At 37.5% G+C, this 72,089-nt stretch overlaps 1 long non-coding RNA gene and 1 other non-coding gene across 3 annotated transcripts; both read right to left on the minus strand.

Moving 5' to 3' along the window:
* Positions 1 to 10,963: 10,963 nt before the first annotated feature.
* On the minus strand, positions 10,964 to 14,556 carry LOC110263972 (uncharacterized). 2 transcript variants are annotated; one of them, XR_015885628.1, is made up of 6 exons: positions 14,467 to 14,556; positions 14,316 to 14,369; positions 13,622 to 14,236; positions 13,469 to 13,524; positions 13,216 to 13,389; positions 10,964 to 11,095 (listed from the first exon to the last, which is right to left on the minus strand). It is a non-coding gene; the product is annotated as an uncharacterized LOC110263972 (long non-coding RNA). The 2 variants fall into 2 exon arrangements; XR_002349697.2 differs by having other exon boundaries at positions 13,469 to 14,236.
* A 10,361-nt stretch (positions 14,557 to 24,917) lies between these two features.
* On the minus strand, positions 24,918 to 25,021 carry LOC148555478 (small nucleolar RNA R71). Its single transcript, XR_015886515.1, has one exon. It is a non-coding gene; the product is annotated as a small nucleolar RNA R71 (small nucleolar RNA).
* Between the last annotated feature and the right edge of the window lie 47,068 nt (positions 25,022 to 72,089).

A 72,089-nucleotide genomic window follows, 5' to 3' on the forward strand; every position in this document is an offset into this window, starting at 1 on the left:
AAAAACAACATAAAGGAAATGACAACAAAGGAATAGAAGAAGATTGAATGTAGCAACAAAGAATTGAGAGATAGAAGTGGAAGAAGCAAAGATTAAAACCTAGATCTAAGAACTAAACCTAATCCTAATCCTAATTCTAGAGAGAAGTGAGAGCTTCTCTCCCTAGAAACTAACTCTCACTACTAAACTAAGCTAATTGGTAACTAACATCTAAAGTATGAAAAGTATAAAAATATGAAAGTATCTTGATTCCCCTTCAATCCTTGGCTTAAATAGCATCAGAAATGAGTTGGATTGGGCCCACAAGGCTTCTAAAATCGCTGGCCACGTTTTGCTTTAAGTGAACTAGGTGGCAGCAACGGCGCGTGCGCGTACTATGCACGTACGCGTCACCATGCGTGGTTCAACCACAGCAAATCTTATATCGTTTCGAAGCCCCGGATGTTAGCTTTCCAACCCAACTAGAACCGTATCAATTGGACCTCTGTAGCTCAAGTTATGGTCGTTTAAGTGCAAAGAGGTCGGCTTGACAGTTTTCCGGTTCTTTCATTTCTTCATGAGTTCTCCAACTTTTCATGCTTTCTTTCTTCATTCCCTTGATCCAATCTTTGCCTCCTAAACCTTAAATCACTTAACAAACATATCAAGGCATCTAGTAGAATCAAGGTGAATTAAATTTAGCTATTTTGAGTCCTAAAAAGCATGTTTTCACATTCAAGCACAATTAAAGGAGAATATACAAAACCATGCTATTTCTTGAATAAATATGGGTAAAAGGTGATAAAATCCCCAAAAATCAATACAAGATAAACCCTACAAATGGGGTTTGTCAACCTCCCCACACTTAAACCAAGCATGTCCTCATGCTTAAACCAAGAATGAAGTAAGGGTATGGCATTTATTCAATGAAAACTAACTAAATGCAATCTACCTATATGCAACTATCTAAATGAATGCAAGTGCTTGGTCAAAATAAATCAATTCCCAAGAAATATATATGCACAAGGGCTAAGGACTAGCAAGTCTAATCCACAATTGAATTGAGTTATTAAGTATTTTTACAAACTTGCATGAAGAATGATGATCATAGGTGAAAACATGTAATTGAGCATCAAACCCTCACCGGATGTGTTTGCACTCTTATTCGCTCAAGTGTTTAGGGTTGATTCACTCAATTCTCCTCTATTTCATGCTTTCCAAGATTTGTTTTTCTTCTAACAATCAACATTTATTTCATGCATGCATACAAGTATCATGAGGTCTTTTCATTGGTTGTAATGGGGCTAGGGTCAAGGTAGGATGCATATTTGGTCAAGTGAGCTTGAAATTTGAATCTTTGATAAGTTTAAACTTCCCACCTAACCTATGACATCCTATACAATTAAATTCTACTCTAACTACCCATTTTTCACCTTTTCACATACTCATGCATTTTCTTTTCATTTCACAACACTTATGCATTGATCTTATTGAGCTTCACCTTGGGGCATTTTGTCCCCTTTTTATTTCTTTCTTTTTCGTTTTCTTTCTTTTTCCATTTTTTTTTTCTATACTTTTCATATATTTTTTTCTTTGTTTTTCTCATTTTTTCTTTCTTTCAAACTATATACAAGAGTACCAATGCATAAGGTCTATACATTTAATCAATACATGAGCATGTACCCAATTCCCAATATTTACAATAATAATACAAAACTACCCTTTTATTCACCCAATGTCCCAAGGTTCCCACACTTGAATGATACATACACTCTAGCCTAAGCTAATCAAAGATCCAAATAAGGACATTTATTGTTTTTCGCTTTAAGGCTTGTAATGTGCTAAAATAAGAATTAGTGGGTTAAGCGTAGGCTCAAATTTGGCTAACAAAGGAAGATAAAAGGTAGGGCTATTTGGGTAAGTGAGCTAATAAAATGATGGCCTCAATCATATAAATGCATGAATACACAAAATAATGGACATAAGGAATCAAACAAATCAAAGATTACAATCATAGAAAGAGAATAATGCACACAAGAAGGAAAAATAAGTGGTTATAAGATGTAACCACACCATTAGGCTCAAATCTCACTTGCTTGTGTTCTTAGCTCAAAACATGATCCACAATATATATAATTCAAGCAAGTTCTATGAAAAGTTTCCACTCAAATCAATTGACATGCCCTATAGATAGAAATCTTGAAAAAATCTCATTATTTTGACTAAGCTTATTGTGTATATGTATGCAAAAATAAGAAAATGCAAGTAAAAATCCTAAAATCCTAGAATGAAATGCAAAAGTATCGGAGTTAGAAATTTGTCACCCAAGATTGCCGATCGGTCGGACGACCTCCCCACACTTAAAAGTTTGCACCGTCCTCGGTGCACTCAAAGATGAGCAAGGGGGTACGGCGACTCTCCGGATTGCTATGTGTTCTTTCTTCCGCTTCCATGGTTGCTTGTGGTGCATTCGTTATGAAAAACAAAAATATAACACCATAAGATGAGAAGATATAAAAGCAAGGAAGCATACATTGTTGGAATGAGGTAAATCACTAGAATAAGGTGAGTGAATTAGTGTGACATTAAGAAATATTAGGTGTGTGAATTCTAAATTGCGCGGTTTAGAATACACATTAGTATAAAAGCTATGTCACAAAAGAAGCATGCACTTCACTTATCCTAGTGTGCTTGAGATGCTTTAAGTAAGCTTGTAAGGTAAGACAAGCATTAGAGAAGCATGAAAGCATTCAAGTCAAACATATGGATGGATATAATCATGAACACAATGCATTAAGGTAAATGCACAACATCATCCATCAAGAGGTTGCCTAATCGAGGGAAAAGGATCCAAATCACATGGTGGCTAGCTACAACATGCAATTCAAAAGAGTTATAAGCTCGAAGACAATTCTCATCACTTGGTATTTTTTTCAAAAGGTAAGCACGAAGAACTCAAAACCAAGTAACAAAATATAACCTCAATCATAGGATCCAACAAAGATTATCTAAAAACATTCATGCTAAAATAGCATTTAGGCAATAAGGGATATAGCAATGTATAGTAAACAAAGTCAATACTCCAATACGTATAATGAAAAGAGAGAAAATAAAATGAAAGCTAAACGAAAACTAACTAATTAACTAACCAACTAACTAATTAACTAACTAAAATAAATGGTTATTCATGGTGTTTGGAAGTGTTGGATGAGGGGTAGGAGAAGGGAAGAAGAAAGGAGAAGGAAAGAATTGGAAAGAGGAGAAGAAAAGAAAAGTGGATGGGAGGAAGAAATCCGCGCGTACGCACACATGGCGCGCGCGCGTCGTTGGCTTATTTCGAGAGTGGCGCGTACGCGTCATGTGCGCGTGTGCGCAAGTGGGGTTTGTGCCAGAGGCATAACGTTGGCGCGGCGCAGGCACAACTCTCTGGAAAATGTATGGAGGTTGGAACTTCTCAATCCACGCGTACACACGCATGGCGCGCGCGCGTGGATGGTCGAAAATACTGGAAGTGCGCGTACGCGCCATGTACGCGTACGCGTGGATGGTGCTCTGTTTTTCAAAAAATTCTTTTCTATGTTTTTGCACCAATCCAAGCATTCCAAACCTCCAAACAGCTACCAAAACACCATAAAACCTTATTTAACATACTTAAACTGCCAAACATACTTAACTAACTAAACAAAACATGAAATTAAGCTAATTCTACCAATATATACAAAAGAGAAAATGAAAGGATTTTACCATGGTGGGTTGTCTCCCACCTAGCACTTTTGTTTATTGTCCTTAAGTTGGACTTATGGGGAGCTCCTCATCAAGGTGGCTTGTGCTTGTATTCATCTTGGAACTCCCACCAATGCTTGGTTCTCCATTGTGCCCCAAGATTCTTCATGGATTAAGCCAAGTCTTGATGGAGTTCTTCACAAGCTTGGGGCTCCCAAAGTTAATCCTCCTCTTGTAATCCGGGATCCCACACTTTGTTTTCACACCCGTCTTGAAGTTGATCATCATTATTAGTCCAACCGGGTGGTGAGTAAGGTGAATTCTCTATATAGTGGCCAACAATCCTCCTAGACCCATCTATTTGAGCACTACTCCAACCTTTATATCTCATGTTTGATGCATCAACCATAATGAGCCTTGATTTGCAACGCCAACCACAAAACCTTTTTCGTTTACGCTTCATCCCACAAAGCTCCCTAAGTTGGCCATCCGTTTCAAGCAAACCATATTCAAGTGGGATAATAAAGCTAATAGAAATAAATTTCACCCACTCAAATGAAGGAGTAGATGGCAACCTAGGCAAAGACAACTCCAAGAGTTTTGATAAAGCGTATTCAATTCCCATCCTCCTTTTTCTAAGGGTTTCCACCTCTTCACAAGACTTCTCAATTATAATCCTTTGTTCAACAATTTTATATAAACATTTTCTCCTACTCAAGTCATAAATGGGAGGGTAAGAAAAATTTACCTCCACATTGCTTTCCATCTTGTTGGGAGAAGGTTCTTCATGCTCAAAGGATTCTTCACCACTAAGGTTTGATGCTTGATCTTCATCACCAAGGGAACTCACTTCTTGCTCTATCCCATTCAAATCTTCATATGGAATATGTCTTGGAGGGTGTGCAATTTCCTTCCTAGCATCAATTTCAATCATCTTGGAGGGGTTTTCTTCAATTCTAGATTCCCATGGAGGCTCCGCATCTCCTAAGTCTTCAACCAATTCTTCCCTTTCTTCAATAATCATAGCTTCCTCCAATTGTTCCAATACAAAGCAACTTCCCTCGTTCTCCACCAATCTCTCCTTCATGTTATGCTCTTCATTTGATTCCCCACATGTAGCCATGGGAGTTCCTTGAGAGTTCAAGCATTGGGATGCTAACCGGTTTACCACCTCATCCAAGGCGGCCGTGAATTTTTGCACATCCCTTTTCATTTCCTCTTGTCCTTGAACAAGGATGTCATCCATTGGAGGTTGGGGTGGATGGAAGGGTTCATCAATTTGGGAGAAGGGTTCATAGTAGGAAGGTGGTTCTTCTTGGTAGAGTTGTGGTGGTTCAATAATTTCCACTCTTTCCACTTGTTGCACAACACACTCCATGGTTGCTTGAAATTGATCCAATGCTTCCTTGAGACGATCCCTTGACTCTTGTTCCTCTTGGATAATATGATTAGGATCATGTGGCTCTTGGATCAATGGATATGAGTATTCTTCCATGGGAGGTTGTGGTGGAAAGTGGTATTCATGTTGTGGTTGAAAATTTTCATACATTTGTGGTTGAAAATTTTCATACAATTGAGATGGTGGTGGCTCTTGGAAATAACATGGAGGGGGTGGCTCTTGGAAGTGGTGATGTTGAGATGGTGGTGGCTCTATATGTGGTTCATATGGCTCATACGGTTGTTGTAATGGTAGATACGGATGAGGGTCATATGAAGGTGGTTGGTAAGAAGGGGCTTGTGAGTATGGTTGGGAGTTATGTTGAGGGTATGGATCATAGGCATATGGTGGTGGTTCTTGAAAGTCACAAGGTGAGTCACCATAACCATTGGATTGATATGCATCATAGAATGGCTCTTCTTCATAGTGCATTGGTGGGGGTTGTTGCCATGAAGATTGATCATATGCATATGGCTCCTCCCACCTTTGGTTGTCCCATCCTTGATACACATCTTCATTGTAGCTCCCATCACCTACAACATAGTTGTAATCACACTCATAGCCAAAATGAGAATTCATGGTGAAAAGATAAAATAAAAACAAAAGCTAATAGAAAACAAAAGAAACAAAATTCTACAACTAGCAAATAAAGCAAAAAGCAAGATATTCACACTATTCACATATGTACAATAACCAATAACATAACACCATTGCAAATCCCCGGCAACGCCGCCATTTTGACGATTAGATTTTTGACGGTTTAGAAATTCACTAATAAAATCTCGTTGTAAAGTATAGCTTCTAAACCGACAATAATCCTTTCATACAAAAATTTGTTTGTCACAAGTAACAAACCCCTAAATTCTATAAACCGAAGTATTTAAACCTCGGGTCGTTCTCCCTAGGAATTACAATGAAGTGTCTTGTTATTGGTTATGGATTGTATTTTGGGGTTTTGGGATAAGAGACATGAAATGTAAATGACAATAAAAATAAACTAACAACTAAAAAGCACTTGGCAAGGTTGTGAGAATTAGAAGTCCTATCCTAGTTATCCTCCTCAATTGTGACCACAATTGTCCATTGCTACCACTTAGTTAACCTCTAATAATGGAGGAAAGTCAAGTGGATGAATCAACTTGATTCCACAAGTCCTAGCCAACTCCCAAGGGAAAGACTAGCTTTAGTGGTATCTAAATCAATTAGCAACTTCTAATTATCAATCAACAAAGACATTAGATAACTCAAGCGTCACTAATTACTCTACCATAGCCAAGAGGAACAAAATCTATACTAAAATCCAACCAAGCATTTCATCAAACACTTGGAAGGCATAAAAGAAAAGCAAAGTAAATTGATAACAAAAATAGAATCTAACAACAATTATGGCAATGAATTAACAACAACAATCAAAAGGAACACAATTATTATGAATTACCTCTAATTGAATTGAAAGAAAATGGAATGAACAATAGTAGATCTACAACAAAACATAAAAACAACATAAAGGAAATGACAACAAAGGAATAGAAGAAGATTGAATGTAGCAACAAAGAATTGAGAGATAGAAGTGGAAGAAGCAAAGATTAAAACCTAGATCTAAGAACTAAACCTAATCCTAATCCTAATTCTAGAGAGAAGTGAGAGCTTCTCTCTCTAGAAACTAACTCTCACTACTAAACTAAGCTAATTGGTAACTAACATCTAAAGTATGAAAAGTATGAAAATATGAAAGTATCTTGATTCCCCTTCAATCCTTGGCTTAAATAGCATCAGAAATGAGTTGGATTGGGCCCACAAGGCTTCTAAAATCGCTGGCCACGTTTTGCTTTAAGTGAACTAGGTGGCAGCAACGGCGCGTGCGTGTACTATGCGCGTACACGTCACCATGCGTGGTTCAACCATAGCAAATCTTATATCGTTTTGAAGCCCCGGATGTTAGCTTTCCAACCCAACTGGAACCGTATCAATTGGACCTCTGTAGCTCAAGTTATGGTCGTTTAAGTGCAAAGAGGTCGGCTTGACAGTTTTCCGGTTCTTTCATTTCTTCATGAGTTCTCCAACTTTTCATGCTTTCTTTCTTCATTCCCTTGATCCAATCTTTGCCTCCTAAACCTTAAATCACTTAACAAACATATCAAGGCATCTAGTAGAATCAAGGTGAATTAAATTTAGCTATTTTGAGTCCTAAAAAGCATGTTTTCACATTCAAGCACAATTAAAGGAGAATATACAAAACCATGCTATTTCTTGAATAAATATGGGTAAAAGGTGATAAAATCCCCAAAAATCAATACAAGATAAACCCTACAAATGGGGTTTGTCAATGGTGATCTCAAGTACCCAAGTCTTAGCCAAGAGTTCTTTATTTTGTTTTCTTTACTTACTCACTCAGTTTACTTTCTTGCCGTTTCATAAACAAAACCCCCTTTTTACCCATCATAGCTAATACGCATGCAATACATTGCTTCCTAGGGAGACGACCCGGAGTCCAAATACTCTGGTTGTTTGTTCTTTGTGACAACCTAAAATTTAATTTGATGCGAGAGTTGTTTGTTGGTTTGGAGCTATACTTGCAACGTAAATATTTTGTGAAATTCCTTACCGACAACAATTCTCGGTTGTCATGTATATGGATTAGGGTCATATGGAGGTGGTTGGTAAGAAGGGGCTTGTGAGTATGGCTGAGGATTATGTTGAGGATATGGCTCAAAGACATATGGTGGTGGTTCTTTAAAGTCACAAGGATGCTCACCATAGCCATTTGATTGGTATGCATCATAGAATGACTCTTCTTCATAGTGCATTGGTGGAGGTTGTTGCCAAGAGGATTGATCATATGCATATGGCTCCTCCCACCTTTGATTGTCCCATCCTTGATACACATTTTCATTGAAGCTCTCATTTCCTACAACATATTTAGAACCAAACTCATAGCCAAAGTGAGAATTCATAATGAAAAGAGAAAATAAGAAACAAAAGCTAATAAGAAATAATGAAACAAAGTCCTAAAGCTAGCAAAAACTAACAAGTAATCCAAAAATAAAGCTATTCACAATATTCACGTATATACAATAACCAATAACACAACACCATGGCAACTCCCCGGCAACGGCGCCATTTTGATGAACGGGATTTTTGACAGTTTAGAATTCACAAATGAATTTTCGTTGCAATATAGTTTCTAAACCATCAAATAATCCTTTCGTACAAAAGATTGTTTGCCACTGAGACAAACCCCTAAATTTGTAAACCGAAGTATTGGAACCTCGGGTCATTCTCCCTAGGAATTACGATAAAGTGTCTTGTTATTGGTTATGAGGTATGTTTTGGGGTTTTTGGGATAAGAAACATGAAATTTAAATGGCAATGAAAATAAACTAACAACTAAAAAGGTCTTGGAAAAGGTTGGTGGTCAAGGATCTCTATCCTTATCACTAACCACAACATGAGAATTGGCAAGGATCAATCCCACTAAGTCAACCCCTAACTAGTAGTAGAGGAAAGTCAAGTGAGCTATATCAATCCAAGTCCATAAGTCCTAGTTCTCCACCAAATCAATTAGTGAGATCTAGAGTTAATGGCTCCCAATCGTCAATTACTTGGACATTAGTAACTCAAGAGTTCCTAAGTTACCTTCCCAAGCCAAGAGTATAAAATTCTACTCTAAAATTCAACCAAGCATTTTATCAAACACTTGGAAGGCACAAAAGGAAAGCATAGTAAAATTGCAAGGAAAGTAAATCTACACTATTCAAATGCAAGAAATTAAACAACAACAAATCAAATGAACAATAAAGGAACATGAAAACATAAATTGCATTAATGAGAAATAGAAGAACAAAAATGTATCAACATAAAAGTAGATAATTACATGAATTAAATGTAAAACTAGAAGGAGGAAAGGTAGAAAAAGAAGAATTGATAAGGGAAAAGTAAATCAAAGCATGAAATTAACCTAGATCTAAGAATTCCTAATCTAGGTCTAACCTACTCCTAATTCTAAAGAGAAGATAGAACTTCTCTCTCTAGAAACTAACTAAAGCATCATAAAACTAAAATAAAACTCACTAACTAACTAGATGTCCCATCCCTCTTCAATCCTTGGGTTAAATAGCATCCGAAATGAGTTGGATTGGGCCCCAAAATGCACCAGAAATCGCTGGCCACGAGTTGCATTAAAGTGGGTCACGTGCAACATCAGCGCATATGCGTACCGTGCGTGGTACAACTATGGTAAATCTTATATCATTTTGAAGTCCTAGATGTTAGCTTTCCAACGCAACTAGAACCACATCATTTAGACCTCTGTATCTCAAGTTATGGTCGATTAAGTGCGAAGAGGTCGGCTTGACAGCTTTTGCAATTCCTTCATTTCTCCATGAGTTCTCCATTTTTACATGCTTTTCCTTCATTCCCTTGATCCAATCTTTGCCTCCTAAACCTGAAATCACTTAACAAATATATCAAGGCATCTAATGGAATCAAGGTGAATTAAATTTAGCTATTTTAAGACCCAAAAATCATGTTTTCACTCTTAAGCACAATTAAAGGAGAATAACAAAAACCATGCTATTTCATTGAATAAATGTGGGAAAAGATGATCAAATCCTCTAAATTCAACACAAGATAAACCCTCCAAATGGGGTTTATCAATTCCTAGGAGGAATTAAATTATGGTACTATTATCTCAACGAAAAGTGCCGCCTCACCTTCTCTTGGTGGTATAAACCGAGCCAAAAATAACGGAGAGTGTCATCTCACTCAACGAAAAGTGTCGTCTCACTTTACAATCCGAGAGAATATGAGCGAGATAAACCCACCATCCCCACATCACACTGCAACCACGAACAAGTAGGATGGAACTACCGTCCTTGCCAGTGCAGGTGCCAAATCAATACGCAAGGGAGACGAAGTCCAAGACCTTGCCACGTAAGCGGGACAAACCTCCGACTTTGCCAATTCAGTCTTTCAGACCACATTCAGTCAAAATCATTTACTCAAATCAATTACACCAACTTTTTTACATTACACCAATTTTTTATCAATTTACCAATTTCGTTATCTCGTGAGCAGAACAGCGCCACCGTCTTTACCATGAGTGGGACGAGCCACCCTCCCCATAACATTTTCATTCGGTTAACCAAGTGTTTATCCAGAAATTAATTAATTTAATTCTTTAGATTTACCCACCCTTTTATTGAGAAAATGACAAAATGATAAAAGGGTGTACCTCACCCAATCACAGCCTCTGGAACAAATTTTCATATCAATAGCTATAATAGGCAATCAAATGACAATTTGTATCCCAATTCAATCATACATATATATTGCTCATCAAGACTCAAATTCTCAAAATTATGCCACAACACATCATCATTCAACCATCAACTAACATTAATTATTCACACTAAACCATCAATATCAACCACATCAATTATTCCAATTCATCACTAACCTAGGGTCACCTAGCCTATGTAACACCCTACCACGCAAAACTTTACGCTATAGTCGTAAATCAGAGGTGTTGAGGTATTACAACCTCTAAAAGTAAAATAGACACATATATAATTAAAGGATAAAAATATAGCTAGGAGCCTGTGAAGAAAGATAATAGAACAAAAGCGCATCACACTCGAAATGTCGAAAGCATAAAGTGTTGATATACAGAAAAGAGTGAAATATATAAATATATACACATAAGATCCAAAAAGATACGTAACAACACTAGTCTCGACCTGCAAAGACAAGGCCAGCTAGATAGTATAATACAACCTAAAAAGACACAAAATATACAACATATTTCTCCATAATTAAGCTCTATGAGGGATATACAGATACAATATACAAAAGTGGAGAATAACAACATCTAAAGCAAAATGAAAAGTCCCAAAAGATAATCTTCACTTCTGAGAGAAAATCAGCACTCTCAACGAGGTGCATCTCATCCTGCATCTGTAAACAAAATCCGATAACGGGTGAAAACTGAAAGGTTCCGAGTAGGGTAATAATTTCAAATAGAGATAATGTAAAAAAAATATGAACCCGCTAGGCAATCCTATACTCCAATGAACCAAATTCAAGCCTAGGGTCTTTCTAAACCGAACAGGGAAATCGAAAACTAAATCTTAGATAATAAGTGATCTCAGACTTTCAATTCCTCTCAATATAAGTCATAAGTACTTTTATTATCACAATGGTTCTAACTCAGTAATTTAGTGTTAAAAATCAGTTTTCCACAACTTTCGATCACCCCATTCATTAGGAACAACCTTCAGCGTCACCACCGCCAGCATAAGGGATTTCTATGTTATGTAAACATATATAAAGCAATACAAAGAATACACAAATAGAGAGAACAGATAGAGCATTTAGATCTAGCATAAAGATACAGTTAATCAACAATGCAATCCAAATACAAGATGCACACCCAAGCAATACATACAAATACAAATGATGCTGCCCTATGGCCAATGAGCACATCTATTGGTGATACAGCTAAACCCGACATGTACTGATAGCGAACCCTGAACAGTCCCTCGATGCGTGCATCCCCAAGAGATATTCACTTCCTTTGGAGGAATTCTCCGAAAAGGTATAAGTGTCTGGCCACATCTTGCGACGGAGGCTCAACAAAGTCTCAAGTCTCAACCCAGAACAAGTGGGGTGAACCATTGTATCTGCCCAGGGAGTCTCAATCTCAACCCAGAGAAAGTGGGGTGAACGACACCATTGCATCTACCCAGGGAGTTCTAATCCTCAACCTGGAGCAAGTGGGGTGAACTACACACTTGCATCTACCCAGGGAGGTATCATATCAATCAATTTCAATTTATTATGCAAGCAGAATAACACTCAGACCTCACTATAAATAGATATCCAATTAATACACAAGCATGATATCACCCAGACCTTGCCAATTCAGCCAATCGGGCCATACTCAGTCATCGTCAATCTCATCGTTCATGTCTTATATCAATTTAGTATACAGTAAATTCATTACTCTCAAGCTTTCATTAATATTCATAATTTTAATCCACAATCTCATCCAAAATATCAATTTAATCCAATCCATATGTTCACACTCATTTCCAGGCCCAACAACAAGTTATCAGACCTTAATTAGGGGTTACAAAAGTTTACAAGCATTCTGGGAAGGACAAATAGTCAAAAATAGGGTTTATTCACAAAAACAGGGCTTGTGCGTATGCAACGTCCTTGTGCGTATGCACATGCCAGAGAGCCATTCCCGTTTCATGCGTACGTATATTTTTGTGCATACCCATGACTTGTAAAATTCCTGGGTGTGCGTACGCACACCCTCATGCGTATGTACGAGCACATTTCCACGCTCTGCCTAGTGTGCATGCACCATACTATGCGTGGGCACGCATACTAGAAATCCTAGTTTGCTGCATAATCTCATAATTCAGTTTTTTATACCAGTTTTTATTCGTTCATATCTTTCTCTAAAAAATTCTGATTTCTTCCTGTCTTAAACCATTTTAAAGATCTTTTAATTAGCTTCAATTTAAGATAAATTTCATACAAATCCAAGTTTCGAGCACCAAGTTATGGCACGCTAAAGTTGGTCAAAATTAGGTTTTTACCAATTTCATCAATTTGCCAAATTTCACCAAAATCCAATTCCATTCATTTTCAAAACACCTAATCAAACAAGCTCCAACATGATCATTCCAATTTTATAAGTTTTCCATCAATAATCAACTAACAAGCCATTCACATAATCACATTCTCATCAATCCAAGAACTATTCATTCATGGCAAATTCATCACTTACCGTGACTTACCGTATAGGGGATATCTCACCCTATCTCAGCCTCCGTCTCAGTTTCCACATCAATTGCCATTATAGACAATCATACCATATTAAGTCAATCATACATATAAAATATCATTCATACTATTATATATCACTCATTAAATACCAATTTTACATAATCAACTAAATCACAATTCATCATCAACATTTTCATTCAACGCTAATCTAGGAGAAACTAATCTAGGTTTTCACATAGTCTTACACAATACCTATCTGAAATCAAGATCCGTACCTTTGTTGACGGAGGTCTTAACCTTGAAAGCTTTCCTTCGAAAATCTCCAAAGTCCATCAGTTCAAGCTCTACCAACTCCACACCAAAACGATCTTTGAATCAATTCCGCACCAAAATTCTATCGGGCTAGCTCCGCTTCACCCCATAATTAATCCAAACAAGCTCTATTTCATCTAATCACAAGATTTTACATAATTCATACTAAGTTAATAACTCAAACTTGGTCATAACAAAGACAAAAGATTCTCTTACCTTATTTCTCATAGCCTTGGATCAAAACTCCGCTTGAGATTGTGCTTGAGCTTTCCCTAAAGCATCAAAATCACGATATCTCAATACTCATTTAACCAAACATGCGAAATTAAAGTAAAAGGAGAAATGGGAAAAGATTTAAGGGTTTCTTACCAGAATGTTCAAATAGAAATGAAGAGGATTCCGAAACAAATGCGTGACCACAAACGGCTCGTCAATCGAAACTCCAGATTGAAAGTTATGATCAATTTAAGAAGAGGATGAATAGTGACATTAGGTTTTCTCATTCTCTTCTCTTCACTTCCATGGAACTCAATGAAGAAAGGGGAAATGAGGAATCTTGGCTAAGCTAGAGGAGTTATGTATGTGGGCTTGGGCCCAACATGGGTCTAGTTTACTTGTTTTAGCTTGTTGGCCCAATTTTAGGCCAAACTCTTTAAGATTAGTGTTTTAATTTGTATTCTAGTTATTTTTAATTTTTTCAACTACAAAATTTTAATCTTTTAACCCTTTTTGCTCATGATTAATTTATTAGTTAATTATTTATTATTTAACTGCATTTTACAGCCTAGTTTTTCACATAACATTATATAATATTCCCCCGAAATCAAGACAAGTACCTTTGTTGATGACGGTTTCCAAATCCCTTGAATCTTCTCTCCGATCACACTCAAGCTTTAATCAACACAACCAAGCCTTGCCTGATCATCCTCCATTCAAGTGTTACACCCAAATCCGCACCAAAACCATCAAGCAACTCTACTGAATCTAATTAAACAATTTTCACATTTTTAAGCTAGGATTTCACACATAATTGGAGAAAATCAAAGGAAAAGAGTTCCCTTACCTTGTACTACAAAATTTTGGGTCAAAATCACTCTAGACTCGAGATTAAGCTTCCCTTAAATGTTAAAATTATAAATTTTCAACACCGCAAACTCCAAATTCAAAAATAGAGATAAATGGAGAAATGGGATAAGGTTCGTAGGATTACTCACCACAAAAGTTTGATAGAATCGAAGAGAATGATGAGGTGATCGTGTGGTCACAAACGGGTTTTTGATCGGAGTTCCGAATTGAGAGAAAAGTGAGATTGAATGAGTGGGTGAAAAGCGTTAGGGTTTGAACTCTCTCTCTCTCGATTTTGTAAAACGGGGAAGTGGGAGTCACGCCCTTTACCCCTTAAGTGAGGGACTATTTCGTAATTTTGTCTCTTGGCCTCACCTAAGGCCAAAGTCTTTAAGACAAATATTCCGATTTTTATTCTAAATATCTTTCTAGTTATTTTTACAATTTTATTTTTTTTCATACGCAATATCGGACAGACTTAAGCCTGTACGGTTAATTATAATGCTGTTACACATTTTTTCGTAATTAATTATATTTTCGTACTCAAATTTATTTTCTAAGTTAATTTTTTACTGATAATTTTCTAAATTATAAATTTTAAATATTTTAATCCTTTTACCTCACTTTTAATTTATTAATTAATTATTTATTTATTATTTATTCAAATTTTACATCTATAATTGCATTTATTGTTATTATGATTATTTACCATTCTAAAATTGTAATCATCAAAAGTCAATCTCATACAAATATTTAATCAGATAGAATGGGTGAAACCTAAGAAAAGAAATTATGAAATAAAGAGTTGTTAATTTTTTTTATTTGTGTTTATTCAAATCAAAATTATACTCAAGATGAGATCAGAGCATTCAATATTATAATTTGTGAGACAGTAACAATTTAAAAATTAAGTCAGATTATAGTTTATATTTTAAAATTTTTCATTCACTAATGTTGTTAATAATGTTTACCCAAACATTGCATTATATATTGACATATCAATAAAAGTAACCAATTTTTAAATTCATCAGTTAAAAAAATATTAAACGTATAACTTTGATTGAATAACCATAAAGCTCTTTATATTATCAATATACATTAAAATTTATCTCTATAGTAATGCTAATTAAAATAATAATATAATTATTTCAGCATAAGTAATTACATATTAAATATGTGTCGTACTCTCATAAATTTTACTTTTGACCCCTTTATGATAATTAATTATTTCTATGACAATTTGTGAAACTAATGATTTTGTACTAGTCACATGATTATTATATGAATAAATTATCTAATCAATTAATTTTATTCATTCACTTATTTTTCTTAATAAGCTATGCATTAATTTCACTAGATTAAAACACATAAACAAATAATTATTTTAATTTATTCAAAATTATAAACAAATTATTATTATTGGGATGATTCTAAATAGTAAATATATAAATAATTAATTATATTTCTTTTCAAGTTTTTTATAAAATAAAAGATTATATATAGTATTTTAACTTTTATAATAATGTGAAGGGTTTCTACTCTTTAAATTACAAAATAATAAATATTGTTAATGAATAAATTAAAGGCAAAAAATTTCTATTTTCTTTTTATATATAGTTTTTATTTATGTAAAAGTTAATACATGCATGGTTTATAGTAATTTCATTTATTATTAATAATTTTCATCCAAATTTTTATTTTAAAAAAGTTCAGATAAATACCATTTTCAACCCCTGATCTTTTTCTCGTGAGATATAGCGCAGCCTAATCATCCTTAAACCTTATCTAGGTTCCCATCAACTAAAAAAAATACACAAAACGACCCTGCAACCGGATAGCAAATGATTGTCCGTGCCAGGTGTCAGGTCTTTTGATTACAGGGAATAAAAACTCTCTCTTAACATCTTCCTCTTCTTTTTCATCCTCCTCTTCTTTTCCTTTGTTTTCTTCCTCTTCTTCTTCTTCACTTTTCTCTTCGCATCTCCATTTCCATCTTCATCACCATCATCATCGAGCTTTACCTTCACTACTACCACTACCACTGTGGTTCCCTCTTCCTCATCCTCCTCTTCTTCTCGCCCTAAACCACCACCACCACCCTAAACCACCTTCTATCGGATCAGCCCCGAAACTGCCACGGACACCCAATCCGAATTGCCTCCCATCCAAATCTCTCATCCGTCACAGACACCACTAGCCCTAGGCTCAGCACTACCATCAGGTAAATCTCCAAGAATAAGGCCATGGCTGGCATGAGGAACACTATGGCAGGAGAAGAGAAGGAAAAGAGGAATTTGACGCGGAGGAGAGAGCGGATCTTGGCCAGACTCCTTGAAGACGCGATGTGCCTCGAAGCGGGTGGGCACATTCCACTTGTAATTCTTTATCATTGTTGTTGTTCCCTCTCTGATGTTTCTTTTGCTGGTTACTTCTTCTCTATCATAGACTCCTCTTCTAACACTAGTGGTGGCCGCTGTTAAGGAGTGGCACCGAATAAAGGTGTGAATTTTGTGGTTTTATGTGGGTTTTTAGGAAATTTTTTTTAGTTTGTGGGTAGTCATTGATGATGGTTCTAAAGAAAAGAAAAAAAATTATTAATGATGTCTCTGAAGAAGAGAAAGAAAATAGAGGAGAAGAGGAGGAGGAAGAAAAAGAAGAGGAAGATATTAAGAGAGGGAATTTTTAGTCTCTCCAACCAAAGGACTAACACCTGACACTGGCATCTGTTTATCATCCAGTTGCATGAGTTATTTTGTCTATTTTTTTAGTAGATGGGGCCTAGAAGTTTAAGGATGATTAAGATGCGCTAGATCTCACAGAAAAAAGATTAGGGATCAGAAAAGGTATTTACCCAAAAAATTTACCTTTTATAAAGATAGAATCATTTAAAAACATACACTATTGACGAAGATAAATATTTTCATTTTTAAAAAGTTAAACTTTGAATTTAACAATTATTTTATAAAATTTTATAATAACAATTGCTTTGTGTGTTTTCGTTTAGAAAATTAAAAAACACTTCATATATTTTTATAATACTGACGTTATGGGAGTGGGAGTTGAATACACCTCTTTAAACTAAAATGAATTTCTTAAAACTAAACCATTAAACTATACACAAGCACAACGATCACGTAACAACTACTATGTACAATACCAAAAACGTAAGTTGTTAATAAAATTAGAAATTATTTCAATTGTAGATACATTTTGGTATGGCATGTCCTATGACGGTTATTTGCTACGATATCTAAAAGAAAGAACTATTTGTTGAAAAGGCAAAATATTACAAGTTTTTTTAAGCAAAATGACAGCTAAGTGATCATATCTTCATACTTAAAATTTGACTTATATTGTTTCCAACCATTTAAAAAAAAGATATTTTTTAATTGAAAGGTTGAGCTATGTGTTTGCAAGTGATAGTGTTTATGAGTAGTTTTTATTGGATATATTTGATTTTATTTTTTAAATTTAATTTAATCAAATTCAAACTATTAAAATATAGTTTGGTTTAGTTTATTCGGTTTTTTAAAAATAAAATTTTAACATTTTATTAAAAATTAAGAGCAATTTACGTTGGCAAAACAAACAAATGAATGAACCTTATGTTATATTTCAAAAAAAATTCTCACTAAATAATAATAATAATAATAATAATAATAATAATAATAATAATAATAATAATAATAATAATATAAAAACATGTAACAAATTAATATATTAATGTAACATTTAAATTTAAAAGAAAAAAGTAATAATTTTATATCACATTTTATGCTATGAATTGGATTATTTCAGTACGTTTTAAGAAGTTGATATAAAATCTGATCTAATCTATGCAGTTTGTCAAAAATAAAATTTGATATAATCTAAATACGTTTATTTTCAACTTTATTTTCATATGTTTAATTATTTAAATTTGAAGTCTTAACTTGTACTCCTCATTTATTTTATTTGATTTGTTAATACTATAAATATTATTTAGATAACTTTTAACTACCAAAATTTAGTGTTATATGTATTATAAAACTCTATCATTGTTGTCCACTTTGTCCGAAAAATATTTCATATACATTTGTGCTATGTGTTTGCAAGTGATAGTGTTTATGAGTAGTTTTTATTGGATATATTTGATTTTATTTTTTAAATTTAATTTAATCAAATTCAAACTATTAAAATATAGTTTGGTTTAGTTTATTCGGTTTTTTTAAAAATAAAATTTTAACATTTTATTAAAAATTAAGAGCAATTTACGTTGGCAAAACAAACAAATGAATGAACCTTATGTTATATTTCAAAAAAAATTCTCACTAAATAATAATAATAATAATAATAATAATAATAATAATAATAATAATAATAATAATAATAATAATATAAAAACATGTAACAAATTAATATATTAATGTAACATTTAAATTTAAAAGAAAAAAGTAATAATTTTATATCACATTTTATGCTATGAATTGGATTATTTCAGTACGTTTTAAGAAGTTGATATAAAATCTGATCTAATCTATGCAGTTTGTCAAAAATAAAATTTGATATAATCTAAATACGTTTATTTTCAACTTTATTTTCATATGTTTAATTATTTAAATTTGAAGTCTTAACTTGTACTCCTCATTTATTTTATTTGATTTGTTAATACTATAAATATTATTTAGATAACTTTTAACTACCAAAATTTAGTGTTATATGTATTATAAAACTCTATCATTGTTGTCCACTTTGTCCGAAAAATATTTCATATACATTTGTAATTGCCTCATAAATGTCTTAGAAGTGAGATTTTAACCGATGTTTCTTTAAATGCTAAAAATTATTACCAGCGTCTTCTTTTAAATACTCAGAAAATGTATGAAATTTTAGAGTTAAATTTCAAAGTGGTCCTTCAACTTGCAATCGAGTTTTAAACTCGATCCTAAACTTAAAATTGCTCTAAATTTGTCCTTGACCTTAACAATGATCGTCCCTAAGGTATATTCTGGCAAATATTTGCAAAATGAGTGATAATGTGTGTCGAGAGATGCCACGGTGGATAATAAGGGCTATATTATGTGACAAATACAAGTTTGTAACTCAATTTGGTCTCTATTATTAGGCTAAAAATGCTAATCTCAATTTGAGCTCCAAAAGTTCTCTTGCACCATTAGAAGTCGTTTCTGTTCATCTTCTCCACCATTGTTAAGGGGATTTCAAAAGACTGATGATGGGAGGAGGCAGCAACATGGTTGGTAGCTCCAACAACCGACACTATGAGGGAAGCTATGGGAGGAGGACGATCAAAAGTAGCCATGAATTACTTTCAAAGAAGTATGGGTGTGGTAGTTGACCGGTCCTCAAATAGCCAGGAATAGATGTAAATCTAGGGAGATCATTTTTTAGCTGTCCAAACTATAACGTAAGTGTGTTTTGTTAATTTAGCTAGGCTAGTGTTGTTAATTTTTTTAATATTTAATTTGTTCTTCATGGTTCTTTAATGTGGTTGTAGAGTGTTGGCAAGACGTGGTTCGGTCTCTTTATCTGGACTGACAAAGTTCATGATGAAAAAGAAGTTAATGGTAGAGAAAATCCTGATTTTGAAATAGATGAATGGAGGTTGAAATTTGTGCAAAAGATTGGGAGCTTAAAATCTGAAGTTAGGGCACTAAAATTGGCATTTTGTTTGTTGATAGTTATCATATTAGCAATTGTTGTATCTATGTTTGTAGTGTGGAAGTAGTGATGTCAAATTTGGCTAATGTTACTATAAAAATCTTAAATATGAGCAATTATATATCTTACTTCTTGTACCTATAAACACATGAATACAATTATTTTTTGTGTTTTTTTGTAACTGGTGGTTTGATAATATAATCTCAATCTAGAGGGAGAATCAAATAATAAAACACTAATAAAAAGAAAATCACCATTACCACTATCAAGTGTATCTCAAATATAGTTTATGTAATTTTACACACCATCAAAAAAACATAACATGCCACATAGAGTATATAAAAGTAAATTTTTAATAACAAAACATAAAAGTCCTAACATAGACTTAGTAACATATAACAAAAAGCAAATCCCTAATTTTCAAAATGACACAAACAATAAGCACTTCCATAAGTAACAAAAGATGATCGTGTTATATACTTCCTGGCTACTGTTGTTCTATGAGTCCCTTTATTGACATCTTTATTTGATGATAGACCCTTCTTCTTTACCACATTCTCAGTTGGCATAGGTTTATTCTTGGAGCTACCTTTAGATGGAGGCACTCTAATCGATTGTGAATACATCACTAGTTTTGGAGTAGATTTGGTAACAGGGTTTGAATTGATTATTGGAGAGGATTCTTGAGTAGGATTATTATTTGGGATGGGTTGAGTACAAATAGGATTTCTATTTTGGATGGGTAGAATAGGAGTTGGAATTAGGTTGGGAATGAGATTAATCCTAGAGGTTGGAGTTTCAATAGCTTCAGATTGCTTGACTGATGGATTGGAAATTAGAGTAAGAGGTATGGACATAGAGGTTGATCTTGTTCTCAGTTGAACTGGATGAATTGGGACTTCAATCACCACTTCCTTACTTTTTTTAGATAGTGGTTGTTCCAAATACTCTGGTACAAAGGTTCCATTCTCATAGTACATATGCACCAATTCATTATTTATTTATTTTTTTGCATGGAAGCACATCTCCATAAGTTTAGCATGAGTATGAAGTCCTCTTAAACTGGTCTCCAATGGTCTGTTGGGAACCAACCACCAACAACATTCCACTTTATCATACCCAAGCTGTTCGTAGTAGTCTTTGATGAAGAACACATCTAGCAGGTCTAGATCAAGCCTAGGCATCTCTAAAGTATGGTCCCTAGTGTATGAAATAACACCATCTACACTCGTCACAAAGGATCTCCCATGAGGATACACAATAATAATCAAAGCCATCTGTAAATAAAAACTGATGATCAATATCACCATCATAATCTTCAAAAAAAAAAAAAAACCTAGGGTGAGACAGCTTCAAACAGGAACGTACACTTAACCTAAGTCCTAACCAACCATAAAAACTAATAAACTACATATAAACAACTATTTCTAGCACATTCCCACCATAGCTACCATGATGACAATGAAAGAAAAAAAACAACATCACAGGAATCAAACCATAACACAAAACTAACAAAAAATACACAAATGCAAAAAATAGATAAATGAATGGATATCGACTTAGCAATGCAAAAAAAAAATGAAGAGACATCTATGATCAAGAAAAATAGAGGAGTAGATAATGGCTATTTAGTTTATCATTTCTATTTTGCTTACCTCTCTCAACTAAAATGCCTCCTGATGCCAAGGCATCTTAGGCTAGTTTCACTAGTATTTTTCTGTTAGTTTTAGTGGTTTTATGCATTTTCTTGAGCTTAAAGTAACCAAGAATGGTTAAAAGAATAACAAAGCAATGAACCATCCAAACAATATGATTTTGATGCAAATTCCATGAGTTTTAGTTATATTACTTGAATGCTATGAATGGAAGATTTCTCATGAATTTTTGCAAGACTTTGATGCATTTGTTTGGATGATTTCAGGGAAGAAGAGGCTAAGCAAGGAAGCAACAAAATCAATAAAGGAAGCTTGAATATCACATGTGGAGTTTAAGTTCCAGTTTAAGCCTAAACTGGAGCTTAAACGCCAGAATCATGAAGGCTAAGAAATGCTGGAATTGAAGTTTAACCTCCAGTTTAACCTTAAACTGGAGGTTAAACGCCAGAATGAAAGTCTCACCAAAGAAGCATTCCACGTTTAACCTCCAGTTTAACCTTAAACCGGAGGTTAAACGCCAGAATGATAATGCCACTCAGGAAGGAGTTCCACGTTTAACCTCCAGTTTAACCTTAAACTGGAGGTTAAACGCCAGAATGGGAAAAGCACCAGGGAGCCATTTCCACGTTTAAGCTCCAGTTTGACCTCAAACTGGAGCTTAAACGTGTTCGACCAAGTTTTCTCCTCCAGGGTTGCTCTCTCCATTTCCACGTTTAAGCTCCAGTTTGACCTCAAACTGGAGCTTAAACGTGTTCGACACCTCCAGGGCTACCCTTCTAAGCTTCCACGTTTAACCTCCAGTTTAACCTTAAACTGGAGGTTAAACGTGTTCGACCTCCAGGATGCCTCCTTCCATTTCCACTTTTAACCTCCAGTTTAACCTTAAACTGGAGGTTAAACGTGTTCGACCTCCAAGGCTGCCCTTCCTATATCCACGTTTAAGCTTCAGTTTAACCTTAAACTGAAGCTTAAACGTGTTCGACTACATGACTCTCCAGGGCTGCTTTCTTCCATTTCCACGTTTAAGCTTCAGTTTAACCTTAAACTGAAGCTTAAACGTGCTTCTACAAAAGGCCTCACTGGAAGTGTCTGGCGTTTAAGCTGCAGTTTAAGCTTAAACTGCAACTTAAACGCCACTCTTGGAAAAGGTTTCTGGACCAAAAATATTGTGGTTTAAGTTAGTATTTGAGCACAAACATTAACTTAAACTTATTCTGGTATGACACCCAATTGAATATCATGGTTTATGGGATTGGGCCTGAAGGATTGATGAGTCTGAAATCTCAATTTATTGAGTCATGTGTCATTATTTGATTATCACTAAGTTGGCTCAATGAATGTTACAGAATTTGGATCAACAGCCCCATCAAGATTATGGATCATAAACCCAAGGTAAAAGGAAAGCAGGGAGAGGCCTCAAAGCCCAAGAAACACAACAGAAGCTCAATATAGAAAGTGTATAAATAGGATAGAATTTAAGTTAGAAAGGACTTTTACCTTCACTTTTAGCTAGTTTTCATATCTTTGTAATTGAATTCAGAGCTATGACTCACTAAACCCCCTTTTCATTGGGTTAGGGAGCTCTATTGTAATTCAATGAATCAATAATAGTTTATCTTCTTCTTCAATCTTTTCTCTTGAATTTTGTTAGAAAGCTTCTCGATCTAATTCCATTGGGTAGTTGTCTTGGGAAAGAAACTACCCATAATTGGAATCCTTCGGAACCTTGGGAAAGGAATGGAGGATTCATGCTAGAGAAGCTTTCTCACAGTGAATTGGATTGGGGTTTGGATGGATATTGTGACATGTAATCCTACCAAATTGTGGTTCATGAAACTGTGTGGTATAATCAGTGATCGAGCATCATCTCTTCTTATGAACATTTAAACCAAGGGATTGGGAATTTGTTCATTTTTAGAGAGAATTGGTGAGCCAAGGGATTGGGATCCAATCATATAAGATTGCCAAGCAAAATTCAATGAACGCATTGCTTGAGGAAGAGATAAACATGTTTTGATTCGGAGATCTCAATATCTCCTATAACCCAATGAATTCCCCAATTCTGATTTACATCTTCTCTTTACATTCTGCAACTCAATTCATGCAATCACCCCCATTCCCTTTTAATTTCAGCAATTTAGTTTCTGCTCTTTAATTCATGCAATTTAAGATTCCGCCATTTCAATTTCTTGTCATTTACTTTTCCCGCCAATTTTACATTCCGCAATTCTCATCTCAATCTTGATTCCGCTCAACTAGAACACACTTCTAATCCGAATTACTCACTCAACCAATCCTTGTGGGATTCGACCTCACTCTATTGTGAGTTTTTACTTGACGATAACCGGTGCACTTGCCGGAAGGAATTTTGCCGATCGTGCAATTTCCTAAATCGTAGCATAACTAGTTTATGCGCATCAAGTTTATGGCGCCGTTGCCGGGGATTGGTTTTCGATTGACAATTCTCCAACTGGAAGCTAACTAGATTGAGCAATTTCTCTTGCTTTGTTAATTCTGTTCAAGTTACTTGTTGAATTTTAATTTCTGCACTCGGTTACATGCTTTCTTTCTTTATGCCTTTAAATTCAAGCAACTAACTCACTGACTCACTAACTCTTTGAATTAATTCCTCAATTGCTCTAACCATACTCTTCCATTAACCAAGAGTATTTCACTTGTTTGTGCCTGTGCTGTGTTCTTGTATGACAGGTAGGAGAGGAGAGACATCAACTCCTCCATATACCGAACCAGAGAGGACCCTTCATAGACTGAGAAGGGAAGCAAGAGGGAAGAGAGTAGTGGGAGAAGAGGAATCTGAAGGAGAATTTGAGGACAATTTTGAGGAAGCTTTAGATCTCAACATGGATAGAGAAGTTCACAACCATGAGAGAGCTGATGGAAACAATGCCATTCCTGAGAGGAGGGTTCTTAGTTCATACATAAACCCAACCTCTGGGAATTGTGGTAGCAGCATCCAGAAACCACCCATTCAGGCCAACAATTTTGAACTCAAACCACAGCTAATATCACTTGTGGAGAATCATTGTTCATTTGATGGAAGTGCTAATGAAGACCCAAACCAACATCTCACAAAATTCCTGAGAATTTGTGACACTGTGAAGTCCAATGGAGTCCAGGAAGATGCATATAAACTGCTTTTGTTCCCATTTTCACTTAGGGACAAGGCAGCTAAGTGGCTGGAATCATTCCCAAGGGGGAGTCTAACAACATGGGATGAGGTGGAAAGCAAGTTTCTGGCACGTTTCTACCCCCCACAAAAGGTCAATAGGCTTCGATCTGAGGTTCAGACTTTTAGACAACAAGATGGTGAAACTCTCTACGAGGCATGGGAGAGATTCAAGGACTTGACAAGGAAATGCCCACCAGACATGTTCCATGATTGGGTGCAATTGCATATTTTCTATGATGGACTCTCTTATGAATCAAGGAAGGCTGTAGACCATTCATCAGGAGGTTCATTGAACAGGAAAAAGACTGTGGAAGAGGCCATTGAGGTGATTGAGACAGTGGCTGAGAATGAGTACTACTATGCATCAGAAAGGCACAACACTAAGGGAGTCATGGAGCTGAACCATGTTGATACAATTCTTGCCCAAAACAAGGTGTTTGCCAAGCAACTAGCAGAGCTTACCAGGCAATTAGAAACAAAGCAAGTGGCTGCAATACACACACAAGATCAAGAGGAAGTAAGCATTGAAGGAGGTGATTGGGAAGAGGCCAACTATGTGGGAAACCAACAAAGGCAATCATATGATCCACATTCCAACACTTACAACCCAGGATGGAAAAATCACCCAAACTTTGGGTGGGGGAACCAACAAACCCAACCACAAAACCACAAACCTTACAACCACAACCAACATAACAATTCCACATACCAAAACTCCAACCAAAGATCATACCAAGCCACACAAAACACTTACCCCCAACCATCATATCATGGCCAAAATAATCAACCTACCCAACTTAATCCGAACCAACAATTTCAAGATCAATTAAACCGGATAGAAGGAATGCTTGCAACCATGAGTCAAGACATAACCGAATTGAAAGCTTTTAAGGAAAAAAGTAAACTCTAACCTGCAAAACCAAGGAGCTGCCATCCAGAAGCTAGAAAATCAAATTGTGTATTTGTCTAAGCAAACCCCTGGGACAAGCGCTTCTCATGCTGCCAAGGCTATTGCAAGGGAAGAATGTAAAGCCATAACCCTCAGAAGTGGAAAGAATCTGAAGGAGATCTCAAAGGAAACCACAGAGGATGAAGCAAAGGAAAATGTGAAAGACAAAGAACAAGGACAATCTTTTACACCGTCTGCAACAAAAGAAAAAGAAAAAGAGGTCCTGAAGCCTTATACACCTAAAGCACCTTATCCTCAACGTTTGATGAAAAGTGAAAAGGATGGCCAATTCTCCAGGTTCTTGGAGATTTTCAAGAAGCTTCAAATCAACATTCCCTTTGCTGAGGCAATAGAGCAAATGCCACTATATGCAAAATTCTTAAAGGAATTGATGACCAAGAAGAGAAGCTGGAGAAATGAGGAAACTGTGTTGTTAACTGAAGAATGCAGTGCCATCATTCAGCACAAATTGCCTCAGAAATTGAAGGATCCAGGCAGTTTCCAAATCCCCTGCATCATAGGAGAAGTCATGGTGGAGAAGGCCTTGTGTGACTTAGGGGCCAGTATCAATTTGATGTCTCTAACAATGATGAGAAGAATGAAGATTGAGGAAGCCAAACCAACAAGAATGGCCCTCCAATTGGCAGATCGAACTTTTAAATTCCCTCATGGGATAGTTGAGGATTTGTTGGTGAAAGTGGGAGATTTTATATTTCCTGCTGATTTTGTGGTGTTAGATATGGAGGAAGAAGCCAAAGCTTCAATAATTCTGGGAAGACCCTTCCTGGCTACTGCTGGAGCCATAATAGATGTACAAAAGGGTGAACTCACTCTTAGACTACATGATGATAAATTGGTGTTTAACGTATTCAAGGCAATGAGCTATCCATCAGAATCACTAAGGGAATGCATGAGGATTGATGTAGTGGACATTGCAGTACAAGAAACTTTTGAGGAAACAATAAAGGAAGTGGCAGAGGAGGAGTTCACCAAGGATATTGAAGTTAGTGACATCAAGGCTGCTGAAACAACCATGCCAAGCATGCCAGAGAGAGTGAAAGAAGAGAAGGAAGCACCAAAACCTGAGCTCAAAGCATTGCCCCCTAATCTCAAGTATGCATACTTGGGTAGTGATGAGAGTCACCCTGTTATCATTAGCTCTGCCCTGAGCCAAGAACAGGAAGAAGAATTGATCAAGGTGCTACAAACTCATCAAGATGCCATTGGATGGACCCTAGCCGATTTGAAGGGGATAAGTTCATCCATATGCATGCATAAAATCTTGTTAGAAGAGGATGCTAGACCCTCCATTCAAGCTCAGAGAAGATTGAATCCCGTCATGAAAGAAGTGGTACAAAAGGAAGTCATGAAGTTATGGCAGGCAGGGGTAATCTACCCCATTTCTGATAGCCCATGGGTTAGTCCCATCCATGTAGTTCCCAAGAAAGGTGGCATAACTGTGGTGCCAAATGAGAAGAACGAACTCATACCCACAAGAACCGTCACTGGGTGGAGGATGTGCATAGACTACAGGAAGCTCAATGAAGCCACCAGAAAGGATCATTTCCCACTCCCATTCATGGATCAGATGCTTGAAAGGCTTGCCGGACATGCTTACTATTGTTTTTTAGATGGATATTCAGGCTACAACCAAATAGTAGTTGATCCTAAAGATCAAGAGAAAACATCATTTGTTTGTCCATATGGAGTTTTTGCTTATAGACGCATGCCCTTTGGATTGTGCAATGCACCAGACACTTTCCAAAGATGCATGCTGTCCATCTTTTCGGACATGATTGAAAAATTTATTGAGGTCTTCATGGACGATTTTTCTGTGTTTAGAGATTCTTTTCCTAGCTGCCTACACCACCTTGCCTTGGTGCTTAAGAGATGCCAAGAGACTAACCTAGTATTAAACTGGGAAAAGTGTCATTTCATGGTCACAGAAGGAATAGTCCTTGGCCACAAAATCTCTAATAGAGGCATTGAGGTGGACAGAGCTAAGGTGGAACTCATTGAAAAATTACCTCCACCAAGTAATGTAAGGGCAGTTAGGAGTTTTTTGGGACACGCTGGTTTTTACAGAAGGTTTATTAGAGACTTTTCTAAAATAGCCAAACCTTTGAGTAACTTGCTTGTCTATGATACACCCTTTGTATTTGATAAAAATTGCATGCTAGCCTATGAACTTTTGAAGCAAAAACTTTCCTCTGCACCTATCATTGCCCCACCTGATTGGAACTTACCTTTTGAACTGATGTGTGATGCATCAGACCTTGCTATTGGGGCAGTGTTAGGACAAAGGAAAGACAATTTGGTACATGTGATTTATTATGCCAGTAAGGTCTTGAATGATAACCAAAGGAATTACACAACCACTGAAAAAGAACTCTTGGCAATAGTCTTTGCATTTGACAAATTTAGATCCTATCTCATTGGATCTAAAGTCATTGTCTTCACTGATCATTCAGCTTTAAAATACTTACTTGCTAAACAAGAATCCAAACCAAGACTTATTAGATGGGTTCTTTTGTTGCAGGAATTTGACATTGAAATCAAAGACAAGAAGGGTGTAGAGAACAAGGTGGCAGACCATTTATCAAGAATACCATGTGAAGAAGGAAGCGCACAAAGCACACATATAAATGAGTGCTTTCCTGATGAACAACTCATGGTAATTCACAAAGCACCCTGGTTTGCAGACATAGCAAACTTCAAGGCCACTGGGAGTTTACCGTTGGAATTTAACAAACATCAAAGGAAGAAATTGGTAAATGATGCCAAATACTTCATCTGGGACGAACCATACTTGTTCAAAAAATGTTCCGATGGCATACTCAGAAGATGCATATCCGAGGAAGAAGGAAGGGAAGTCTTATGGGACTGCCATGGCTCCACTTATGGAGGACATTTTGCAGGAGAAAGAACAGCAGCTAAGGTGTTGCAGTGTGGTTTTTATTGGCCCACTATCTTCAAAGATGCAAAAGAATTAGTGAAGCACTGCCATGAATGCCAGAAAGCGGGGAACCTGCCAAGAAGAAATGAAATGCCACAACAATTCATTCTGGAACTTGAATTGTTTGATGTATGGGGGATAGATTTCATGGGACCCTTTCCCTCCTCATACTCAAATAATTACATTCTTGTGGCAGTAGACTATGTCTCCAAATGGGTTGAAGCAATAGCAACTCCAACCAATGATAATAAGGTAGTCATGAACTTCCTCAGAAAACACATTTTTTGCCGTTTTGGGGTTCCAAGAGCAATCATCAGTGATGGAGGAAGCCACTTCTGCAACAAACCATTAGAGGCATTGCTTCTAAAATATGGAGTCAAACACAAGGTAGCCACACCATACCATCCACAGACAAGTGGGCAAGCCGAAATATCTAACAGAGAACTCAAAAGGATCCTGGAAAAGACTGTGGGAACTTCAAGGAAGGACTGGTCGATTAAGCTAGATGATGCTCTTTGGGCATATAGGACAGCTTTCAAAACACCAATTGGAATGTCCCCTTACCAACTAGTATATGGAAAAGCTTGCCATTTGCCACTGGAGTTGGAGCACAAGGCATACTGGGCCTTGAAACTTTTGAACTTGGACAACAAAGCTGCTGGAGAAAGAAGGATGTTGCAAATTCAAGAGTTGGAAGAATTCAGAGCGGAAGCTTATGAGAATGCCAAAATTTACAAAGAAAGAGCAAAGAAGAAGCATGACAGCAACATAGCCCCAAGGAAATTTGAAGAAGGACAAAAAGTATTGCTCTACAATTCTAGGCTGAAGCTATTTCCAGGGAAGCTAAAATCAAGGTGGTCTAGACCATTCCTTGTCACCAAGGTCTCCAAATATGGACAAGTAGAAATCATGGAAGAAAAGTCACAACGAACCTTCATTGTGAACGGTCAAAGACTCAAACATTACTTGGGAGATGTAGATGAGAAGGACAAAGTTAAATATCACCTCAACTGAGGAAGCTGACCGTCAAGCTAATGACGTTAAAGAAGCGCTTGTTGGGAGGCAACCCAACCTGAGGTAATACCCTTTTGCTGTTTCTTTTATTTGTTTCAATAAAAAGGGTGAAGTAGTTTCTGTGCATTGCAAAGAATTAAGTTTGGTGTTTCACACCAAACAATGAATTCGTGGATCAATAATTCAAAGGGGAATGTGTGACTCTAAGTTTGGTGTTCCACCATAAAGATCACTTGAACACAACAACCTTTGAATTATAAGAAAGGAACAACTATTCTAAGCAGTCACAGAAATGCTTAAAACCCTTAGTAGCAACTTCATTCCAAAGAGAACTCAAGGATTCAAAGAACAGAGAAGTAAGTGGGAGACTAAGTTTGGTGTTCACACACCAATTTAAAACTCAGATACTTACCCACACAGAGTTGAGCTAACCACTCAAGTGCTTGAGAAGCAAGCAACTTCATCACTCTTTGCAGGAAAGGAAACAAGGATCTTAAAACATTAAGCAACAATTAGGAGAAGAAGAAGAAATCAAGGTGTTTCCTGGCAACAAAGAGAAAACAAGGAATTTCACAAGGTGGTATTGTTCCTTGATAATTCTTTAAAAAGGGCAAACAAAAGCATACTTGTTCTGGTTTAAACTGTAAATGTTAAATCTTTCTGGAATGTGAAGTTTTTAGTATATTTGTCTGTTTATTGCTTTGAATAAAGTGAGCACCTAGATGTTTGGATATAACTTCACCTTCTTAAACAAGTGCTTGCCATGCTTGTTCTGTTTCCAAAAATAAAAGAAAAGTTTGAACAAAAGTAACTTGGCTAAATTAGTGACAAATCAAGTAGAATTAAGTGGTGGTATGCATGCTTGATTGTTTAGTCAGATCACTGGAAATAGAGTGTAGAATTATCATTTTTATGTAGAAATTGAAAACTGTCTATGGATCTTGATGAATAAATGTCTTTGGCCATGAAAAAGAAAGAAAAGGAAGAAGAAAAAGCCACTGAAAAAGGGCAACCAAAAAGAAAAAAATTGAGAAAATAAGCTAGGCACCAATGGTTTGAACTTCTGAGACAAATGCCTGTGGTGTTCATGTATTAAGGATATGCTTGGATGAATAGGTTCTGAGGAGTGTTTCAACACTTGGTAACTTGGGTTAACTAACCCGGGATTATCAACCAAAAGTCCATTATCAAGAGCAACCTAAATACAAAACATTTAGTCACACAAAGAGGTGCTGGGCACCAATGTCTCAAGAAGAAATGTGAACTAAAATGCCTAAAGTGGATATGTGTAGTGCACTGATAAGAAAAAGAAAATGCCAAAGGCTTGTGCAACACATGACACTAAGCAAACAAGGAGCAAAGTAGCTCTAAGAAAAAGAAAAGAAAAACAAAGAAGAGAAAAGTGCCAAAGACATAAGAATAACAAGAGGCCATAGCAGTGTTTGATGGATGCAATGAAAAAGTGATAATCTTACCTGATAAGTATGAAAAAGTGATGCTGCAACTTTCTGCATAAAACCCTTCTGAGGAACTTCAAATGCTTGCTAATATAGCCAATGTAATTGCTTTCTGTTTCATACTTTCTTCTTAAATAACTCAGGACTTGCTTAGGGACAAGCAAGTATTAAGTTTGGTGTTGTGATACCAAGGCATCTTAGGCTAGTTTCACTAGTATTTTTCTGTTAGTTTTAGTGGTTTTATGCATTTTCTTGAGCTTAAAGTAACCAAGAATGGTTAAAAGAATAACAAAGCAATGAACCATCCAAACAATATGATTTTGATGCAAATTCCATGAGTTTTAGTTATATTACTTGAATGCTATGAATGGAAGATTTCTCATGAATTTTTGCAAGACTTTGATGCATTTGTTTGGATGATTTCAGGGAAGAAGAGGCTAAGCAAGGAAGCAACAAAATCAATAAAGGAAGCTTGAATATCACATGTGGAGTTTAAGTTCCAGTTTAAGCCTAAACTGGAGCTTAAACGCCAGAATCATGAAGGCTAAGAAATGCTGGAATTGAAGTTTAACCTCCAGTTTAACCTTAAACTGGAGGTTAAATGCCAGAATGAAAGTCTCACCAAAGAAGCATTCCACGTTTAACCTCCAGTTTAACCTTAAACCGGAGGTTAAACGCCAGAATGATAATGCCACTCAGGAAGGAGTTCCACGTTTAACCTCCAGTTTAACCTTAAACTGGAGGTTAAACGCCAGAATGGGAAAAGCACCAGGGAGCCATTTCCACGTTTAAGCTCCAGTTTGACCTCAAACTGGAGCTTAAACGTGTTCGACCAAGTTTTCTCCTCCAGGGTTGCTCTCTCCATTTCCACGTTTAAGCTCCAGTTTGACCTCAAACTGGAGCTTAAACGTGTTCGACACCTCCAGGGCTACCCTTCTAAGCTTCCACGTTTAACCTCCAGTTTAACCTTAAACTGGAGGTTAAACGTGTTCGACCTCCAGGATGCCTCCTTCCATTTCCACGTTTAACCTCCAGTTTAACCTTAAACTGGAGGTTAAACGTGTTCGACCTCCAAGGCTGCCCTTCCTATATCCACGTTTAAGCTTCAGTTTAACCTTAAACTGAAGCTTAAACGTGTTCGACTACATGACTCTCCAGGGCTGCTTTCTTCCATTTCCACGTTTAAGCTTCAGTTTAACCTTAAACTGAAGCTTAAACGTGCTTCTACAAAAGGCCTCACTGGAAGTGTCTGGCGTTTAAGCTGCAGTTTAAGCTTAAACTGCAACTTAAACGCCACTCTTGGAAAAGGTTTCTGGACCAAAAATATTGTGGTTTAAGTTAGTATTTGAGCACAAACATTAACTTAAACTTATTCTGGTATGAAACCCAATTGAATATCATGGTTTATGGGATTGGGCCTGAAGGATTGATGAGTCTGAAATCTCAATTTATTGAGTCATGTGTCATTATTTGATTATCACTAAGTTGGCTCAATGAATGTTACAGAATTTGGATCAACAGCCCCATCAAGATTATGGATCATAAACCCAAGGCAAAAGGAAAGCAGGGAGAGGCCTCAAAGCCCAAGAAACACAACAGAAGCTCAATATAGAAAGTGTATAAATAGGATAGAATTTAAGTTAGAAAGGACTTTTACCTTCACTTTTAGCTAGTTTTCATATCTTTGTAATTGAATTCAGAGCTATGACTCACTAAACCCCCTTTTCATTGGGTTAGGGAGCTCTATTGTAATTCAATGAATCAATAATAGTTTATCTTCTTCTTCAATCTTTTCTCTTGAATTTTGTTAGAAAGCTTCTCGATCTAATTCCATTGGGTAGTTGTCTTGGGAAAGAAACTACCCATAATTGGAATCCTTCGGAACCTTGGGAAAGGAATGGAGGATTCATGCTAGAGAAGCTTTCTCACAGTGAATTGGATTGGGGTTTGGATGGATATTGTGACATGTAATCCTACCAAATTGTGGTTCATGAAACTGTGTGGTATAATCAGTGATCGAGCATCATCTCTTCTTATGAACATTTAAACCAAGGGATTGGGAATTTGTTCATTTTTAGAGAGAATTGGTGAGCCAAGGGATTGGGATCCAATCATATAAGATTGCCAAGCAAAATTCAATGAACGCATTGCTTGAGGAAGAGATAAACATGTTTTGATTCGGAGATCTCAATATCTCCTATAACCCAATGAATTCCCCAATTCTGATTTACATCTTCTCTTTACATTCTGCAACTCAATTCATGCAATCACCCCCATTCCCTTTTAATTTCAGCAATTTAGTTTCTGCTCTTTAATTCATGCAATTTAAGATTCCGCCATTTCAATTTCTTGTCATTTACTTTTCTCGCCAATTTTACATTCCGCAATTCTCATCTCAATCTTGATTCCGCTCAACTAGAACACACTTCTAATCCGAATTGCTCACTCAACCAATCCTTGTGGGATTCGACCTCACTCTATTGTGAGTTTTTACTTGACGATAACCGGTGCACTTGCCGGAAGGAATTTTGCCGATCGTGCAATTTCCTAAATCGTAGCATAACTAGTTTATGCGCATCACCTCCCCCGGACTACTCCATGTATAACAGAGATGAGATTATTACAATATGGTTACTTTCCTTCAGATAGAACACTAGAAAAAATTTCTTTCAAAATGGCGCCATTGAAGAAAATAAGGAGAAGAAGAGGCTTCGTGCGAGGTGGAGAACAGAATCTCCAACATGTTAAAACCCCTGAAAATACCCTAAACAATATTTCTATTCTTTTTGAGTGCCAAAAATGAAACGGCGATATTTTACCCATCTAGTGTAGATCCAGCGTAGCCTCCGTCCAACCACGTCATCTTTTTATCACTGAAAAGTATCTTAGGAACAACCGTGATTCAGTATTGTTAAGTTCAGGGACAAAGTTGGGGCTATTGCAAGTTGAGGGATGACATTGGCTAAAGAATAGCTATAGGAAAGCTAAACTTTAGAAGGAATGAGTTAAAATAAATAATATCAATCACATTGGTCCTTATAACACATCTAAGAAAAAAAAGCATACATTTGATAAAGATACGCCGGTTGTGTATTGTGGAGAAGGGGTTTGGCTTTATTTATGGTGATGGAGTATGACAACGACATTTTCTTAGAGCTTGATTTCGATTGAAATTCACTCAAATGGTGAAATGCACTAAATTGTAATTCAAATGGCATTGCATTTTTACTCCTTTATTATAGAATAATGAGGTACACTTAAGGTTTAAAATACTATGAGATGTAATTGAGGATTTCAAATTCAAGATCTAACTCGATTACCCTCATGTTATTGAGAACTAAACTCATAATTTGGAAAAATACTCCTTGGTTAGTGGTGCACGAAATTGTAATGTAATGCTCACATTACTCTCTTACAACTTCGCACAACTAACCAGCAAGTGCACTGGGTCGTCCAAGTAATACCTTACGTGAGTAAGGGTCGAATCCCACGGAGATTGTTGGTTTGAAGCAAGCTTTGGTTATCTTATTATTCTTAGTCAGGATGCTAACAACAGTGTTTTTCAAGTTCAATTGTAAAAAATGAGAGGGCATAAATATAAATACTTATTGTGCAATGATGGAGAATATGTTGGAGTTTTAGAGATGCTTTGTCTTCTGAAATTCTGCTTTCCTCTGTTTTCTGATTCACGCACGCAAGTCCTCCTATGGCAAGCTGTGTGTTGGTGGATCACCGTTGTCAATGGCTACCATCCATCCTTCCAGTGAAAAGGGTCCAGGTGCGCTGTCACCGCACGGCTAATCATCTACAGGTTCTCAATCGTACCGGAATAAGATTTACTATCCTTTTGCGTCTGTCACTACGCCTAGCACTCGCGAGTTTGAAGCTCGTCACAGTCATTCAATCCCTGAATCCTAATCAGAATACCACAGACAAGGTTTAAACTTTCCGGATTCTCTTGAATGCTGCCATCAATCTAGCTTATACCACGAAGATTCTGATTAAGAGATCCAAGAGATATTCATTCATTCTACGGTGAACGGGAGTGGTTGTCAGGCACGCGTTCGTGGGTGAATAATGATGATTGTCACGTTCATCACATTCAGGTTGAAGTGCGAATGGATATCTTAGATAGGAACACGCATGGTTGAATAGAAAACAGAAACACTTGCATTAATTCATCGAGACACAGCAGAGCTCCTCACCCCCAACAATGGAGTTTAGAAACTCATGCTATCAAAGAGTACAAAATTTAGATCTAAAAATGTCATGAGATCCAAAATAAATCTCTAAAAGTTGTTTAAATACTAAACTAGCAACCTAGGTTTACAGAAAATGAGTAAACTATGATAGATAGTGCAGAAATCTACTTCTGGGGCCCACTTGGTGTGTGCTGGGGCTGAGACTAAAGCTTCTCACGTACCTGGGCTGTTTTGGGCGTTCAACGCCAGGCTGTAACCTGTTTCTGGCGTTGAACTCCAACTTGTAACGTGTTTTTGGCGCTGGACGCCAGACTGCAACATGGAACTGGCGTTGGATGCCAGTTTACGTCGTCTATCCTTGAGCAAAGTATGGACTATTATATATTGCTGGAAAGCCCTGGATGTCCAACGCAATTGGAAGCGCGTCAATTGGACTCTTGCCCAACAGCATCAGCAGTCCTTTTTCAGCCTGAATCAGATTTTTGCTCAGCTCCCTCAATTTCAGCCAGAAATTAATTGAAATTACAGAAAAACACACAAACTCATAATAAAGTCCAGAAATAGGAATTTTTCCTAGAAACTAATGAAAATAAACTAAAAACTAACTAAAACACACTAAAAACTATATGAAATTAACCCCAAAAAGCGTATAAAATATCCGCTCATCACAACACCAAACTTAAACTGTTGCTTGTCCTCAAGCAACTAGATAAATAATATAGAACACAAATGAGTCAAGAAACAATAATATCTAAGAGTTTTTGAGTGAAGCTCAGATTCTAATTAAATGAGCGAGGCTAGTAGCTTTTTGCTTCCGAACAGTTTTGGCATCTCACTTTATCCATTGAAGCTCAGAATGATTGGCATCTATAGGAACTTAAAATTCAGATAGTGTTATTGATTCTCCTAGTTCAATATGTTGATTCTTGAACACAGCTACTTTTATGAGTCTTGGCCGTGGCCCTAAGCACTTTGTTTTCCAATATTACCACCGGATACATAAATGCCACAGACACATGATTGGGTGAACCTTTTCAGATTGTGACTCAGCTTTGCTAAAGCCCCCAATTAGAGGTGTCCAGGGTTCTTAAGCACACTCTTCTCTTTGCTTTGGACCTTGACTTTAACCGCTCAGTCTCAAGTTTTCACTTGACACCTTCACGCCACAAGCACATGGTTAGGGACAGCTTGGTTTAGCCGCTTAGACCAGGATTTGATTTCCTTAGGCCCTCCTATCCACTGATGCTCAAAGCCTTGGATCCTTTTTATTACCCTTGCCTTTTGGTTTTAAGGGTTATTGGCTTTTTCTGCTTGCTTTTTTTTTTTTTGCAAGCTTTGTATTCACTGCTTTTTCTTGCTTTAAGAATCATTTTTATGATTTTTCAGATTACCAATAACATGTCTCATGTTTATCATTCTTTCAAGAGCCAACATATTTAACATTCAAGAACATCAAATTCCAAAGACATATGCACTGTTCAAGCATTCATTCAGAAGGCAGAAAGCATTGCCACCACATGTAAACAATTAGAATTTGTTTTATTAAAAACTCGAAAATTATTGCCTCCTTGTTCTAAAGAAAATTTTCTATTTTATTCATGTTTAATGATGATGAGAAAAATAAATTATAGCTTAATTGGCGATAAAATCAAAATATAAATACTAATTACCATTATATGACTCCTAAGGTGATGAACTTGAATAAGCCAACATCTTTGCAGAGCATAGAGATTAGGCTTGGATAAATACTAATCACCATTATATGTTTAATATAAATACTAATTACCATTATATAAATACTAATTATTCATGTTATTTCCATCTTTACTCCAACATCTTTGCAGAGCATAGAGATTAGGCTTGGATAAGCCAACCTGGCATCCTTGGAGTTCTTATTGGTAAGTATGTAGAATTCAGATGGGATCAGTTGATGAACTTCTACTTCTTTTTCCAACATAATGCAATGGATCATCACTGCTCTTCTAATATTGACTTCAGAACGGTTGCTGGTGGGCAATATAGAACGCCCAATGAAGTCCAGCCATCCTCTGGCGACTGGTTTGAGATCTTCTCTCTTGAGTTGATTTGGGGCACCCTTCGTGCTGGTGGTCCACCTAGCTCCAGGGATGCATATATCCTCTAGAATCTTATCCAGGCCCTTGTTTATTCTCATCATTCTCCTATTGAAGGAGTCTGGATCATCTTTCAGCTGAGGTAGCTTAAAGATCTCCCTGATTTTGTCAGGGTGGATGTGAACAATCTTTCCTCTGACCACAGTCCTATAGTCATAGAGGGCAGCTCCAGATATTCTCTGCCTGTCTGTTTGCCACAGATTAGCGTAGAATTCTTGAACCATATTCCTTCCCTCTTTCGTTTCAGGATTAGCTAGGACTTCCGAGTTCCTGTTTCGAATCTGCTCTTGGATCTCTGGATATTCATCTTCTTTCAGATCGAACTTGACTTTCGGGATCATAGATCTTAGACCCATTATTTTGTAGTAATGGTCTGAATGTTCTTTGGTTAAGAACCTCCCTTGATTCCAAAGTGGTTTTGGAACACTCTCTTTCTTGCCTCTTGGAGTGGGTTATTTTTCTTTAGAAGCCATGATCTTAGTGGGTATGGTTTAGTGATCACGGATAAACACACCAAACTTAGAGGATTGCTTGTCCTCAAGCAAAAGAAAAGAAAGGAGAGGGATAGAAGGAGAGCTAGTGTTGAATGGTGGATGAGAGGAAGGAGGCCGAATGTGTTTTTAAAAGGGAGGGGGGTGGGTTTTCGAAAATAGGGAGAAAGATAAGATAGAAGATATGATTTAAAAAGATATAAGTATGATAAGAAAAGATATAATTTAAAATTGAAAAGATATGAAAGATATTTGAAAAAGATAAATTTGGATTTTTGAAAAAGATAATATGGAGATTTGAAAAAGATATTAATTAGTTGAAAAGATTTTTGAATGAAAAGAGATAGATTTGTTTTGAAAATTTGAAAAAGAGTTGAATTGGATTGAAAAAAAAGGATTTGTGCTTATGGATTAAGATACATTTGATATATTTTTTTTTAAAGTAGGTTTTTTTTTTTTAGAAATTAGGGATTTTAGAAATCAGGGTTTTTAACATGTTTATGCAAGAAATCATGAATTGAAACATGAAAATTAAGATTAAAATGAAAAATATGAAGAAAAAAAGAATTTACCTCCTCCCCACCATCCTGGCGTTTGAACGCCCAAACGCTGCATGTTTTGGGCGTTCAACGCCCAACTGCTGCTTCTCCTGGGCGTTCAACACCCAGCTGTTGCTTCTTTCTGGCGTTGAACGCCAGGAACTCCTTTGTCACTGGGCGTTTTTCTGAATGCCCAGGACGCTGTAAATCTGGCGTTAAACGCCCAGAAGGAGCTTCTTTCTGGCGTTCAACGCCTAGAAGATGCTTCTTTCTGGCGTTTAACGCCCAGATGGCTATCCTTACTGGCGTTCAACGCCCAGTGGATGCTTCTTTGGGGCCTTGAACGCCCAAAACAGACTTTTACTGGCGTTTTCTTGCCAGTGAGCTCTTTTTCTCTGTTTTGTGTGCAGAATCCTTCTGTAACCCTGTAAACTTATACAATTGACTCTTTACCTTAGTATCAATGAACTTTATATAAACAAATAAAATCAAGAATAGGGCAAAATGCTTAGAGGAAGTGATGCCCCATGGCTGGGTTGCCTCCCAGCAAGCGCTTCTTTATTGTCTTTAGGTGGAATTTGCTGAGTTTTTAATCTAGCCTCAGCCTTGAGCACTCTTGCTCAACATTGCCTTTAAGATAGTGCTTGATTCTCTATCCATTAACAATGAACTTCTTATCAGAATCAATATCTTGAAGCTCCACATAACCATATGGCGATACACTTGTAATCACATATGGTCCTCTCCATCGGGACTTCAGTTTCCCGGGAAATAGCCTGAGCCTAGAGTTAAACAACAGAACCTTTTGTCCTGGTTCAAAGATTCTAGATGACAGCTTTCTGTCATGCCACCTTTTTTATTTCTCTTTGTAAAGCTTGGCATTTTCGAAAGTAGTGAATCTGAATTCCTCTAGCTCATTCAGCTGGAGCAATCTTTTTTCTCCAGCTAATTTGGCATCAAAGTTTAGGAATCTGGTTGCCCAGTAGGCTTTATGTTCCAGTTCCACGGGCAGGTGGCATGCCTTACCATACACAAATTGGTATGGAGAGGTCCCTATAGGAGTCTTGAATGCTGTTCTGTAAGCCCACAGATCATCATCCAAGCTTCGTGCCCAATCCTTTCTACGGGTACTCACAGTCCGTTCCAGGATTCTTTTTAGTTCTCTGTTAGAAACTTCAGCTTGTCCATTTGTCTGCGGATGATATGGAGTTGCCACCTTATGTCAAATCCCATACCGGACCATGGCAGAGTAAAGCTGTTTGTTGCAGAAGTGAGTGCCCCCATCACTGATTAGTACCCTAGGGACACCAAATCTGCTGAATATATGTTTCTGGAGGAACTTTAGTACTGTTTTAGTATCATTGGTGGGTGTGGCAATGGCCTCTACCCATTTTGATACATAGTCAACTGCCACCAGAATATAAGTGTTTGAGTATGATGGTGGGAAAGGCCCCATGAAATCAATTCCCCATACATCAAATAATTCAATCTCCAAGATTCCTTGTTGAGGCATGGCATAACCATGAGGCAAATTACCAGCTCTCTGGCAACTATCACAGTTACGTACAAACTCTCGGGAATCTCTATAGAGTGTAGGCCAGTAGAAACCACATTGGAGGACCTTGGTGGCTGTTCGCTCACCTCCGAAATGGCCTCCATATTGTGATCCATGGCAATGCCATAGGATCCTCTGCGCTTCTTCTCTAGGCACACACCTACGAATTATTCCGTTTGCACATCTCTTAAAGAGATAGGGTTCATCCCACAAGTAGTACTTTGCATCAGTAATTAATTTTTTCTTTTGTTGCCTGCTGTACTCTTTGGGAATGAACCTTGCAGCTTTGTAGTTTGCAATGTCTGCAAACCATGGTAATTCCTGAATGGCGAACAAATGCTCATCCGGAAAGGTTTCAGAGATCTCAATAGAAGGGGAGGACGCCCCTTCCACTGGTTCTATCCGGGACAGATGGTCAGTCACTTGGTTTTCTGTCACTTTTCTGTCTCTTATTTCTAAATCAAACTCTTGCAGAAGTAACACCCATCTTATGAGTCTGGGTTTTGAATCCTGCTTTATGAGTAGATATTTAAGAGTAGCATGATCTGTGTACACAATCACCTTTGATCCTACTAAGTATGACCTAAACTTGTCAATGGCATAAACCACTGCAAGCAATTCTTTTTCTGTGGTTGTGTAATTTTTCTGGGCATCATTCAGAACACGGCTAGCGTAATAAATGACATGCAGAAGCTTGTCATGCCTCTGCCCCAGTACTGCACCAATGGCGTGATCACTGGTATCACACATTAATTCGAATGGCAATGTCCAGTCTGGTGCAGAGATAACTGGTGCTGTGACCAGCTTAGCTTTCAGAGTTTCAAACGCCTGTAGGCATTCTGTGTCAAACACAAATGGCGTGTCAGCAGCTAGCAGGTTGCTTAGAGGTTTTGCAATTTTTGAAAAATCCTTTATAAACCTCCTATAGAATCCTGCATGCCCCAGAAAGCTTCTGATTGCCTTAACATTGGCAGGTGGTGGTAATTTTTCAATTACCTCTATTTTAGCTTGATCCACCTCTATTCCCTTGTTTGAAATTTTATGCCCAAGGACAATCCCTTCAATCACCATAAAGTGACATTTTTTCCAGTTTAAAACTAGGTTGGTCTCTTGGCATCTTTTCAAAACCAGTGTCAGGTGATCAAGACAGGAGCTGAATGAGTCTCCATATACTGAGAAGTCATCCATGAAGACTTCCAGAAATTTTTCCACTATATCAGAGAAAATAGAGAGCATGCAACTCTGAAAGGTTGCAGGCGCATTACACAGCCCAAAAGGCATCCTTCTGTAAGCAAATACTCCAGATGGACATGTGAATGCTGTTTTCTCTTGATCCTGGGGATCTACTACAATTTGGTTGTAGCCTGAATAGCCATCCAAAAAGCAGTAGTAATTATGACCTGCTAGTCTTTCTAACATCTGGTCTATGAATGGTAAAGGAAAATGATCCTTTCTGGTGGCTGTATTGAGCCTTCTGTAATCAATACACATGCGCCACCCTGTAACTGTTCTTGTAGGAACCAGTTCATTTTTTTCATTATAAATCACTGTCATGCCTCCCTTTTTAGGGACAACTTGAACAGGACTCACCCAGGGGCTATCAGAAATAGGATAAATAATCCCAGCCTCCAGTAATTTAGTGACCTCTTTCTGCACCACTTCCTTCATGGCTGGATTTAGCCACCTCTGTGGTTGAACCACTGGCTTAGCATCATCCTCCAATAGGATTTTGTACATGCATCTAGCTGGGCTTATGCCCCTAAGGTCACTTATAGACCACCCAAGAGCTGCCTTGTGTGTCCTTAGCACTTGGATTAGTGCTTCCTCTTTCTGTGGATTTAAAGCAGAGCTTATGATCACTGGAAAAGTATCACCTTCTCCCAGAAATGCATATTTCAGGGATGGTGGTAATGGTTTGAGCTAGGGTTTAGGAGGTTTTTCCTCTCCCTGAGGAAATTTCAGAGGCTTTTTCAATTCCTCTGAATCCTCTAGATCAGGCGGAACATCTTTAAAGATGTCTTCCAGCTCTGATTCGAGACTCTCAGCCATGTTGATCTCCTCCACCAGAGAGTCAATAAGATCAACTTTCATGCAGTCTTTTGGTGTGTCTGGATGCTGCATGGCATTGACAGCATTCAATTTAAACTCATCCTCATTGACTCTCAGGATGACTTCCCCCTTTTGAACATCAATGACAGTTCGTCCAGTTGCTAGGAAAGGTCTTCCTAGAATGAGAGTAGCACTCTTGTGCTCCTCCATTTCCAGCACAACAAAGTCAGTGGGAAAGGCGAATGGCCCAACCCTGACAATCATGTCCTCAATCACGCCTGATGGGTATTTAATGGAGCCATCAGCAAGTTGGAGACATATCCGAGTTGGCTTAACTTCTTCAATTAAACCAAGCGTTCTGATGGTGGATGCAGGTATTAGGTTGATGCTTGCCCCAAGATCACATAAAGCTGTCCTGGTGCAATTTCCCTCTAATGTGCATGGTATCAGAAAGCTTCCGGGATCTTTAAGCTTTTCAGAAAAGCTTTTCAGAATGACTGCACTGCATTCTTCAGTGAGGAGAACTCTTTCAGTTTCTCTCCAATCCTTCTTATGACTCAAGATCTCTTTCATGAACTTGGCGTAAGAAGGTATTTGCTCAAGTGCTTCTGCAAACGGAATCTTTATTTCAAGAGTCCTGAGATAATCTGCAAAGCGAGCAAATTGCTTATCCTGCTCCTCTTGGCGGAGTTTTTGAGGATAAGGTATCTTGGCTTTATATTCCTCAACCTTGGTTGTTGTAGGTTTATTTCCTACAGAAGTGGTTGAAGAAGCCTTTTAAGACGGGTTGTCATCAGCACTTGTGTGTGTCTGATCCCTCTCTGGCAATTGAGTGCCAGAGTTAGAAGCTGGAGTGACGTTAGACGCCAACTCCTCATCTGTTCTTGGCGTCTGAACGCCAGAACTGCGCTTCTTTTGGGCGTTCAACGCCAGTTCCTTGCTTGTTTCTGGCGTTGAACGCCAGTCCTGAGCATGGTCTGGGCGTTCAGCGCCAGCCTTCCACCCAATCTCTGGCGTTTTAACGCCAGAATTATTTTTTCCTGGGCTCTTACTGTCCTCAGATGGATTTTGGGTGGTTTGCTCATTTCTTGGCTTCCTGCTGCCTTGAGATGGGGTATTTAATGTTTTCCCACTTCTTAATTGAACTACTTGGCATTCTTCTGTTATTTGTTTTGACAGCTGCTGTTTTGTTTGCTTCAATTATTCTTCCATATTTATATTAGCCATCCTTGTCTCTTGTAGTCTATCTTTGAATTCGGCTAACTGCTGTGTTAGAAAGTCCAATTGTTGATTGAATTCAGTAGCTTGTTCAACAGGACTGGGTTCAGTAGTTACTGTTTTAGCCTCTTCTTTCATGGAAGGGTCACTACTTAGGTACAGATGCTGATTTCTGGCAACTGTATCAATGTGCTCTTGAAATTCTTCAATTGTCTTCCTCATGTGGATAGATCCACCAGCTGAGTAGTCTAGAGACATCTGAGCTCTTTCTGTAAGCCCATAATAGAAGATGTCTAGCTGAACCCACTCTGAAAACATCTCAGAGGGGCATTTTCTTAGCATCTCTCTGTATCTCTCCCAGGCATCATAAAGAGATTCATTATCTCCTTGTTTAAAGCCTTGGATGTCCAGCCTTAGCTGTGTCATCCGTTTTGGAGGAAAGTATTGATTCAGGAATTTTTCTGTCAGCTGTTTCTATGTCTTTATGCTAGCCTTAGGTTGGTTATTTAACCACCTCTTAGCTTGGTCTTTTACAGCAAATGGGAACAGTAATAATCTGTAGACATCCTGGTCTACTTTTTTATCATGTATTGTGTCAGCAATTTGTAAAAACTGTGCCAGAAACTCTGTAGGTTCTTCCTGTGGAAGACCGGAATACTGGCATCTTTGCTGCACCATGATAATGAGCTGAGGATTCAACTCAAAGCTACTGACTCCAATGGAGGGTATGCAGATACTACTCCCATATGAAGCAGTAGAGGGGTTAGCATATGACCCCATTGTCCTTCTGGACTGTTCATTTTCGCTTAGATCCATGATGGAGAAAGGGAGATGATGTAAAATAGAGAAGAAATATTTTTATTTATTTAATTATTTATTTATTTCGAAAACAAAATAAATTAAAATAAAAATGGGTGAAGATTTTCAAAAAAATGAGGAGAGAGAAAGTAGTTAGGAAGTTTTGAAAAAGATATGAAGTTTTTTTTTTTTTGAAAAAGGTTTTAAATTTTGAAATAAAAATCTGAATTTTAAAGATAAATTTCGAAAATTTGCTTTAAAATAGAGAGAAAAAATATTTTTGAATTTAAAGAGGAGAGTGAAAAACAATAAGATAGCACACGATTTAAAAATTTTTAGATCTAATGCTCCTTGTTTTCAAAAATTTTGGAGGGAAAACACCAAGGAACATCAAACTTAAAAATTTTAAGATCAAGACACAAGGAAAACTTAAGAACACCTTGAAGACTCACAAGAACACAAGAACATGAAGAAAGAACACCAAACTTAAAATTTTTAGAAAACCAAAATAAGATTTTTGAAAACCAAAGAAAAATTAACAAGAAAATACCAAACTTAAAGTTTGGCACAAGATTTAATGTAAAAATTATTTTTTGAAAAAGAATTTTAAAAAGAAGGTACCTAATTACCAAGAACACAGACCAACACTCTAGCCAATTGGGCAGTAAATGTAACACTTGTTTTTTTTTTTTGGTGACTTAAATGTAACACTTGTTTTGAAAAAGTATTTTTAATAACTAAGAAAAAATATTATAAAATTTTTTTTGAAGAGAATATAAAAGACTCTGACCCAAAAGACAAAATTTCCTGATCTAAGCAATAGGATCCACCGTCAGTTGTTCAAACTCAAACAATCCCTGACAACGGCGCCAAAAACTTGGTGCACGAAATTGTAATGTCAATGTTCACATTACTCTCTTACAACTTCGCACAACTAACCAGCAAGTGCACTGAGTCGTCCAAGTAATACCTTACGTGAGTAAGGGTCGAATCCCACGGAGATTGTTGGTTTGAAGCAAGCTATGGTTATCTTATTATTCTTAGTCAGGATGCCAACAACAGTGTTTTTCAAGTTCAATTGTAAAAAATGAGAGGGCATAAATATAAATACTTATTGTGCAATGATGGAGAATATGTTGGAGTTTTGGAGATGCTTTGTCTTCTGAAATTCTGCTTTTCTCTGTTTTCTGATTCATGCACGCAAGTCCTCCTATGGCAAGCTGTGTGTTGGTGGATCACCGTTGTCAATGGCTACCATCCATCCTTCCAGTGAAAAGGGTCCAGGTGCGCTGTCACCGCACGGCTAATCATCTGCAGGTTCTCAATCGTACCGGAATAAGATTTACTATCCTTTTGCGTCTGTCACTATGCCCAGCACTCGCGAGTTTGAAGCTCGTCACAGTCATTCAATCCCTGAATCCTACTCGGAATACCACAGACAAGGTTTAGACTTTCTGGATTCTCTTGAATGCTGCCATCAATCTAGCTTATACCACGAAGATTCTGATTAAGAGATCCAAGAGATATTCATTCATTCTACGATGAACGGGAGTGGTTGTCAGGCACGCGTTCGTGGGTGAATAATGATGATTGTCACGTTCATCACATTCAGGTTGAAGTGCGAATGGATATCTTAGATAGGAACACGCATGGTTGAATAGAAAACAAAAACACTTGCATTAATTCATCGAGACACAGCAGAGCTCCTCACCCCCAACAATGGAGTTTAGAAACTCATGCTGTCAAAGAGTACAAAATTCAGATCTAAAAATGTCATGAGATCCAAAATAAATCTCTAAAAGTTGTTTAAATACTAAACTAGTAACCTAGGTTTACAGAAAATGAGTAAACTATGATAGATAGTGCAGAAATCTACTTCTGGGGTCCACTTGGTGTGTGCTGGGGCTAAGACTAAAGCTTCTCACGTGCCTGGGCTGTTTTGGGCATTCAACACCAGGCTGTAACCTATTTCTGGCGTTGAACTCCAACTTGTAACGTGTTTCTGGCGCTGGACGCCAGACTGCAACATGGAACTGGCGTTGAACGCTAGTTTACGTCGTCTATCCTTGAGCAAAGTATGGACTATTATATATTACTGGAAAGCCCTGGATGTCTACTTTCCAACGCAATTAGAAGCGTCAATTGGACTCTTGTAGCTCCAGAAATTCCATTCCGAGTGCAGAGAGGTCAGGATCCAACAGCATCAGTAGTCCTTTTTCAGCCTGAATCAGATTTTTGCTCAGCTCCCTCAATTTCAGCCAGAAATTACCTGAAATTATAGAAAAACACACAAACTCATAATAAAGTCTAGAAATATGAATTTTTCCTAGAAACTAATGAAAATAAACTAAAAACTAACTAAAACACACAAAAAACTATATGAAATTAACCCCAAAAAGCGTATAAAATATCCACTCATCAGTTAGTAGGTACTATTATGAAGCAGTTGATAAATTCTTGAGTGAAATCTTTTTTTTTTATTACACAACAAAGATTTACCTTTTGAAAAAAAATAGTTGTTTCAGATGGGCAAATTGACTTCGATTCTTGAATAATCAATATCACTTTTATTTCTATTATAATAAAATCTTTTCTTTTTTGTGGAAAGAGCCTGTATCAATAATTATTATTTTATGTATGGACAGGTCAAGAGTTTAAACACAAAACCTTTCTATCACTCTACAAGAGCTAAGACAAGATATTGTGTATTCATATTGTCTTTAGCAGTTTCGATAGGTGTTTAATTAAAATTATTAAACTTTAAATTTAATTAAATTTATAAAATTTTTATAACAAAAATTACTATGTATATTTTTACTTAAAAAAATTATTTTATATATTTTTATATATTATCCTGTGCAGAACATGAGTATATATACTTTTTTTTTGTCGGAGGGGATCAAAGACCACAAAGAAAACAAGAAAGACTAACAAAACCTCTTAATACTGAGGTGCTAGAAACATCAGATAAAAGAGCTAGACTAATAGCAGCTAGTGCCACATAAAAAATATGGACCCCAAGGGAGAAATTTTGCTCGTGTTTAGCAAGCTTATCAGTAATAAAATTTTCTTCTCAAGGAATGAACATCCAAGTGACATTTTAGAGGCGAGCTTCAAGAATCTTTATCTCCTCAACAAGAGAGGCGTAGGATGTGTAGTAGGTTGCTGTTGAGTTATAAATTTCATAGTCACACTAGAATCCAATTCAACAACAATATGATACAACCCATTTGTGATAGCAATTTATAGTCCATGGATAATGGCCCAAAGCTCGGCATGCATAATGGAACAACTCCTGAGGTCACAAGAGAATCATTTCAAGAAGACATTCAAATGATTTCTAAAGATACCCTCGCAAGTTGCGTTATTGGCACGTGTCATGAAAACTCTATCAACATTGAGTTTAATGATTCCTTCTTGGAGAGGCAGCCATCAGATAAGGCAGTCAGCATTGCAGTTGATAGTCTTTGGTTGGAGGATAGATCGAGAGAGACGAGTATATTCATCATTCCTCGCCTTAATTTGTTCTATTGCTGCTCGAATGGAGTTCGAGCTACTATCGAAGACCAGCTTGTTATGAAGATACCATAAAGAGGATATAGTAACTCCGAACATGCACTGCCAATCCTTAGTCTTTAAGAAATTTACAAATAAATAGTCTTATGAGTTTGCATTGAATAATTCAACTATTTAAGTTAGTGGCAGGAGTGAGCGCCAAATACACATTGCATACCAGCAATACTATAGCACATGAGTGGTCCTTTCCTCTTGCATGTTACAACGAGGTCAACCAACAATGGAAAAAAGGTGACATCGTCTTCTTTTTGCATTAGTTAGTATAGCCTCATACACAACTAACCAAAGAAGAAAACAAATATACTTAGGACCACACCAGTGTTAGATCAAATTAAAAATTCTATTAAGTATTGGAGAATTGCCAAGAAGGACAAAGTAGGTATTCTTGAGCTTAAAAGATCCATCCAGGGAGAGGTTCCACACAACATGGTTAGGCTACTCCCAAGAAGAAGAAGGGGACATTGCTGCTATTTTTCGCACCGCAAGTAAAATTAGCATTCGGATCGGATGAGTTTTTTACTCAAAATCGATTCGAACCGCATTGTGAACACTCCTACTCAAGTGTAGCAACTTAAAAGGCAAAAACTTTGTACTCTTAGGCTTGGTTCGGTAAATCTTTTCGAAGAGGTGCTTGTACTTTTTAAAAGCTCAAGCTCCTCATTTTGTGTTTGGTAAATCAAAAAGACCATGTGCTTATGCTTATAGCTTTTAAAAGATCGAGGTATTTTTGAAAGCATCTAAAATAGAACTTTTTAAAGTTGGCTTGTACTTTTCAAAATTTAAAAGTCTAATATAAATTCATATGTTAACTAATTTTTAAATTTAATACTTGTATTTATATCTATTATAGTATTTTTAAATTTTAAAAAGTATTTTACCAAACACAATTATTATTATTTGTATTTATTAAAAATTATTTTTAATTTAAATTACCAAAAATAAATGCTACAACTTTTAAAAAATAAAAATTTTACCAACCTAAACTTTAATAGGTCTCAGCTACGAATTCGAAGTATTGATAATGCATATTTGCTATCTTTTTGGCTATGTAGATTGTAGCATTCTTTGGACCAGTATATGGGCTTCTAATGTCCGTAGCAATTTCATAGTGCAAGTTGATTATACATTACATTTTTAGTTGCATTTAATAGAAACTCGCATGAAGATATTCAGATTTATTTTTATGTTAAAATATAAATGATAAATATTTATATACTCACATAATTAGTTTAATTAAAAATAATTCATAAACCACTATTTTATGGTTTATCTTGTGCTCATTTGAGTGATTTTTATTAAGTCTTTGCTCACTTATTCATATAATTTGCATGATTTTACAATTCCTTCCTAAATTCTGTGATATAGTTGAAAACATATTTCCTAAGCTTTTAAACTGTTAATTTTAATTATATTTTATTACCATTCGATGCCGTGATCTGTGTGTAAAGTGTTTCCAGGCTTTATAGGGCAAGAATGGCTTAGAGGATGGAAAGGAAACATGCAAAAGTGGAAGGAACGTGAAAAATGAAGTTTTGAGAAGCTGGCAGCGACGCGCACGCGTGCCTAGCGCAGAAGACGAGCGACGCGTACGCGTGACAAGGAATTTGGCCAAATGACGCGCACGTGTGAGTGACGCGTACACGTGACAGACGCCACATGCAAAAAGTTACAGAAAGTGCTGGGGACGATTTCTGGGTTCCTTTTTGGCCCAATTCCAAGCCCGAGAACACAGAATAGAGGCTGCAGAATGGGAGAATCACAATCATACTTTCATTCACATAATTTTAGGTTTAGATGTAGTTTCTAGAGAGAGGCTCTCTCCTCTCTCTAGGTTTTAGGATTTCTCTTAGTTTTAGGTTTATTTCTTCTCAATTCCAGGTTCAATGTTCCTTTAATTTAATTTCTTTTCTACTTTTATTTGTCTTGGTATTCTACTTTATCTATTTCCCCTATTGATTACTTTATGTTGCTACTTGGTTTATGAATTCTCATGTTTAATTTGATTTTCTATTTAATGCAATTTGAAGTATTTCATATTTATGATTTTAATCTAGCTTTTTACATTCTTAGCTTGAATTGATTAACTGGAGACACTTGAGTTATCAAACTCCTTGTTGATTGATAATTAGAATTTACTGGTTAGTTTGGATCCCTCTAAAGCTAGTCTTTCCTTAGGAGTTGACTAGGACTTGAGGAATCAAATTGATTAGTCCACTCAACTTTCCTTTATTTAGTAAGGGTTAACTAAGTGGGAGCAATGAACAATTCTCATCACAATTAATAAGGATAACTAGGATAGGACGTCCAGTTCTCATACTTTGCTAAGAGCTTTATTAGTTATTATTTTAATTCTTGAAATTTACTTTTCCTGTTCATTATTCAAAATCCAAAAAGATACAATCCCATAACCAATAATAACCACAGCTCCCTGCAATTCCTTGAGAGACGACCCAAGGTTTAAATAATTCAGTTATTATTTTTATTGTGTTTGCTTAAGTGACAAACAAAACTTTTGTATGAAAGGATTCTTGTTGGTTTAGAAACTATACTTTCAACGAGACTTTAATTGTGAAATTCTTTACTGGCAAAAAAACCGTTCATCAAAATGGCGCCGTTGCCGGGGATTCTATTTCATTTAATAGCTTATTGGATTGTGAATTCTATCTCTTTCTGACTCACTTCATGCTTTGGCTTTCATTCCTCTTTTGCCCATCTACTGCTTCTGTTACTTCAATACTGTTTGCCTTCCTGTTTCTTTGCTTTAGTTTGATAAATAGTATCCTGGAATTTCTGTTTTTTAAGATATCTGATCTAAAAGGGGAAGGCAAGGCTAAAGCCGGCACGGGTAAAAGGAAAAGAGGACAGTCAGCTGTCGCTCTGTCAGATATTCTGCATGATGAATCCTGGCGTGAGAAGAACTTCATTCTGAAGGAAAAAGAAGATCAACTAGTGCCTGCTTCTGACCCAGTTAAATTTGTAAACCTCTACTGTGAATTAAAATTTCCGGTCTTTGCGGAAAAGAGGCACCTCTATTTTGAAAGGACTCTCAGAATTTCACCTGCCTTACAGCACTACACTACAGAGCAAATTAAACAGAGGGGTTGGTTCTTTCTAGAGAGGAATCTGACAGCGTTAACGCGTCCTGGGTCCGTGAATTCTACTGCAACTATTACAAGACGATCCTGGATGCAGTACAGCTAACAGGAAATCAGATCTTGGTTACTGAGGAGGCCATAGAATATATCCTCCATTTTTAGCCTAAATCAAACGAGCCAGATGGTTATCAGAAGGCTGAGGAGTCCCTTAGGTTTTTGAGCTTTAACGGGGATGCTGTGAGGCACACCATAGCCATTGATCCTGCTGTTCCCTGGGCTATGGGTAAGTCGACGGTGACTCCAAAGGGTATCAAGATTATCTATCTTAATGATGAGGCTCGCTATGGCAACAAATCCTAAGTAACTATGTGATGCCGAGCACTCACGAGTTAGAGGTGCCAGCTGCTATGATCATTCTCATCTGGTGCGTTATGGAAGGCAAGTACCTGTACCTTTTGCGGTTCATCAGGAAGTACATGGGTAGGGTTCATGTTCGAGGCACTCTGCCATTTTCCTATCTAATTACCCAAATGGCCCACCGAGTTGAGGTGCCTTGGGAGCTTGAGGATGAGAAGCCACCATCTGCCGACTACAAGAAGATTATCCCACATGGCAAGCGGTTCGAAACTTTAGGCCACAGACCACCTTCTATTACTGCCTCTACTGACGCGGCCACATCCTCCGCAGCACCTTCAGTGCCTGCCCAACCTCCCACACCCACAGCACCATCTTCTGCTTCCCAGCCCATCTACCATCTAGTGCACCGCCTCTTTGAGCGCATCGATTAGATAGAGTGCCGCACTCAGCAGCGTATTGAGCAGTCTCAGTGTCGCAACAAGCAATGCTATGAGCATCTAAAGCTGATGATGAGGACTGGACACACTGACATCCCTTCCAAGCCTGACACACCATCAAAGCACTCTGAGCAAGAGAAGAATGAGCAGGAAGAGGAGACACAGGTGGCGATCCAGCCGCCTGCGTAGCAGGAGGAGCCTCAGCTTGAGTGGCAGGCAAAGCCACAGGCCCCTACACAGCCAGAGTCCACAGAGCCAGCAGCATCACCCCTTCAGGAGGCGATGAATCTTCACACTGAGCTTGACTGAGCATCGAGGACGATGCTGTGATATAAGTGTGGGGAGATCGCCATCTATGGCAGGTTCTATTTTTAGGTGAACTATTTTAGACCTTCTATCCTATTTTGCCTTGTTTTCTTTTTGCTTTATTTTCTTTTATTTTATTTTACTTTATTTTTCTTTTAGCACTTGCACATTCAATTTCTACTGTACTTCTGTTTATTTCTACTTTAGTACATTTTGCACCTCTGTATATATTTTAGATATTTAGCTTAAATTGCACCTTTAGTTTATTAGTGGTGATATGGAAAAATATGGATTATTAAGTTTAGTTTACCCTTTTAGCATATGAGAATTTGGTTTAATTGAAAATAGAGAGTAAACTAAAAATTTTTAGTTTTCCATAATCACAACAATCCATTTAGTATATATATATATAGTGATAAATGTTGGTCAATTGATGACAATTTCATTGAATATATTTATTTTTAGGAAAGGCATTTAAAGATTTACATTGCTTTGAGTTAAAACTTTTTATCTTTACTTGCATGATATACATGACTGGAATATGGTTTTGAGCCAAAGAACACTGATGAGCGGATAATTTATACGCTTTTTGGCATTGTTTTTAGTATGTTTTTAGTATATTTTAGTTAGTTTTTATTATATTTTTATTAGTTTTTATTCAAAAATCACATTTATGAACTTTACTATGAGTTTGTGTATTTTTTTTGTGATTTCAGGTATTTTCTGGCTGAAATTGAGGGACCTGAGCAAAAATCTGATTCAGAGGCTGAAAAATGATTGCAGATGCTGTTGGATTCTGACCTCCCTGCACTCGAAGTGGATTTTCGGGAGCTACAGAAGCCCAATTGGCGTGCTCTCAATTGCGTTGAAAAGTAGACATCCTGGGCTTTCTAGCAATATATAATAGTTCATACTTTGCCAGAGATTTGATGGCCCAAATCGGCGTTCCAAGTCAGCATAGAAATTCTGGCGTCAAAACGCCAGAACTGGCATGAAAGCTGGAGTTAAACGCCCAAACTGGCACAAAAGCTAGCGTTTTACACTAACTGTAAGACCCAGAACTTTTGAAAAGTCTTATTATGCTCAAGTCTCAAATCATACGGTTATTTATAGCCTTAATTTCGGAAATCATTTTATTAAAGATAATTAAGGCAAGTTTTGATTTATGGGATTTGAGATAAGTTATGATTATTATCCAATTTCACAATTATTGGATTATTTTCTATATTCAGAGTATAAAGTTGGTAGTTGTGAAATAATAAGGATTTCTATATGATTTGAATTAAATAATTAATATTTTCAATATTAATACTGCTACTTTGGAAAATAAAGGATTTAATTATATTACTCCTAATTATTTGATTTGGATATTTTATTAAAAATAATTTGTGAAATTGGTGAGCAAATAGTATTTTCTATACATAATTAGTGTTGGATTTAAATTGGGTTTCAATTACTATATTACCCTTACTTTTATTTGAAATTACAAAAGTAACCCTAATCCTAATTTTTGAAAATGAAACCCTAACCCCGAAAACCCTAACCCGGCCCGTTTCCCCCACAACCCAACATCTGCAGCCTCTCCTTCCCAATCAACGCGCACAGCTTCCCTCACCCAGCAGCAAGCAATACACTTTCCCCCTTTTCTCCAACGGAATGCAACACATACACAAAACTATGAAAGAAATATGAAACAGAAGGGGGAGAGGGGTGAGGAATCCACGGAGAAGGAAGAAAGAGGGGAAGGGGGGAGCGTCGCCGCCGCACCGTCACCGGCTCGTCTAGCTGCCGCCCTGCCGCCGTCATCCTCGCAGGCATGAAGGAAGCCCCTTGCTGCCACTGCTACCCGTGAAGCCGCCGCCGTCGCGATGGAAGAGGGAACCGCGCCCTTCAGCCGCTGTCTATGAAGCCTGGGTCACCGTTCTGCCTCGCCATCACCACTGAAGCTGCACCCAGCCTAGCCGCGCCGCCGTCCCTGCGCCATCGCAGAGCAGATCTGAGGCGAGGGAGAGGACCGCGATGGGGGAAAGAGTCACGCCACCCAGTCGCTGGCCTGCTCGCCGCCAGCATCCCCGGTGTTGTCGCGAGGAAAAGAGAGAGAGCTCCGCCGGAGGAGAACCGTTGCGGAGGTGTCCCTGCCACTGCGCCCAGCTGCTGTTGGGAGCCTTGTCGCCGCTCATGGGGGTGCGCCGGTAAGCCTCTGCCGCCGAAAAACACCACTGCCGTCACCGGAAGGCTTTGTCGGTAAGGATTTTTAAGCTGGTTCTCCTTTTCTATTGAGCTTCTGGGAACTTCATTGTCGCTACATGTTGTTCAGGTCCCTGCTGCCACTTGAGGTGGCAGCCGGGCTACCGCCGAACCGGTTCAGAGACCGTCGCTATTCGGTTCAGCCATTCTCCCTCAGTCTTGGTAAGCGTTTTGGTTCGAGGAGCCTTTTGTCGCTATTCTGATAATTTTGGCTGAGGCGTTGTAGCGTTATTTGTCACAGGGTTGTATATCGATGCTTGCGTGTCGTGCTCGGAGTTCGCGGCTGCTTCGCTTCGCTAGTTCAGTAAGTATTTATGTTTCGGAAAGCCTCGCGTTAGTATTCTGTGGTGTTTGGTTAATGAATATGAGTTTTGATAATGTGGGGTCGAGTCCTGATCACTATGTGTTGCGATTAGAGTCGTGGCTGCTGAAAAAGCAAGTGGAACCGAGTTGTTGGTTGCCGTCAATTCGGGTTGAGGCGGAAAGGACTCAGTGAGGTGTTTGGGCTGTAGTTTCGCGTGTCGAGGTAGGGGCGCTTTCCAAAAACTATGTTTTGTGTATTGGAATTATTACATATGGATACTGGTGCGAGATATTGTGTATTTGGTGATTGTATCTGCCTTATGTATTATTTGATTGACTTGAATGACTATGGATGTTGGTTTGGCTGAATTGTTGTGCGGCTTTGTGAAATGTAATGTATGAAGTTGATTCTTTAAAGATTTGAAATATGAGTTTCATTCGTTGAGGATTGGTTTGAATTGAGTCAATTATTTTGATGATGTGAAAGATAGAATACTCTTGAAATTCAGCCTGGGTTGCTTTAATTGATTTGGTTTTGATAAACGATTTATTGCTGAACCGATTCTTTAAAGCTTTGGAAATGAGTTAAATCGGTTGATATTGAGTTGACTTTGAAATGGTTTTCTTGAGATATGCCACTGGGGCGACTGTTGGATTTAGCTTGCTTTGAATTGATTTCTGGTTTGAGCCGTTGAAAAGGAATGAGAAACGGTTTAGTTGGGACCCGAACCGGGTGGCAAAAGTCCAAGTTTTAGGGGAGGTGCTGCCGAAATTTTTACAAAATCCTAGTCTTGTTTGAAAAGTTATTTAAAAAGGATTGGATTTGAGAAGTTTTATTATTTGATTTATTAAGAGAATATTTATATTTTCAAGCTTAATTTATTTAGTGAACTTTATGCCTTGAGTTTGACTTATTTAGAAATGAACTATTTTTACCGTTTGAATCACTGAAGGAAAGAATGATGCTCTAATATTGATTTCAATATAAAAAGGAGCTTTTAGTGATTTCAAAGGAATCTAGACTTTTGGTTGAGTAATTAAGTTTGAGGCATTTTGGAAGAGTTAGAAAAATGGATTCCAAAAAGAAACCTGAAAATGGTTTGATTCAAATGAACCGGTTTCTTTTCAAATGAGTTGATTTTTGGACCGGGTTGGAACTTGTGATTTTGTATGGTCAGTTTCATAATAAATTCATTTTTATTTACTTGAACCGAGAATCCATGATTTTAAGAGTTTCAATGAATTTTAAGGAATTGATATAGGTTGACCTTCCCTAAATACTTGGGACTCTACCGAGAAACTTTTGTTATGAAATCCCTTTGTTGTATGGGTGATTTTGGATACTTTGAAATAAATCCTTAACTTGCCATGGATTTGGAAGTTTTGGAAAGAGAATGCCGAGAGTGGCTTTGTTTTAAAAAGGGAACTCACTTTGAGTAATTTTGGCTTATGAGCTTGAGATGATTTGAGAAACAAGATTTCTAAAGCCAAGGCTGAAAAGAGTTGAAACTTGATTTCAAAGTGAAGCGATTTGAGAAAAAGTGATTTATGGCTTAAATGCCGGTTTTATGAATTTGATGATGTTGGATGGTGGAAGTGCTGTTTTGTTATAGGCCGGAATGGCTGTGTATGATTATGAATATTGGCTGGTTCTGGATTGAACCGTGAGCCGGAATGGCTGTATATGATATTGATTTATGGCTGATTGCCGAATGAGTTATGGGCCGTATGGCTGACTATGAATTATGAATTTAAGCCAGATGGCTGAGATGGATGTTGATCCATGGCTAGGACTGAATGAATATATGCTTGAGATACTTGGGTAGTAGCAAGGGTTGTGGTTCGTCCCACTTACTCCAGGTCAGAGACTGTGATGCCTGGATAGTAGCAGTAGTAGTGGTGATTCCACTCGCTCCAGGTTGAGCTTTTAAACACCTGCCTGGGTAGTAGCCGCAGTAGTGGTTATTCCACTGGCTCTGGGTTGAGCGGGTAGTAGCAATGGGGTTGTAGCTCAAACCTACTTGCTCCGCAATGGGTGTTTCTGTCCATGGTTAGCTACCAGGACGTGTCAGGTTGGCTATATAACCGACAGATGATATCATCAGCCACTAGGGACAGGCATGCATCATATGCATCTATGTGACATTGTTTGGGTGTGCATATTATACTTGGTTTGCCTATGTGATTAATTGCTAATTGTTCTACTTGCAATAACTGTTTGTTTGTTTTTGCATCTTCCTAATTGTGTTTGCTACTGGGACTCTGTTGGACTGTGGTGATTGGTTGATGGTTGGATTGTTTGGGCCTAGGGCCATGGTTGGAATGAGATGAACCGATGGTTGATTTCGGTTTTGTGTTTCTAGTTTGGAATAAAATATGAAAGGCTATTTTGTTTCAGCATAGATAAACCGTTTTGAAAGGCTTTTGAGTCTTTGAGAATTGAATGGTTCCTCTTTTAGAAAAGATTTTTTACTTTACTTTCATTGTAAACCGTTGTTTTTGAAAAGAGGCATGAGACGATTATTAATCACTGGTACGGTTTATCTTCATGTATCCTATTACAGTAATTCCCGAAAACCCTCTACTGAGAACCCTTTCGAGATTGATGTTCTCACCCCCCTACATTTTTCCCCTTTCAGGATATGGGCGCAGAAGTTACGAAGAGCTTATTTAATTGTTGTCGTGATGCTCTGTATTGTTTTAGTTATGGTTTATTGTACCCTCGCCTTTATCTTGCTTGATATAATCTGTAAGAGGGATAGGAATTGTATTGGATTATGTTTGTAATATTACTTATATATATGTATGTATATATATGGATGTATTCTTTATGAGTTTTTTTAAGTTGTATGGTATCTATGGAAGTACGTTATCGAACAAAAGTAATTTTGGGAGCGGTATTGCGGTTTAAAGTTTTAAACAGGCTCATATTTTAGTATTAAATAGTATAAGTGTCGTCGTAATGTCCGAGCTATCAGAGTAGCGCAGCCGGAAACGTGAACTTTGGTAGTTAGGGTGTTACATTATGGTATCAGAGCAGTCCTTCTTGTAGAGCCTGAGGAATGGACCGACTATACTTCAATTGCATACTCTGGGCATTTGTCATGTACTAAGTCTTGTCGAATGACGAGAATTAGAGCTTTATGCACATGACGGTCTATTGATTAACGCTGTTAGTCTCGCATTGCATAATTCTTGGTATTAAGTTTGGCTGGCTTAATACTAGTGAATTTTGTATATGAAAGCACTGATGGGTTATCATAGATGAAATACGAGTTTTGAGTAAAGTGAATCGCGGGTTTTGGGAACGTTAAAAACTATTTCTCGAGGCTATTTAGTTGTGTGTCTTGAATTCTATTCGAGTCGATCTGTTCTTTTATACCCTAACCTGAAGTTCTTGTTTGCTAATCCTCTTGAAAAGCAGCTTGATTTTTTCAACTCTATTCCCCTATTCATATGCATTCTTGTTTGATCTTAATTGCATATGCTTGTTTGGAATCCTTGTTGCTTCTATCTTCCTCTGTTTGAGTTCTTCTTGATTCAAGTGTTCTTTGATATAGCTTTGAACTTGTCTTAATGCGATGTGCCTTTTAACTCCGGGTTCTGAGTTCATTCTTTGAGAAATTGTTGATTCAGTTTTCTCTTATTTGACAGTGAGTACAGCCAATTTTGAGATTTTTATAAAAAGTGCTGTTGATTAGATATATATACTTATCTATATATGAAACTCGAGATTTCTTATACAGTTTAACAATTATTTATTTCTAATACCTCACCTGTACTTTTACTGGTTTGCGGAACTGCATTTACTACAATTTGACTTTCTAGTAATTTTACTATAGTTCTAATGCACATCTTCGTTTGATTATTTATTTGGGGTATTTTTCAAAATTCTGGAAAGAAAGGGAATTTTTCACTTTTATCCCGGTTGAGTTTCATTTGATAAACTTTACTTAATTCATTTTTATTTGAGTTTGATTTAGCATACTACATGGTTTATGCCATTGTTGATCTTTTGAAAATGTTGGACTCATAGCTTTCTTCTTATGAACGGACTTGCTCCCTCTTAAGCTTTTCACCTCTATGGATGTCATACGTGATTCTGTTTTTAATTATACCTCTACCTTTTGGGAGCACTACAACCAATCTCAGCTTTCCTTTCTCTGGTGAATCTCATCCTTATATGAGTCAACTTGATTTGTTTCAATTTCGTGCATCGTTTATTCTCTCATTATCTCTACCAGAGAATTTAATCAAAGATTTACCTTTGAGAAATTACTAATGATTGAGTTGTCTTTTCCTATGACTTTTGTATTCTTTTGAATCAATTGGAAGCTTGTTTGATGACTCATGCCTAGTGAATCTTGTTTGGACCACTTTGGTTTAAGATCCTTTCTTACAAGGCTGGACTCCTTTTTAGTACATCTTAAACTTCTTGAATGTTCTTCTGAGATAGTGATTTTAAGAACACTTTTGGGAGTCTTGTTCTGAACTTTTTAAAGAAGTTTTGAATTCTCTTGTAAGAAGTTTTAAACGGAATTTATTTTCTGTTGCTTGATTTAGATTGAAACCATTGTTCAATTTTGACGAAGTTAATTTAAAGTTGGGATGCACTATTTTAAATGAAGTTTTGAAAAGTTTTCTTGTTTAGTGGAAACCGGTTCGTTTGTAATACACCACTTATTTCCTTTACCAAATTGTAAGCAAATTTTTACTTCGGAGTTTCTTTTCTAAAAAGAGTTTAACTTCCTCTTTCGTACTTGCTATAAATGTTATACACGCTTGTTTGAATATGAAATTTTGAGAATTTTGAACAAGCATTTGATTACTTCCGAGTTTTTATGAACTGCTTTTGGTTAGGTTGTGCATCTAACTATCCTTCTAAAATATTTGAGGAAATATTTTAGCTCTTAGCCAAACTTGTGTGCATTTTGTTTTTAAAACTCGACATGATCTATTTCAACATGAAATTGTATTGAAGTAAAGCCACGTTTATGCTTTTGCTACTCTCTTGAAGAATGTTTGTTGCTCAACTTTTCTTCTAGACTGCAAAGTGGTTTTTTCGCAAGTTTTCGATTCTTTTATAAACAATGTATTTGGAAGTATTTTTAATCATGCTCTTAAGTTCTGTGAGTTTTGCCTTGGGTTTGAGATATTCTTTTCTGTAAATCTCATACTTCTTTGGCTCAGCTTGAATTGGTATCAAGCTAATGCGTTGACTTTCTTCTTATTTGTCCTGTTGAATTTTCTTGATCCAAGGGTTATTTTTGAAGTTGTCGATGAAATTGTGTCTAGCAAACTTCATTACTTGAGTATCCTTGTTTAACTAGAATTGGATACATTCTCTCAAATCTATGAGTGCTACCCTTGATATTTGACTCTTCTTTCTAAATGTGGTATCCTTTTGAGTAGGCTCGAGAATTGTTTTGATATCACGTGCGATCTGTAGATGTAGTAACGTGATGCGTTAGTTCTTTAAGATGTGATATGTGTATACGGAAGTTGAAGCAGTAAGTGTGCAACGTTATGAGTTGTGGATGTTTTGTTCCTTGCGAACGGGTTGCGATCGTTAGGCTTATGATCGGATATGGGGATTGTAAAGTGCTTGATGGAGTTGGAAAGTTGAAGCTTTGAGGTTGATGTGAGATTAGTGTGCAGATGTTGAGCACGTCGTTTTAACTCCATCCTGTTTTATAGCCTTCGATGCCTCGTTCTTCTACCACATGTCGAACCATGTCACCTTTTTGCCTTGAGCCTGTCTTGTAATGTTTGCTTTGCAACCATACTCCTACCTTTACATCCTTATGCTTATAACAATCAAAGTATTTGAAAAATCGTATATATATGATTATATTTTGAGATATTTTTGCTTATTCCTTAAATGTGTTCAAGGGTGAACTGTTATGGAATTTCTTTCATTTTGTATCAATTTTCGAGGGCAAAAATTTTTATAAGGTGGGTAGAATGTAAGACCCAGAACTTTTGAAAAGTCTTATTATGATCAAGTCTCAAATCATACGGTTATTTATAGCCTTAATTTCAGAAATCATTTTATTAAAGATAATTAAGGCAAGTTTTGATTTATGGGATTTGAGATAAGTTATGATTATTATCCAATTTCACAATTATTGGATTATTTTCTATATTCAGAGTATAAAGTTGGTAGTTGTGAAATAATAAGGATTTCTATATGATTTGAATTAAATAATTAATATTTTCAATATTAATACTGCTACTTTAGAAAATAAAGGATTTAATTATATTACTCCTAATTATTTGATTTGGATATTTTATTGAAAATAATTTGTGAAATTGGTGAGCAAATAGTATTTTCTATACATAATTAGTGTTGGATTTAAATTGGGTTTCAATTACTATATTACCCTTACTTTTATTTGAAATTACAAAAGTAACCCTAATCCTAATTTTTGAAAATGAAACCCTAACCCTGAAAACCCTAACCGGCCCGTTTCCCCCACAACCAACATCTGCAGCCTCTCCTTCCTAATCAACGCGCACAGCTTCCCTCACCCAGCAGTAAGTAATAACTTCCCCCCTTTTCTCCAACGGAATGCAACACATACATAAAACTATGAAAGAAATATGAAACAGAAGGGGGAGTGGGGTGAGGAATCCACGGAGAAGGAAGGAAGAGGGGAAGGGGGGAGCGTCGCCGCCGCGCCGTCGCCGGCTCGTCTAGCTGCCGCCCTACCGCCGTCATCCTCGTAGGTGATGACAAGTCATCCTAGCCTATTTTAGCTAGTCTTTTTCTCTTGTTTTCATTAGAATTATGCACTTTCTTGAGCTACAAGCAAGCTAATTGAGTAGATATTCATGTTTCCCTTGATTGAACCAACCATATATGAATTCATGCCATTTCATGAGGTTTTATGCTACATTTGTTGCATATTATGAAAGAATGAATATCTCATGATTTTGAGCATAGCTTTGATGAGTTTGGTTGATTAATGATAGGTGAAGAAAGCTTGGAGAAAGGTTGAAGCAAGAAGGAATGGCTAGGAGTGAAGAGAGGACAATGGAATAAGTGAAATTGAACCAGGAAGCAAAAAGCTGGACCTAAAGTTAGCATCAAACTTTTGCACAAACTTTTGGTTGAAAAGTTAGCCCCAACGTTAGCCCCCTAACTTGGAGGCTAACGTTGGAACTTGAAAATTCTCCCCTGGGCTTCAAAAGTTTGCGCCAACGTTAGCCCCCTAACTTTGAGGCTAACGTTGGCACAAGAATTTCTCCCCTGGGCTTCAAAAGTTTGCGCCAACGTTAGCCCCCTAACTTTGAGGCTAACGTTGGCACATGAATTTCTCCCCTGGGCACCAAAAGTTTGCGCCAACGTTAGACCCCTAACTTGGAGGCTAACGTTGGCACATGAAAATTCAAGGAAGAGGAGCAAAAGTTTGCGCCAACGTTAGCCCCCTAACTTGGTGGCTAACGTTGGCGCCACTAGCACACAAGGCAAGGCCAACGTTAGGGTCAAAGTTAGACCCCTAACGTTGGCACCAACGTTCATACCAGCAAGTTTTGTGGGCTGCTATGAAAAGTTGGAGCCAAAGTTAGACCCCTAACTTTAGCTCCAACTTTTGGTCTAACTTTTGCAAAACTCAAACCCGGTTCAATTGGTTCACTTTGGTTCTTCTTCAAACTTCAAGAGCAATCAACCAAGGCCTCTTTCAACCCAATTCCACCAAGAGCAAAGGCCCAACTCAAGGCTTGAAGATCATTGGAAGAAAGTGTATAAATAGGATAGAATTCAAGTTCTTTGGAGAGCTTTCCTTTTGGAATTTTCATAATAGTTTTCGGAGAGCTTTTGTTATTGAGTGAACTTTAATTTCTTTGTTTTCATTGCTTTCAATTTCATTTTACACTTGTCTTGGATCTTGGATTGGGGAATTGAAGAAATTCTGTTTCAATCTCAATCTTGGATCTCTGTTTCTTTACTGCTAATTGAATTTCATTTCCGGTTAATTGCTCTTCATCTATTTTCCTAGCAATTTACAATTTCCTTGCAATTGTTCTTGTTGGATCTAGGAAGGCATTGAGATCTAGACTTGGTTTCCTAGTCTCTGGGTCCTGAGATCTGAATTTCCCATTTCACTTCTCTGTTTACTGCTTTCTATGTTCATTTACTTTTCTGCTTCATATCCGGTTCAATCCCAATTCCCTTTCCCTCTTCTGTTTAATGCAATTCAACTTTTCCTTGTTTAATTTCTGCAACCCACGTCCCAATCCCCTTTACATTTCAAGCAATTTACATTTCTTGCACTTTAAGATTCCGCAATTTACATTTCTTGCATTCTAAGTTTCTGTTATTTAATTTCTTGTTCTTTAAGATTCAGCAATTTATTTCATGTTCTCTTTAATTCCATGCACTTTAATTTACATTCTGCAAAATCACAAAACACTCAACCAAACCTTGATTCGCTTGACTAAATTAACCACTAAGCTAAAATTGCTCACAAAACACTCCAACATCTTTGCAGAGCATAGAGATTAGGCTTGGATAAGCCAACCTGGCATCCTTGGAGTTCTTATTGGTAAGTATGTAGAATTCAGATGGGATCAGTTGATGAACTTCTACTTCTTTTTCCAACATAATGCAATGGATCATCACTGCTCTTCTAATATTGACTTCAGAACGGTTGCTGGTGGGCAATATAGAACGCCCAATGAAGTCCAGCCATCCTCTGGCGACTGGTTTGAGATCTTCTCTCTTGAGTTGATTTGGGGCACCCTTCGTGCTGGTGGTCCACCTAGCTCCAGGGATGCATATATCCTCTAGAATCTTATCCAGGCCCTTATTTATTCTCATCATTCTCCTATTGAAGGAGTCTGGATCATCTTTCAACTGAGGTAGCTTAAAGATCTCCCTGATTTTGTCAGGGTGGATGTGAACAATCTTTCCTCTGACCACAGTCCTATAGTCATAGAGGGCAGCTCCAGATATTCTCTGCCTGTCTGTTTGCCACAGATTAGCGTAGAATTCTTGAACCATATTCCTTCCCTCTTTCATTTCAGGATTAGCTAGGACTTCCGAGTTCCTATTTCGAATCTGCTCTTGGATCTCTGGATATTCATCTTCTTTCAGATCGAACTTGACTTTCGGGATCATAGATCTTAGACCCATTATTTTGTAGTAATGGTCTGAATGTTCTTTGGTTAAGAACCTCCCTTGATTCCAAAGTGGTTTTGGAACACTCTCTTTCTTGCCTCTTGGAGTGGGTTATTTTTCTTTAGAAGCCATGATCTTAGTGGGTATGGTTTAGTGATCACGGATAAACACACCAAACTTAGAGGATTACTTGTCCTCAAGCAAAAGAAAAGAAAGGAGAGGGATAGAAGGAGAGCTAGTGTTGAATGGTGGATGAGAGGAAGGAGGCCGAATGTGTTTTTAAAAGGGAGGGGGGTGGGTTTTCGAAAATAGGGAGAAAGATAAGATAGAAGATATGATTTAAAAAGATATAAGTATGATAAGAAAAGATATAATTTAAAATTGAAAAGATATGAAAGATATTTGAAAAAGATAAATTTGGATTTTTGAAAAAGATAATATGGAGATTTGAAAAAGATATTAATTAGTTGAAAAGATTTTTGAATGAAAAGAGATAGATTTGTTTTGAAAATTTGAAAAAGAGTTGAATTGGATTGAAAAAAAAGGATTTGTGCTTATGGATTAAGATACATTTGATATATTTTTTTTTAAAGTAGGTTTTTTTTTTTTAGAAATTAGGGATTTTAGAAATCAGGGTTTTTAACATGTTTATGCAAGAAATCATGAATTGAAACATGAAAATTAAGATTAAAATGAAAAATATGAAGAAAAAAAGAATTTACCTCCTCCCCACCATCCTGGCGTTTGAACGCCCAAACGCTGCATGTTTTGGGCGTTCAACGCCCAACTGCTGCTTCTCCTGGGCGTTCAACACCCAGCTGTTGCTTCTTTCTGGCGTTGAACGCCAGGAACTCCTTTGTCACTGGGCGTTTTTCTGAATGCCCAGGACGCTGTAAATCTGGCGTTAAACGCCCAGAAGGAGCTTCTTTCTGGCGTTCAACGCCTAGAAGATGCTTCTTTCTGGCGTTTAACGCCCAGATGGCTATCCTTACTGGAGTTCAACGCCCAGTGGATGCTTCTTTGGGGCCTTGAACGCCCAAAACAGACTTTTACTGGCGTTTTCTTGCCAGTGAGCTCTTTTTCTCTGTTTTGTGTGCAGAATCCTTCTGTAACCCTGTAAACTTATACAATTGACTCTTTACCTTAGTATCAATGAACTTTATATAAACAAATAAAATCAAGAATAGGGCAAAATGCTTAGAGGAAGTGATGCCCCATGGCTGGGTTGCCTCCCAGCAAGCGCTTCTTTATTGTCTTTAGGTGGAATTTGCTGAGTTTTTAATCTAGCCTCAGCCTTGAGCACTCTTGCTCAACATTGCCTTTAAGATAGTGCTTGATTCTCTATCCATTAACAATGAACTTCTTATCAGAATCAATATCTTGAAGCTCCACATAACCATATGGCGATACACTTGTAATCACATATGGTCCTCTCCATCGGGACTTCAGTTTCCCGGGAAATAGCCTGAGCCTAGAGTTAAACAACAGAACCTTTTGTCCTGGTTCAAAGATTCTAGATGACAGCTTTCTGTCATGCCACCTTTTTTATTTCTCTTTGTAAAGCTTGGCATTTTCGAAAGTAGTGAATCTGAATTCCTCTAGCTCATTCAGCTGGAGCAATCTTTTTTCTCCAGCTAATTTGGCATCAAAGTTTAGGAATCTGGTTGCCCAGTAGGCTTTATGTTCCAGTTCCACGGGCAGGTGGCATGCCTTACCATACACAAATTGGTATGGAGAGGTCCCTATAGGAGTCTTGAATGCTGTTCTGTAAGCCCACAGATCATCATCCAAGCTTCGTGCCCAATCCTTTCTACGGGTACTCACAGTCCGTTCCAGGATTCTTTTTAGTTCTCTGTTAGAAACTTCAGCTTGTCCATTTGTCTGCGGATGATATGGAGTTGCCACCTTATGTCAAATCCCATACCGGACCATGGCAGAGTAAAGCTGTTTGTTGCAGAAGTGAGTGCCCCCATCACTGATTAGTACCCTAGGGACACCAAATCTGCTGAATATATGTTTCTGGAGGAACTTTAGTACTGTTTTAGTATCATTGGTGGGTGTGGCAATGGCCTCTACCCATTTTGATACATAGTCAACTGCCACCAGAATATAAGTGTTTGAGTATGATGGTGGGAAAGGCCCCATGAAATCAATTCCCCATACATCAAATAATTCAATCTCCAAGATTCCTTGTTGAGGCATGGCATAACCATGAGGCAAATTACCAGCTCTCTGGCAACTATCACAGTTACGTACAAACTCTCGGGAATCTCTATAGAGTGTAGGCCAGTAGAAACCACATTGGAGGACCTTGGTGGCTGTTCGCTCACCTCCGAAATGGCCTCCATATTGTGATCCATGGCAATGCCATAGGATCCTCTGCGCTTCTTCTCTAGGCACACACCTACGAATTATTCCGTTTGCACATCTCTTAAAGAGATAGGGTTCATCCCACAAGTAGTACTTTGCATCAGTAATTAATTTTTTCTTTTGTTGCCTGCTGTACTCTTTGGGAATGAACCTTGCAGCTTTGTAGTTTGCAATGTCTGCAAACCATGGTAATTCCTGAATGGCGAACAAATGCTCATCCGGAAAGGTTTCAGAGATCTCAATAGAAGGGGAGGACGCCCCTTCCACTGGTTCTATCCGGGACAGATGGTCAGTCACTTGGTTTTCTGTCACTTTTCTGTCTCTTATTTCTAAATCAAACTCTTGCAGAAGTAACACCCATCTTATGAGTCTGGGTTTTGAATCCTGCTTTATGAGTAGATATTTAAGAGTAGCATGATCTGTGTACACAATCACCTTTGATCCTACTAAGTATGACCTAAACTTGTCAATGGCATAAACCACTGCAAGCAATTCTTTTTCTGTGGTTGTGTAATTTTTCTGGGCATCATTCAGAACACGGCTAGCGTAATAAATGACATACAGAAGCTTGTCATGCCTCTGCCCCAGTACTGCACCAATGGCGTGATCACTGGTATCACACATTAATTCGAATGGCAATGTCCAGTCTGGTGCAGAGATAACTGGTGCTGTGACCAGCTTAGCTTTCAGAGTTTCAAACGCCTGTAGGCATTCTGTGTCAAACACAAATGGCGTGTCAGCAGCTAGCAGGTTGCTTAGAGGTTTTGCAATTTTTGAAAAATCCTTTATAAACCTCCTATAGAATCCTGCATGCCCCAGAAAGCTTCTGATTGCCTTAACATTGGCAGGTGGTGGTAATTTTTCAATTACCTCTATTTTAGCTTGATCCACCTCTATTCCCTTGTTTGAAATTTTATGCCCAAGGACAATCCCTTCAATCACCATAAAGTGACATTTTTTCCAGTTTAAAACTAGGTTGGTCTCTTGGCATCTTTTCAAAACCAGTGTCAGGTGATCAAGACAGGAGCTGAATGAGTCTCCATATACTGAGAAGTCATCCATGAAGACTTCCAGAAATTTTTCCACTATATCAGAGAAAATAGAGAGCATGCAACTCTGAAAGGTTGCAGGCGCATTACACAGCCCAAAAGGCATCCTTCTGTAAGCAAATACTCCAGATGGACATGTGAATGCTGTTTTCTCTTGATCCTGGGGATCTACTACAATTTGGTTGTAGCCTGAATAGCCATCCAAAAAGCAGTAGTAATTATGACCTGCTAGTCTTTCTAACATCTGGTCTATGAATGGTAAAGGAAAATGATCCTTTCTGGTGGCTGTATTGAGCCTTCTGTAATCAATACACATGCGCCACCCTGTAACTGTTCTTGTAGGAACCAGTTCATTTTTTTCATTATAAATCACTGTCATGCCTCCCTTTTTAGGGACAACTTGAACAGGACTCACCCAGGGGCTATCAGAAATAGGATAAATAATCCCAGCCTCCAGTAATTTAGTGACCTCTTTCTGCACCACTTCCTTCATGGCTGGATTTAGCCACCTCTGTGGTTGAACCACTGGCTTAGCATCATCCTCCAATAGGATTTTGTACATGCATCTAGCTGGGCTTATGCCCCTAAGGTCACTTATAGACCACCCAAGAGCTGCCTTGTGTGTCCTTAGCACTTGGATTAGTGCTTCCTCTTTCTGTGGATTTAAAGCAGAGCTTATGATCACTGGAAAAGTATCACCTTCTCCCAGAAATGCATATTTCAGGGATGGTGGTAATGGTTTGAGCTCGGGTTTAGGAGGTTTTTCCTCTCCCTGAGGAAATTTCAGAGGCTTTTTCAATTCCTCTGAATCCTCTAGATCAGGCGGAACATCTTTAAAGATGTCTTCCAGCTCTGATTCGAGACTCTCAGCCATGTTGATCTCCTCCACCAGAGAGTCAATAAGATCAACTTTCATGCAGTCTTTTGGTGTGTCTGGATGCTGCATGGCATTGACAGCATTCAATTTAAACTCATCCTCATTGACTCTCAGGATGACTTCCCCCTTTTGAACATCAATGACAGTTCGTCCAGTTGCTAGGAAAGGTCTTCCTAGAATGAGAGTAGCACTCTTGTGCTCCTCCATTTCCAGCACAACAAAGTCAGTGGGAAAGGCGAATGGCCCAACCCTGACAATCATGTCCTCAATCACGCCTGATGGGTATTTAATGGAGCCATCAGCAAGTTGGAGACATATCCGAGTTGGCTTAACTTCTTCAATTAAACCAAGCGTTCTGATGGTGGATGCAGGTATTAGGTTGATGCTTGCCCCAAGATCACATAAAGCTGTCCTGGTGCAATTTCCCTCTAATGTGCATGGTATCAGAAAGCTTCCGGGATCTTTAAGCTTTTCAGAAAAGCTTTTCAGAATGACTGCACTGCATTCTTCAGTGAGGAGAACTCTTTCAGTTTCTCTCCAATCCTTCTTATGACTCAAGATCTCTTTCATGAACTTGGCGTAAGAAGGTATTTGCTCAAGTGCTTCTGCAAACGGAATCTTTATTTCAAGAGTCCTGAGATAATCTGCAAAGCGAGCAAATTGCTTATCCTGCTCCTCTTGGCGGAGTTTTTGAGGATAAGGTATCTTGGCTTTATATTCCTCAACCTTGGTTGTTGTAGGTTTATTTCCTACTGAAGTGGTTGAAGAAGCCTTTTAAGATGGGTTGTCATCAGCACTTGTGTGTGTCTGATCCCTCTCTGGCAATTGAGTGCCAGAGTTAGAAGCTGGAGTGACGTTAGACGCCAACTCCTCATCTGTTCTTGGCGTCTGAACGCCAGAACTGCGCTTCTTTTGGGCGTTCAACGCCAGTTCCTTGCTTGTTTCTGGCGTTGAACGCCAGTCCTGAGCATGGTCTGGGCGTTCAGCGCCAGCCTTCCACCCAATCTCTGGCGTTTTAACGCCAGAATTATTTTTTCCTGGGCTCTTACTGTCCTCAGATGGATTTTGGGTGGTTTGCTCATTTCTTGGCTTCCTGCTGCCTTGAGATGGGGTATTTAATGTTTTCCCACTTCTTAATTGAACTACTTGGCATTCTTCTGTTATTTGTTTTGACAGCTGCTGTTTTGTTTGCTTCAATTGTTCTTCCATATTTATATTAGCCATCCTTGTCTCTTGTAGTCTATCTTTGAATTCGGCTAACTGCTGTGTTAGAAAGTCCAATTGTTGATTGAATTCAGTAGCTTGTTCAACAGGACTGGGTTCAGTAGTTACTGTTTTAGCCTCTTCTTTCATGGAAGGGTCACTACTTAGGTACAGATGCTGATTTCTGGCAACTGTATCAATGTGCTCTTGAAATTCTTCAATTGTCTTCCTCATGTGGATAGATCCACCAGCTGAGTAGTCTAGAGACATCTGAGCTCTTTCTGTAAGCCCATAATAGAAGATGTCTAGCTGAACCCACTCTGAAAACATCTCAGAGGGGCATTTTCTTAGCATCTCTCTGTATCTCTCCCAGGCATCATAAAGAGATTCATTATCTCCTTGTTTAAAGCCTTGGATGTCCAGCCTTAGCTGTGTCATCCGTTTTGGAGGAAAGTATTGATTCAGGAATTTTTCTGTCAGCTGTTTCTATGTCTTTATGCTAGCCTTAGGTTGGTTATTTAACCACCTCTTAGCTTGGTCTTTTACAGCAAATGGGAACAGTAATAATCTGTAGACATCCTGGTCTACTTTTTTATCATGTATTGTGTCAGCAATTTGTAAAAACTGTGCCAGAAACTCTGTAGGTTCTTCCTGTGGAAGACCGGAATACTGGCATCTTTGCTGCACCATGATAATAAGCTGAGGATTCAACTCAAAGCTACTGACTCCAATGGAGGGTATGCAGATACTACTCCCATATGAAGCAGTAGAGGGGTTAGCATATGACCCCATTGTCCTTCTGGACTGTTCATTTTCGCTTAGATCCATGATGGAGAAAGGGAGATGATGTAAAATAGAGAAGAAATATTTTTATTTATTTAATTATTTATTTATTTCGAAAACAAAATAAATTAAAATAAAATAAATAAAAATGGGTGAAGATTTTCAAAAAAATGAGGAGAGAGAAAGTAGTTAGGAAGTTTTGAAAAAGATATGAAGTTTTTTTTTTTTTTGAAAAAGGTTTTAAATTTTGAAATAAAAATCTGAATTTTAAAGATAAATTTCGAAAATTTGCTTTAAAATAGAGAGAAAAAATATTTTTGAATTTAAAGAGGAGAGTGAAAAACAATAAGATAGCACACGATTTAAAAATTTTTAGATCTAATGCTCCTTGTTTTCAAAAATTTTGGAGGGAAAACACCAAGGAACATCAAACTTAAAAATTTTAAGATCAAGACACAAGGAAAACTTAAGAACACCTTGAAGACTCACAAGAACACAAGAACATGAAGAAAGAACACCAAACTTAAAATTTTTAGAAAACCAAAATAAGATTTTTGAAAACCAAAGAAAAATTAACAAGAAAATACCAAACTTAAAGTTTGGCACAAGATTTAATGTAAAAATTATTTTTTGAAAAAGAATTTTAAAAAGAAGGTACCTAATTACCAAGAACACAGACCAACACTCTAGCCAATTGGGCAGTAAATGTAACACTTGTTTTTTTTTTTTGGTGACTTAAATGTAACACTTGTTTTGAAAAAGTATTTTTAATAACTAAGAAAAAATATTATAAAATTTTTTTTGAAGAGAATATAAAAGACTCTGACCCAAAAGACAAAATTTCCTGATCTAAGCAATAGGATCCACCGTCAGTTGTTCAAACTCAAACAATCCCTGACAACGGCGCCAAAAACTTGGTGCACGAAATTGTAATGTCAATGTTCACATTACTCTCTTACAACTTCGCACAACTAACCAGCAAGTGCACTGAGTCGTCCAAGTAATACCTTACGTGAGTAAGGGTCGAATCCCACGGAGATTGTTGGTTTGAAGCAAGCTATGGTTATCTTATTATTCTTAGTCAGGATGCCAACAACAGTGTTTTTCAAGTTCAATTGTAAAAAATGAGAGGGCATAAATATAAATACTTATTGTGCAATGATGGAGAATATGTTGGAGTTTTGGAGATGCTTTGTCTTCTGAAATTCTGCTTTTCTCTGTTTTCTGATTCATGCACGCAAGTCCTCCTATGGCAAGCTGTGTGTTGGTGGATCACCGTTGTCAATGGCTACCATCCATCCTTCTAGTGAAAAGGGTCCAGGTGCGCTGTCACCGCACGGCTAATCATCTGCAGGTTCTCAATCGTACCGGAATAAGATTTACTATCCTTTTGCGTCTGTCACTATGCCCAGCACTCGCGAGTTTGAAGCTCGTCACAGTCATTCAATCCCTGAATCCTACTCGGAATACCACAGACAAGGTTTAGACTTTCTGGATTCTCTTGAATGCTGCCATCAATCTAGCTTATACCACGAAGATTCTGATTAAGAGATCCAAGAGATATTCATTCATTCTACGATGAACGGGAGTGGTTGTCAGGCACGCGTTCGTGGGTGAATAATGATGATTGTCACGTTCATCACATTCAGGTTGAAGTGCGAATGGATATCTTAGATAGGAACACGCATGGTTGAATAGAAAACAAAAACACTTGCATTAATTCATCGAGACATAGCAGAGCTCCTCACCCCCAACAATGGAGTTTAGAAACTCATGCTGTCAAAGAGTACAAAATTCAGATCTAAAAATGTCATGAGATCCAAAATAAATCTCTAAAAGTTGTTTAAATACTAAACTAGTAACCTAGGTTTACAGAAAATGAGTAAACTATGATAGATAGTGCAGAAATCTACTTCTGGGGTCCACTTGGTGTGTGCTGGGGCTAAGACTAAAGCTTCTCACGTGCCTGGGCTGTTTTGGGCATTCAACACCAGGCTGTAACCTATTTCTGGCGTTGAACTCCAACTTGTAACGTGTTTCTGGCGCTGGACGCCAGACTGCAACATGGAACTGGCGTTGAACGCTAGTTTACGTCGTCTATCCTTGAGCAAAGTATGGACTATTATATATTGCTGGAAAGCCCTGGATGTCTACTTTCCAACGCAATTAGAAGCGTCAATTG

The sequence above is a fragment of the Arachis ipaensis genome, chromosome B6 (genome assembly GCF_059453495.1).
Source record: "Arachis ipaensis isolate K30076 ecotype BB chromosome B6, ASM5945349v1, whole genome shotgun sequence".
NCBI classification, from domain to species: domain Eukaryota; kingdom Viridiplantae; phylum Streptophyta; class Magnoliopsida; order Fabales; family Fabaceae; genus Arachis; species Arachis ipaensis.